This window comes from Benincasa hispida, chromosome 10 (assembly GCF_027475165.1).
Source record: "Benincasa hispida cultivar pf3 chromosome 10, pf3_genome.v1.1, whole genome shotgun sequence".
Taxonomy (NCBI): domain Eukaryota; kingdom Viridiplantae; phylum Streptophyta; class Magnoliopsida; order Cucurbitales; family Cucurbitaceae; genus Benincasa; species Benincasa hispida.
The window spans coordinates 58545211-58617299 of record NC_143487.1 but is presented as its reverse complement, the minus strand read 5'-3'; the positions used below and the strand labels follow the sequence as shown (position 1 = coordinate 58617299).

Sequence of the window (72089 nt, the reverse complement as noted above, 5' to 3'; positions counted from 1 at the left end):
CACCTATTAGATGGAGCTCAGTTATAGATCACACCAATACTTCATCTTCTGAAGCTCACCACTTCTTTGTTCAATACCCTAGGATTCTACCAACATACTAAGACGGGCATGAGTTAGATATTACATAAAATCACTACTCAATCTAAAAACTTAAGCTTATGAGTTATAGTAAATTTAATTAAATAAAAGTTTCAACATTAACCCCTATGGAAGTCTTTTGATATGTGAAGAAGTGACTAGTGGGTATTTTAGTAAATGTTGATGGGTATCCATTATGTTCCTTTGGATATGAATAAATGGAAAGTAGAAGATTTTTAGACAAATGGTATGTTGAGAATTTTTCACATCCGTTTAAGGATTTTTTTTTTTCTTTTTTCTTTTTTTTGCTTTTCCTGGTTTCTCACTGCTTTTTGGAGTTTTCATCTACCAACAGTTCTGTATTGAAGCATATCAAACCAGTAGGGAGCAACATCATAATATATATTTACATTTTTTATGATCCAATACTGTATTTCTATTTGTTGCTGACCAAATTCTTGATAATCTGATCTGTATCTTATGAATTCCATTTTGTTGTATTCTTTTTGGGTTTCTGCAAATTGGCCCCAGTATATCGAACTTATTAAGCAAAAAGAGGGGGTAGTCTGAAAGAATAAAATACCACTAATTTAGTCCTTCACAAAGAGGTTAAGATACAATAGGTATCAGGTACAACTACTCCTAACAAAATGTATTTGCTTTTTTCCCCCCTTCCATCTCAGGATGAAAGATGGAAATGGTGAAGCTCACTATCCAAGGTCATCCTTTGTTGTCAATTGTACTGGTAATCGCTTGTTCGTTTGTCATAGTATTTTCTTTGATATTTGATCTCTTATAGTGGGTCTAATTATTCAATTAAAACATCAATGCAGGTGATGTTTGTAGGGGAGATACTGTTCTGTTCACTCAGAAAGTTTATGCAAAGTACCCAAACAACTTACTCTTCCACCACTATTCTTGTGCTAGATATTTTGGATTGTACTTCTAATTCTTGTAGTTTACTTTTTATTAGATTTGATAAAGTAACTAGGCATGGAGGGCTTATAGGGAAGAGAACTGTAGCAGGGAGGGTAGTAAAGGAGAGCTATGGTGCAAGCAAACAGCAGCATACTTTTACTGTAAGGCTGGCTTTTCTGCTCAATTAATCGTTTCCCCCATATAGTAATTGAAATCAGTTGTGCGTTTTTAACACCATGATCGTAATATGGTCAATTTGTTTGCATCTAATATTCACTACAATGATTATGTAGCAATCATTAAGTTTTTTCCTTTCTTTATTCTCTCTCTTATATATTTTTTCATTTGCGACACATATTGCCAACACTTATGACTATAATGTGCTAGGTCGAAGTCTTATGGAGCAGGGGAGTTAGGAAACTACCCCCACTTTATCCTCTGCTTGTTAAGGGTCGAAATCTCTATAAACTAAGAACTTTCAGACGGGTAAGTACTCATGTACGTAAATATATTTCATTTTCATACAAAAGCATCCGCGTTAATAGTGGTTGTTCCATGGATGAAAATTTTATATCAATTTTTTTTAGTTGGGCCGTTGTTGGTGAAGTGTGTTCATGTAGATATGAATTTAGTAACAGAACAATGTTCATTGTGTCTTACATTCTCAATCATGAAACAAGTGACTTAACTTCAAGACCAAATTTATATAAAAGAGGTAAAGTTCCACCAAGTATGATTGTAAAACTTTGTATTGTCATGTCCAATTGACGATAAATGCAACCTAATCACCAATATTGTTGAGTTTTATTGATTGTTTTATATGTCTGCTCCATACTCTTTTTTAGCTGTGGAATGATGAAGCTGAAAGAGTACAAGTTCTTGCTGAGAAGCACAAAAGAGGTGCGGCTGCTCGAGGTTTACGAGCAATGCAGAAAAAGAAAAGAAAATTTCCACAAACCAGAGGTACTTTTTCTCACCCCTACTCGTCATAAAAAACAGAAAAGGAGCTTACTGCAATTGAGTAGAAGATTGAATGTTACCATATTTTTCCATTGCCATTATCAGGATGTGCAAAGAATCAAGGACATGTTCATCTTGCAAGACAAGGTCTAAACAGTAAAGAGAGTCGCAAAAGGATGCCATCAAGGGACTATAACAATGCTGTACGTAGTCATTCAACATAGGTCCCTAGTATTTTTTGAATTTGAAGTTTATTCTAACTTCCTGGCTACTTGATGAGACGATAGGACGTCCTGGTTACCTCCAAGTTTCGCATGTGACCTGGGCTAAATGGTAGAAGAGAGAAGAGTGAATGGGATGACCATATATGGGGGAAAGAAGGGGATGGTTGACATTCATCAATGATCAATTCTTTTAGAATATTAGTATTTGAGGAAGATAGAATTCAAATCCTACTATCCATGAGACATTAGTATTTGAGTTTAAGCTGTATGCAAATCAGCATGATTACACATGTAAAAAGTTCAACAAATAACCAACATTTGAAAGTCAACTAGGCATTTAGGCTTGTTTGTAAATTTCATTAGCCTATTATTACTGAATCTGTCTTTGCTTTCATTTTCTTGTGATTTTTTTTTTTTTAATTTTAACGAACTTAGTTTAATGTAGAAGGATTAAGATTGACTAGAAACATTATATTGCAAATCTAAGAATTGTTTAGAGATTTGAATCTTCACTCATTTTTAAGGGTAATAATAAGACTTGAAGGTGATAATTAGATTGGTATAATATAACAAATATTTATCATTTTAATTGGTAAAATTTTTTAATTATTATTTTTTTTAAAAAAAATAAAAAATAAAGTAATTTGGGAAGTTTGGTACCGATGGCCTTTATTTAGGGATCATCCCGAAATTTGGCCTCACTTTTTAATTTGTTTGATCTTTTGTCTTCCATTAATGTCATCATCCTATTAATTTATCACTAACCCTTCTTCCTTCCTCTCTTTTGTAGAATTTTTTCTTCTTTTTTTTTTTTCTGCCCTTCTTTTTTTCCTTTTTTCTTTTTCGGTGATTTCTTCTATATATGATGTCCTTTGTTTTCTTCTAGCAATTTCCCTTTCTTTTCTTTTTTGGTAATTCATTTTTCCTTTGAGATTTCATTCCCACCCTCTTTTCTTCGATGAGCCTCATTTTCTAGTGATTTCTTTTGTTTATGTCGATGTCTTATTCTTCTCGAATTAAAGATGTAAGTTGGAGCATGAATTAAAACGAGAGGAAGTGAAAGTGAGATCAAGAAACAAGAGGAAGAAGCGAGAGTGAGAATTCAAAGGAAGAAGCGAGAGGAAGAATTCAAAAGAAAGAAAAAAATCAAGGGAAAAAGTGAAGGAGAGCAATGTGATTTGAGAAACGAGATGGAGTGAGAAGAACGAGAGGAAAGAGCGAGAAATTTGAGTTGGGTCTGGCCTCGTGCGTGTTTTAGGGTTAAAGCGGCACTTTCACATGTAGCTGACGTTAGCAAAAACCAAAATTTCTAGTGGGCCTCTAAATAGGGATATCCATACAAAATTTTCCAGTAATTTGTATTGATATACTATGATTTAATACAGTTGAGTAGTTATATAATCAACTAAAATTGGGTAGGACGAATATGTAATTTCCCCCTATTTTTCTTTATGATGATAATGATTATTATAAAGTCGATATTGGTGCAGTGTCAAAATTTTGAATGTTGACCCATCTTAGGCAATTCAATTGATATAAATTTGTACTATTCAACCTTAAGGTCAGATGTTTGACCGTTGAGAAACCTTTTTTTTTCTTTTTTTTTTGTTGTTATGACCACTGGTTATTTTTGATAGGGGAACCATTGGCAATACTACTTAAATTAATACCAAATTACCGATTAAAAATTATTCAATGAAACTAACTAAAGTAATGAAAACATGACATTACTAAAATTAATACCAAATTACTGATTAAAAATTATTCAAGGAAACTAACTAAAGTAATGAAAGCAAAATCAATGAAGAAAATAAATATTTAATTTCAAACATTATACAAAATCGACCATAAATTTTTGTATAATGTCTTGAGAAGTTTATTTATGAACTCATTAGCTATCAAATTGGAGCTGATTTGACAAATTTGGTTGATTATATTTCAATATTGATTTACACACCTTGACCTATTATTGAAGTGACCCATCTAGGACATAGCCCAAGATTTGCACAAAACATATATGAGATGAAATGACACACCACTCTACAGTCTTAACAAGAATCACATTACTTTGTCATCTCTGATTTGACTTGAATGGCTTCTACTTCTTGTTTCCAGTCAATCTGCACCCTATCCTCAACACAGCACTTTTGATCCTATAAAGTGCAAAGGCCAAAAGCAAACACTTTCCGACAATGGAGAAAGATAGAACAATGAAAATGGTGAAACTCGATCGAGAAATTCGCAAAAGAAGACGACAGACAATGTGTTCAAGGATGCGAGAGTTAAGGACAAAATATATCGTTAGTCCTTGTATTTTCTGGTAAAAGTAGTTCAATTATCTACCTATATTCATATGACTCAAGTATAACAGAGTTAATTTTTAACTAAATAGGAAAAGAGAGAGGTATTGTAATAGATCAAGGCACTATTCATACTATTGAGTGGAAAGGAAGAAGAGAACCTCACAATTACAATCCAGAAGTTATATGTCTGGAAATGCAAGTGCCATCCTCAGAAAACCTTGGAGGATTATAATCACTTACAAGTAAACACACACTTTTGACTCAAACCTATATAAATACAGTGAGAAAACTTCAACTCCTACATTTTTCACTTCACTTACCAATGAGGTCGGATCGTCAACCCTGTCGTGAGTATCATCCACAAGCTCGGGCCAAATGGAAATCAAAGTATTTCTCGACTCAGCCATTTGATTCAGTTATCACACTCGAGGGGGGAAAAATACCTTAAATCAAATTACAACTGGGATCTCACCGCTATGTAGCTGATGGAATCCGGATAGAGCAACCAAAAACCTTTTGATGGATTTCCAACATTTGAGTTTATAAACCTTATAATGGTTTTGCCATAGTTCGACTAGAAGGTCCGTGTAACAGTTTGACAAACCCGAGGAAGCTCAATTTTCCGTCAGTATGTCTAATCCAGTCGTGAAGAACAGCATGAACAGGAACAGAAGGGCTGAGGCCAAGTTCCTGAAATGTCCAGAATACCAGAGATTAGATTTCACAACTGAGTTCTGTAACTCCAGCAAAATGTAGGTAAGATTTCAAAGTAAAGATACCAATGCCTGTTCTAAATCAAAGCATGGACTCAGTTCTAAGTTCTACTTCCAATTGGTACACCGTTAGAACACGTTGTGTACCAATTCTACATAAATCTCAATAGAATGATATAATTTCAAGATGTCTAAAACAACGTGTTTGAAATCATTTATAAAACGCTGGAGCATGATTTGCAAAATAAGATAACTGTAAGGTTGAACCATGGTGCATTTCTACCACAAAGATTTAGCTATTTCTTTTCGTTGATGCTAAAAGATTGTAGCTATTTTCTTAAGTGTGTGAATGCATAGATGTTTCGAATCATCACACAAGCAAATCAAACATACCGATGCCAATTCCTCTATAACAATAGGTCTGTTTCCGTCTTTCTCGAACAGATCATAAGCATAACGTGCATGTTGTTCCCACCTATCAAGAGCCTCGAGTTGATGGATACTTAGCGCAGCAGCACAAAACTCGTCAAAATCCATTCGCCTATATTGCAATGCATTAAGCTGTTGCACAAAAGCAAAGCAAAACATAAGCAATAAGAGCTTCAAGGAAATAGATTTAAGGAATATAGTTCAGCACTATACCGAAGTCAATAGATCAGGTATCCTTGATTCCTTCATACCATTCGTTATGTTTTTCATCAAAGCCTGACAAGAAGTAAAAGAGAAATCAACATAACCAACTGGAAACCATGTTGAAGAAAGACAGAAAAACAGGTGACAAACCTCTTTGATGTTTTCTATGTTTATGGTGCCATTTTTGCTCGGTTCCAAGAGTGAAAATTGCGTCTTCAAATAGAATAGCTCATCTATAGTTAATGTTCTCGACACAGCCTACCACATTGCCCAAAGACAAAAGAAATATTAAGTTAACAAAACAATGGGAAAACAGCAGGATGGGTATGCATGAAATCATACGAGTGTAAAGAAAACAAACCCTTAAAGCAGCTTTTCGAAGATATGATGACCGCATGTAAATCTTCATGAGTTTAAATATTAGTATATCAAGAGGAGCTTTTACATCCATAGAATTTTTAATCCATGGATGACCTGTGTTGAAAAGATAAATAAGAGAGGAAATTAAGAAAACAGAGAAAGAAGAAAAAATGAGTTTTTTAAAAAATATTTGTTAGTTTTTTTTTTCTACTGGTATGAGGCACGTACTCAAGGCTTGAGCAGCAGACATCCTTTTTCGTGGATCTTTAACTAATAGGCGCTTAACAAAATCTCTTGCCTCAGAAGATAGAGAAGGCCATGGTGGCTCATCGAAGATGGGATCGCCTTTTAGGACAGCTTTAAAGATGCCGGACTCTGTTCGAGCCCAAAATGGACGACTGCCACATAGAAGAATATATGCAATTACACCTATACTCCAGACATCTGCCTCAGTACTGTATGATCTATGGAGCACTTCGGGAGCTACATAGTAAGCACTACCAACAATGTCATTGAGCCTTTCATCTGCCAAAGGAATTAAAGGACATAAACTATTTTTCCAGCCTTGAAGTTACTAAATTAATTATAATGTAACTAAACAAAGGAAAACCTGGTTTCGCAAAATCTGACAATCCAAAATCTATAGCCTTCAACAGCGAATTTTCGTCCTTTGAAGTGAAAAGGAAATTCTGATCCACCAGTAAAGTGTGTTTAGCCAAGAATTCATGAAGTGGAAATGAACAAGAAAGGAAATCACATTTGAAACTGTGTGTTGAATTAGAATTACAACCACTGTTTCTCTAAATAAAATAAAATTGCAACCACTTAAGACAAACTGATAAAATAACCCAAACTCATTATTCCAGTACACCACGCATCCCTTATTAAGCTTATTCACTATATATAATGAAAGTTAAAGATAAACAAATATGACTGTCCCTTATCTCTGAAAAATGATGTGAGATTCTTTTACTCACCTTATCCGGGAGAAACAAAACAAGATTTTCTTTTACTTTTCTTCATTTGCAGAATAGAAATGAAATAGTGCACCAACTGGACATCTAACCAAATTAAATACTTTAAATTCTGCTTTTACAACACTAATAATTTTTTTTATAACGCACCTCAGGTTTGAGATCCCGGTGAACCACACCCTGAAGGTGGCAAAAAGCTACAACATATAATATTTGTGTCATTACAGCCCTTGCATCCTCCTCTGTGTATTTACCACCCCTAAAGTGTAAAAGAAAATTCAAGAGATCATCAGTAGATTAATCATAAGTTTACTAAAACTTTATGGTCCAAGAAAACCCAAAGCCCGAATGCAGTATGGTAAGCATCGGAGCCAGCATTAGATAAGAATACCTTGATAGAATTCTGTCTAAAAGCTCTCCTCCTTCACACAACCTGAAAATGCATAACCCATTGACGGCCAAGTAAGGCATGATGTAGATTCATCCAAACCTTAAAGTCATGAAAGAAAGTTCGACAACAATCAGAGTATGATAGTGAAGAAACTAACTCCATTACTATATAGACGTTGTCATGATCCTCATATGCATCATAGAAATTTACAAGATTGTTGTGACCACTCAATGACTTTAATATCTTCACTTCCCGTCTGACATCCTCAATGGCAATTGCAGTAGTCATCTACCAGTAAAAAATACAAATCTAACGATTAGGATCGAAGACCAACTTCAGTATAGCACATGTTGCAACCATAAAAACAAAAAACGTAAAAGACAATTTGTTTAAATCCGGACGAAGGTTCAAGACTCAGGTGAGCATATGAGAAGCTAGATTCTCATACCAAAGCACTTCAAGTAAAAAACCATCATTTTATTTTTTCCTCTCTTTTAGTAAACACACTCGCTACAAGAAAAGAACGGATGAGTCTGGACTTGAGTTCATAAGTACCATAAAAGAAAGGCCACATGCTAAGAAATCGACTCAAATAACGACCCTAAGAACAATGGAACTACTCAGTGTGTTCACATAATTTATCGAAGCAATACACATATTAACAAGGTTACTAGCAAAACATTTGAAGCACAAAAGGAAAGCCTGAAGATGCATAAGCCAATTCTTATACACCATGTTAACAAGATCTTAAGGCATAGATTTAAGCTCAAGCTGAAGAATGCTCCAAGCTGGAATCTGAAAAAGAAAAGTTAGCATAATCCCTCATCTCCATCTCAAGAACAAAGAGATAAATACGCAATTGATCCTCATTTTAAGGGTAAAGAAAGCACCATTTTCACAAAATCTCAGAACATTACAGGGCACACAACTATAGTGAAGAAGATCAAACACCTTGGACTTGGGAATGATTTTAACAGCTACTTTTTGTCCTTTAAGTTCACCCTTCTTAAACGTCGCCGCACAAGTGTAGCCAAAATGCCCCCTCCCAACCTCTTCTCCAAGCTCATATTTACTCGCAAGATGCTTTGAAAACCCAAAATTCTTATCCAAACCAGTAGCCCCTTCCGTTTCATTTCCCTCCGGAATCGACGTCTCATTCGGCTTCACCGAGCCATGCCGCCGCGCCAGAACTGCACGAATGTGCTTCGCCGGCGACGGAGGCGGAAATGGTTTCCTAAAGAACCGCTTCGGAGTTGAATTAGCACTGGCATTCGCCGGAGATCTCGCCGGAGACTTCTTCGAAAACAGATAATGAGCAGGGCTAGGACTGTAAAATGGGAAAAACGGCGATTTCTTCACATTATCCATCTCATGGCTCTCGTTTCTCCTATTCCCGGACTTCCTTCCATCTCTTTCATTTTCAGAGCTCGGCGGTAGCGGTGAAGCTCCTCCCATGGCGGTAACAGAGTTTCGTTGAGTTGAATTAGGCCCTCCATTGGGGGTTCTTGAACCAGATTTTTCAGAAAACAGATCAGAATTCGGGGAGGGTTTGGAGTTGCAGAGACCCATCAGACACCTCCCCCAGAAAACAAACGGAAAGAAGAAGAAGAAGAAGAAGAAGAAGAAGAAGAAGAATCAAAGGAAACAAGAAAATTGAAATTCAAAAAATCCCAGTACTGAATCAAAGCATTTGCTTCCAGATAACAAAGAATGGATATTTGAACAGGATTTTTGGAAGCTATAACAACTTCTTTGAGAAATTTAAAAGGGAAAATTTTTAGAAAAACCCACCAACCGGAATCTTGATTTGTCTCTGATGATTGGAAGTGTTCTCAACACTCGGACAAACAGACTGATCCACACAAAATGATAAAAAGGAAGCGACGTTGAGTTCACTTTTCGGTGTCTAATTTAATATTAATTGTTTTTATTTTATTATTAATTTTGTACCATAAAATTATAATTATTTAAAAAACTTATAACCACAATATCTGACGTAGAATTCGCTTCATTACGTGGGGGCCAAGGATAGGTCAGCACGGTCGCCACATTTCATCCACGTGGCATTCAATTCTGAAATTTTATTTTTTTTATTAAAAAAACATATATTTTTAAAATTATTTTTATGTTTGCTTCTTTTTAACTTCCTCATGACATTTTTGAAAAGGACCGGAGAGGGGTTTTATTTTACCGTTTATGTATTCCATTTGCTATTAATTAAATAGTCAATTTGGATTTTTTCTTTAGAAAATTCGTTTATAATAATAAATTAGAAGAAAAATGGTAAGCAAGCAAAAGAGAGAGATGGAGACAAGAAAATAAGCGGATATATCTTGATTTTTAAACCCAAAAAAAAAAAAAAAAAAAAAAAAGAGAGAGAGAGAGAGAGAGAGAGAGAAGAAAATAGCACCTTAGCATCAAAATGAACTCAAGGGAGAGGGTTTGCTTGAGTCTGCACCCTAAGCCCAAAATGAGGTAGGGGAAGGTAGACTCTTTTCCCTATTCGAATTTCAGCATCAACCATTTCTAAAAGGTCTTCTAAAATCTTTATTTATAAAATTACAGAAAAATGGATAAAAAATATCAACTTAAAAAAGAAAATTAAAATTCATAGGAGTTTAAAGAGTTACTGAAAATGTGCCATTTATCTACTTTTTTAGTATATCGATACAAAAAGTACATGAGATTTTAAGAACTAGACAACTTTGCAAAATAATAATAATAATAAAAAAGAACTAGATAAATCAAAAAATAAAACATGTGAAATTACAGGCATGAGAAGCTAAGACATGAACAATTATATTGATATTAATATCCATACAATTGTTATTTGTTTAGACATTTTAGTAAAACTCAGAGTTGAAGTCATGCTTTTAATTAGAAAATGAAAATAATTTTTTTCTCTTATTCTTTCATGGGACCCACACCTAATAATCCACATGAAGTTCATTATTTTAGATGAGGTGTATGTTACATATTCTAGTATATGCTTAATAGGTATATTTTATTATTGAATTACTTAATGTTATGGTTTTTCTAATTTTAACAGGAAAAAAGGAAAAAAAATTATTGAATTAAGAATCTATGGTCTTATGGATGGGTTCAAACAAGTAAAACAACATTGATGATTTTTCTTTTTTGTTGGGTAAGTAGTTTTCCTCACTATAATTGGAGGCATATTGTCTAGTTTGTTGATTTCCAAAGCTACATTTACTTGATGGAAATAGAGTAGAGAAATGAGAATAGTGTAGATTGGAGATCATATCAAGTGACATTCTCTCTTTTTTAAGCAGAGAGACAATGAATAGATACTCAACTAAGAGCAACAAAAAGTTGAAAAATCGAAACACCAAACCAATCTAATGGTTTAGTTTAGTTTTTTAGTATAAAATTGGTCATATTAATTTATATTTGGAGGAAACAAAAAAGTATTGGTTCGGATCGATTTTGTTACACTTTGTGTGTTGACAATATTTGTCTAAGTTCACCTGATGTCTTTTAGAATGTCTTTGCATTTGATTTTTCTGGCTTAAGATTGTCATATGGAAATGTTGTCTCTGCAAAATACATTCCTAATGTGGATTATTCTGTCTGGAGCATTCTTGCAGATCTTTTCCTTCTCCGTGTATAAGTAATTTTGGAAGTTAAGGTTGGTCATCATTGCATCCGTTGCGTGTATATAAAGACACTTAGTCTTTGTTTGAAGGTTGGCCATTTTAATAAAAATAATTCAAGAGCCGTTTATCTTGTGAAGTTTCTTTCGTCACAAGTGTTTATTCTGTCAATCTTTGAAGCCATTGAAGATTGTGTTGCTGTGAGGTTGGAAACATACTCCAAGCCGGTTGTGTGCTTCATCATTATACTACGTGAGAAGGGATTCTCAAGCTTAGGGGGAGCCTAAGCTAATCAAGTTAAGTGTTTTTTACTTAAAGGGGAAAGATAAGCTGCAAGTGAGAGGGAGTTTCACGTCTTGAGGGGAACTTAAGTCTTGCCGAGAAGGAGTCTCTATCTTAAGGGGAGCTTGAGACATTCGTCATTGATATCATTGCTTAGGGAGAGCCTAAGTATACAAGAGAAGGAGTCTCTCATCTAGGAGGAGCTTAGGTGTACAGTGGAATGGTTGAGCTCTATAAAGATCATTGTATTAGAGTTGTCAATACAGATAAGTACTTGGTTGTAATTGCTTAACATCTATATTACTGAAGTTATCTTTCTACGGGCACACTGCCTCCCCAGATGTAGATGTTATTCACGGAATAGGGTTAACAATCTTTGGTGTTATTTTGTTTTTCCTATTTCTATTTGTCAATTGTTCTGTGAATTGTGGTGACATAGTTCGTAACACCCTTTATTGTACGATAGGTACTTTCATATTATTTTAAATTGGTATTAGAGTAGGTCACCGTTATCTCTGGTGTTTTTTATCCTAGCGTGTTTCTATGGAAGGAAGCAAAGAAGGTAGTTCTACCCCACGTCCACTAGTCTTGGATGGAACAAATTATACATATTGGAAGGCAAGGATGACAACCTTTCTGAAGTTCATTGACAAAAGTTCTAGGAAATTTGTCCTCATGGGTTGGTCTCACCCGGAAACCATTAATACAAAAGTTGGGAAGGAACTCAAACCAGAAGTGGAATGGTCCGAGGCTAAGGATGAAGCCTCTCTAAGCAACTCTAGAGAATTAAATGCCATTTTCAATGGTGCTGACAAAAATAATTTTCAGGTTAATAAACACTTGTGTCTGTGCAAAGGAAGCTTGGAATATTCTGACTGTTGCTCATGGGGGGACATTAAAAGTTAGAATGTCAAGACTTCATTTGTTAGCTACAAAATTACGAAGATAAAACCATAGCGGAATTTAATGCGAGATTGCTCGATCTTGCAAATGAATCCTTTACTCTTGGAGAGAAAATCTCAGAGGAGAAACTTATGAGAAAGATTCTCAAATCTCTTACCAAGAAGTTTTACATGAAAATATTCTCAAATCTCTTCCCAAGAAGTTTTATATGAAAGTGAATGCAATTGAAGAAGCTTAGGATATTTCTTCTATGAGAGTTGATGATCTCTTTGGTTCTCTTATCATATTTGAAATGTCTTTGGAGGACAAGCCTGATAAAAAGAGTTGGCATTGCCTGCAATCTACTGTAGAAGATAAAGAATAAGATGGAGTTGAAGAATTAGATGAAAATCTTGTTGATGCAATTTCTCTCGTGTCCACACAATTCTCTCGCATGTTAAAAAAATTTGACAGAAAACCAAGCTCTTTCCCTCCTCAGAATACCAAGGCAGGAGGTCATGTAAGGTTTGGTTCTCAGAACGCTCAGAGGACAAAGAAGGATGTTGACAAAGGTAGATCCTTTGTTAAAGAGAAATCTGTTAGATGTAGAGAGTGTGAAGGTTTTGACCTATTCCAAGCCGAATGTCTGACCTTATTGAAGGGATAGAAAAATAGTTATATATTGACTCTGTCTAATGAGGAGTTTGATGAGGATTGCAAATCTGATGGAGATGTCAGAGCTTTTGTTAGTTGCATTTCCTTTGACAGCTCAGAAGAAAAGCTGTAGGAATATGATTTTCCAATTTTGGTGATGAAAAGAAAGTCCCTGATTCATTGGTTGCATCAGGCTATCGTGATCTTTATAAACAATGGCATGAAGACAATAAGGCAGTGGAAGTTCAAAAGACTAGAATTGAATCATTGATTGCTGACAATGCTAGAATCTAAGGAGGGAATTGAATAAAGTTAAGACTGATAAAAAGGCTATATGTAAATTGGTCAGAATGCTAAATTCTAGGACTGATAACCTAGAACAAATTCTTTCTTTTGGTCAAATCTCAAGAGATGTTCATGGTATTAGTTGTTCCAACTCCATGAAGTCTTATGGTCGAGATGGAGATGGTAAAAGAAAACATGAAATTATTTTTATGAAAAAACAAAAACCATGGAAGAATGGCCAGCTAACCAACGTAACTCACAAGTCATATCACAAGACTAATCAGCAAATCAGAAGACCATGGATTTGTCATTACTGTGGTAAAAAAAAGGTCATACTAGACCTTATTGCTCACATTGATTGGGTATCCAAAATTGAACTTCGAGTCAAGATTTCATGCTCATGGCTTGGGTATAAACAATAGTTTTCGTAGATCCAAACAAGTCTGGAGCGTGAAAAGTAACTCAAACCACTGCAATGTGGTCTTGACTTCCCTTAGATCCTCTACCAAAGGGGATTGGTTCTTTGACAGTGTCTGCTCCAGACACATGATTAGAGAAAAAGGATATATCTCTAATCTTCAAGTTATTAGCTCAAGGCAAGTCACTTTTGGAGATGAGGCTCAAGGAAGAATCATTGGTAAAGAGAAATTAAAATACCCTGGGCTTCTAGCTCTTGATGATGTTATGCTGGTTGAAGGTCTCGCCGCTAATATTATCAGTATTAACCAACTTTGTGACCAGGGTCTGAATGTAAGCTTTATCAAAGATAGATGTCTTGTCACCAACAATGCTAAGGCTCTTACCATAATAGGTAAACATTTATCTGATAATTTTTATCTATGATCTTCCCTAAATACTTAATCCTCTTGTTTTATGTCAAAATGTGATGGAACTGCTATGGCACAAACACCTTGGCATGTTTGAGTTTATTCAGAAAACTACCTCCAGGACTTCATAGTTTGAAAGGAAATGAAAAGATAACTTGTAGAGACTGTCAAGTAGGGAAGCAAGTTAAAGTGTCTCACCAATGAGTTCCTATGGCTGTTACACACCATGTGCTTGAACTTCTCCATCTGGATCTAATGGACCCCATGCAGGTTGAAAGCCTTGGAGGAAAACGATATGTTTTGATATGTTTGGACGACTTTCTCATTATATTTGGGTTCGGTTCATTAAGGAAAAATCATATACCTTTGTTGTGTTCAAGGCTCTGCGTCTTCAAATTCAGAGAGAGAAAGATCTCAATGTAGTTTGAATCTAGGGTGATTATGGCCATGAGTTTGAAAATACTAAATTTGTTGATTTCTGTGCAACAGAAGGAATTCATCATGAGTTCTCTGCACCTATCAACCCCTCAGCAAAATGGAGTAGTTAAGAGAAAGAATCACACTCTACAGAAGATGGTCTGTGCTATACTTCACGCACATAGTTTTCCTCATCATTTTTAGGCTGAAGCCCTTAGTATTGCATGTCACATTCACAATAGAATTGCCCTCTGTCCTGGTACAAACTACATAAATTATGAAATTTGGAGGGGGAGGAAGCCCGTACTATATTTTAAATGATAGAGACCAGAGGAAGAAATGGGATTCTAAAAGTGATGAAGGATATTTCTTGGATACTCAACAAATAGTTGTGCCTTCAGAGTTTACAACAAACACACCAAATGTGTGATGGAATCCATCGATGTTGTTATTGATGACTCTAAGGGGGCGTTTGGCGCATGATAAAAGCAAAGAGTTGAGTTGAGTTGAATTGGTAATTATTATCTGGAAAGTTAAATTATCTGGAGAGTTACATTGTCTGTGTTTGGTTTATAGAGTTGAGTTAAGTTAGTAATTATTATCTGTGTTTAGGAGCTGAGTTGAGTTGACTTGAATTGGGCTATTTGGTGCTATTTTTGTAAATGAAATTGATTGTCTTTTTTTTTTTTTTTTTTTGCTATTATTGATTTTAATTTTCAGCTATATACATATTTTCCTAACCTTTCTAAGATAAAAACAAAAAAAATTTAAATTCTTTTCCATTCTCCAAACATAACAAATTCTCTACGAAGCATTCATGTTCATAACACAAAATTTTGAATTCAATTTTTTAAACACTCAAGTGGAAGTGATTATTCCATTCAAAAACCTAACTTAATCATTAATTACCATAAAAGTTAAAAAGAATTGAAAGGATTAGTGCCATCAAATGAAATTATTGACATTCTTTTAGATAGAAAGGGTGACACTTAAATGAATCTTAAAAAAACTGAAATCTTACCATTTAAATCATAAAACTAACTATTAGATAGTATTTTTTTTTTTTTTTACCAATTTGTGGAATATGGATTTACTTTTTTCTAAAATCGATGAAATAATTTTAGAAATATTGATGTCTATTTTTTCTACTATTATATTGCACCAGTGTACAAACTATCTTTTTTTTAAAAAAAAAAAAACTTGAGCCATAATTTTACATTCCACTATTTCATTAGAATTATGTAATATTTGAAAACATCAAGGGATAAGTTGTTGAAAACATATCATTGAACTTTTTTTTAGTGAAACAATAGTAGGGCGTCGTATGTAATATTTTTTAGATATAAGAAAAGAATGAAATAGAAGAAGAAGAATTAGATCTAAAAGAACAACCATAGAAAGAAAATTAAAAAAGAGAAAGAAGAAGTTGTGCGCAGGTTAAAATTTGGAGTAATTTTTGGAAGTTGGGGGGTAGGTTTGGTGTGTTTTAGAAGAAAAGTGAGGGAAATTATCTAGGATCCAAATTTTTGTGATCCTTTTTTTTTTTAAAAAAAAATAGAATGGGTCTTAGAAGGGTACGAAGAAACGAAGCTAGCACTAGTGGGTAGAACCCTGAGCCAGAGTTTAACCATCCTAGGTTTAGTTCTAGGGAAACCTTAGATAGATATAACTACGTTGTTCTTCTAAGAGCTTAGTCCCTGAAAGAGCCCTGAGCCTAGAGGCTAACTACTATTCCCATGTTACTGAGCAGATCCATGAGCGAGGGTGGGAGTCTTTAGCCAGTCGTCCTGGCGAGGTGGTTATACCCGTAGTCAGGGAGTTCTACGCTAACATGGATGAGAGTAAATATATCTCGTTGGTTAGAGGCGTTAGGTTCCCCTTTTCATCATCACGTATCAATGAAATATATGGTTTACATGACTTCAATAATAAGTATGGCAGGTTTTGATCCAGGCCATTCCCGGAAGAGAAGGTTATTCAGACCTTATGTGGGCCAGGAGTTCAATGGGCCAAGTCCAAAGCTGTGAGATTCAGGAGCACGGATATGTCCGTCTCTTGTCAGATCTGGCATGCATTTATATGCTTTAGATTGATGCCAGTGCTGCATCTCATAGACGTCATGAAGGATCGAGCCAAACTCCTTTATTGCCTTGTCCAGGGGAAGTCCATCAATGTCAGTCGAGTCATTAGGGTGTCGATCCGTCATTGTGAGGTGTTCCACCACTGGTAGTTTAGGTCACTTGAACCTGATTACCGAGTTGTGCCAAAGGTTCAAGGTGGAGATCTTTGACGACAAGGAGAAGATGAAGGTCGTGCTCCCATCAATAGGTCACTAGTCTCGACCTTCTGAGGGAGAGGAGTGGACCATCCTGATGATGATGAGAAGGAGGAGGACGGAGAGGATGAGTAGGCTCTAGTGATAGAGGTGGCTCCCTCTGCTGGTCCCAGGATTAGACCGACATTCTAGTGGCAGGGGAGTCCTATGTAGAGCAGGCATACAGGATGTCAGCTGAGGCACTCCAGGTAGCGACCGAGTCACTATGAGTGAGTTAGGAGACTGCCCGTCGAGCGAGGCGTATGGAGAGAACGGTGAGCTTCATTGCTAAAGAGAACTGTTTCTACCATGCCAGCATCGGTTTCCAAAATGGCCTTCAGAGGGACCCCGACTCTCCCAATTTTGATTGAGGCTTGTTTCTTCTTCCTTCCTACACTATTTTATTTCTTTTTGTGTGCCCTCGGTTGTTTCTTTTCTTTTCTTTCCTTTTTCCTTTTATCATTTTAGTTTTGCTAATTTCTTTGTTTTGTAGGTTTTTTCTTCTGTCTTCCCTTTCTGTAGGCCTCTCCAGAGCCTTATCTATTTTTGAGCAAAGAGGAGAGCCCAATGCCACCGCCATCCCACGTGCGATATTGTTATCAGGGGAGGTTTTCTATTCCCTTGTTTTCATTCTTCTTGAGCTTTACCTAGAATACATTGGGGACAATGTATGTTTTTAAGTTGGGGGTGGGGTACTCGTTGGGTAGTTTTTCTATATATTAGCTTGGGGTCCTTAAGCACTGTGCTCGGACTATGCTGTGTGCTTTTATTGGCTTGCTAGCCCGTTTGCTCTGTTGTTATCATGTTAGTCTACAATGCACTATTTCTGTAATGAAAATTTGCATGAAGGAACGTTAGGATTTCATGATCATGATTTTTAGCCCATTTTTAAAAAATCTTCATGTCACTTGCATCTTTAAGTCATTGTTTTGCGACATTAAAGCCTTGCATGCTTAGAATTGGATTATCTGGTTTGTATTTCTGTTGTCACCCCGAAAGGTCCACCTTTGACTTAGGAGTAACTGTCCTTGTTTTAGAGCAAAATTAGACAAAGAGGATAAAAAAAAGTGGCCTATGTGTGTAGAAAAAAACGAAAGGAAAATTAGTTGCAATTTTGAAAAAAAATATAGAAATTTTTTTTAAAAAAAGTGAGGCATAATCGGTGTGCCTGCAAAAGAAAAAAAAAGTGTGCGTGTGTGCATGGATAGAGGTGAAAAGAGCTACCTCCGCTGTGTTCTATTAGGGGCTGCGAGAAAAGAGTGATAGGTTCCCGGATGTATAGTGTGAAAGCTAGCCCTCTAGGTAAAATAAATGCCCTTTATGTTTTGTGTATGTGAGTTTAGGTTCCCTTGTCTTAGTGTTGCCCTCTTTTTTGCAAGTGTGGTATGTCCGAGGTCGATAACCGAACCAAATTAGGAGGAAAATGAGATGAGAAACTTTTACAACTTTTTTGGGCTGTGCAAGCATAACTACCAAAACTCTTTACTTACTTATGCATGTTTAGATAAAGAACATTCTTAAACTTTTGCTTCATTGATTGATCATAATTGAATTTTGTTCTTGATTACAATTTTCATTCGATCTAACTGTTGAGACTGGAGTAACAACTTTGCGAATTAAGCTAGCATGTCTTTGAGTGTTTTATATGATGTTTGATTGTTTGTCTCTATCTTGCTCGGGACGTGTAAGAGTTAAGTTGGGGGTGTTTGTTTGCTCTAAAAAATAGCTATTATTCCTAGCTTAATTCGAACTCGTTAGTAGATTTTATATATTTATTTCTTTATTTTGTAGGTAACGAGCAACCAAGAGGTAGAATTAGGGATTTGAAGTTGATCTGGGTTAATTTGAAGCAATTTGGAGTAGATTTGAGTATCCAAGCTTCAAGGGATGTGAAATGACCAAAATACCCCTAGCATTAGCGTCACAATGCCGTGCAATGCTCAAGCCCAACGCTGTAAGACAGTAGCGTAGCGTTGCAACACTTCTTTAAAGTGTCGCGATGCTACGACATTTGATAGACAGAAGAGAAGCGCACACGTGAGTGAACATTGCAATGCTCGACCCTAGCGTGCAACACTACCCTGAGATTTTCTATAAATATCTCCTTTTGCTAGGTCAAAGATATGCTGAATTGTATTGAGAAAGGCCCTAAAAATGCCAAAACTCTTCATGGAGTCCGAGGAGAGGCCTTGATTTCTCCTTTTCCCCTATGTTTTCAGTATCGCAGGTTAGATTTACTTTTCTGGATTATGGATTTGTATTGCATTGTATCCCATTGGTTTGTCTATGAATCAATGAGGTAATTTTCGATTAGTTCTTGGACTAAGTGTTCTTTGTAACTTAATGAGTTAATATGTTCAATTTTATGCTTCAATTAAGAATTATGTTTTTTTTATTCTTGCATGATTTAGGTTTTTTTTTTGTGTGTGAGATTGGCGACCCTATCACGATTGCATGTCTTTGCTAGTTAAATTTAGGCTCGCACGTATCCTTGTAATCGCCCATGCTTTGAATTTACCCCTGTAGCACGGATTAGATGAGCATGTTTAGGTGTATAGGTTGACCTTGAGTCTTTGCATCATACATTTAATCTAGATTTAAAGAATACTTTGATTATTTGAACATGGCTCTCCTGACACATAATCAATATAGTTGAATCCTTGATTTTCATGCATATGTTTCTAGTTCTTTATGGCCGCTAAGGACTCGATTGCATCTAGGAGCATGTAGGCTAGTTAGGGCACGGTCTTTCCAGCCTTAATTACGGATTAGGACGCTCGATTTGGTTTGGATTAATTGATTTTTGACTTTTGTAGAGATTGATTAGTCCTTATCAAATTAAGTAGCTATGCATGCATAATTCGAATTATTAGTTATTTGGCATATAAAAGTAACTTAATTTGCATCGATTGGCCACTTGATGAGTCCTTTACCATTCTATATATTCCTTGCAATTTACTTTTCTTTCATCTTCGTAAATCAAACCAAAAATCTCGTTTTTACTGTTTTTCCGACAGTCAAATCTAACACGAAAAGAAATTAATTCTTTGCTTCCCTGTGGTTCGATCACGCATTTAATCACGAACGCTAGAACAGGGTTCAATTGTTGAGAAATACTACAAGCTGGAAAAGTCATATCTTATAGCATGATTTATTTGGAAAAGATTATATTAGGGCATTCGATGTTAGTTTTCCTAAACCTTATTAGTTGTTGTATGTTTTTCAATGAGTATTTGCTTAAAACCTAACATAGGTAAAAAACTTGATGCGATGGTTTATAATGCGATGATGTGTGGATGCGATGATCATACAATTTTCCTAACAAAGCCCAAGTATAAGCCTTTTTAGGTTCCTGGTAAGTCCAGGGTTGAACACAGAGACTACTATATAGATATGCGACGGACTCTCTAATTCTATTGCGGTGGTGAAGAAGTAGATGGCGTTTTGATTGACTTTCCTATGCAATGGAGTTGAACGCGGAGTGATGAAAGCATAGTGTTATAACTAGTATGCGATGAAGGGGTTGAGAAGAGGTTTAGCTAACATTTCTCAAGATTGTGTACAAGCCATGCGATCATGTTATACACAAATATTAGTACTACATTCCTCAATGTAAAATGTCATATTTTCTATTTCTAGGACGCATGCGATGTGTATGGAAAGCAATAGATAGAACTTATTTCTAAATCTCTACTCTTACTTATGCGATCTAATCTGACTCTCTCAAGCCTAGATTCTATCTTTAGACTACTCTCTCAAGTACTTTCAAATGATGAATGGCGCATACATAAGACAAGATGATCGCATAAAATGCATAGCTTAAGTCATGCTAGCTAAGTACTTCTCAACCATTCACAACTTTAGTTACTCATGCATGGTGTGGAGAGACTGAACATAAATCGAAATGAAGTTTCCATTTTTGCAAATAAAGTGTCGAGTACAAAACAACAAATGGATTAAGAAATAACAAGCCAGGTAAGCAATGTCTTGCTTTCTGTGGCCTTTTACACTACTCTTTATCACTTCAACTCTGTTCCGATTTGCGGACTCTTGCTCTCGCAAGGGTTGGATTTCTCTCCTTTGTATTGTTTTTCGGAAGTCCCTCGATCTTTCCAAAAAGCGATTTATCTCGGCTTCGCCTCGTCTCCTTGCTCTCTCTGGTAGCATTGGGTATTTATAGATTTCAAGGTGAAACAACTCTTCTTATTAATGATTGCAAAGATGGGTAGCATTAATTTCTCTACTCTGTTGCGTCGTCTGAAAGTCACCGAAAGTTCAATGTACTTGCAACAGTATGGTTTTTAACGGCTGTCAACTAAATTTTGAAATTGACCGTTATCAGCTTTACGTCCCATCATGATTTATTATGTTGTCGCCTTTATGTGAAGTCTTATGCGATCGCTTTTGAGAAACTTCTTGCGATCACAACTCAAGTGCGCTGTCACATTGTGCCCTTGGATCGCAATTTCATATGCGTCATCACATTGTACCTAAACAGAATAGGCAAATTAACTACTTTTATGCGATGAGCATTGGCGATCACAATTCCTTTTAGTTTAGTGCTTTCAAACATAATAATGCCTATTTTACCATCGCTTTCTCCTATTGTTTTAATAATATGAGCTTTAATAACTTGTATTTCTACCAATTATCACCTAGCTCTGATACCAATTGAAGGAAATCAGATATGAGGATTTCCATGAGTAGCGGAATGATCTTTCCAAATTTCAATCGTATATGACCAACAACAATTACAGTCATAAACGGAAACAACAGGCTATTTGCAAAAACCGAATTACAGCATGCTCTACTAAACGATCAAGGGAAGAATTAACATACTTTTGAAGACTCATCTTCAATGCCCTTGATTACGAATGCTTGATCATAGCAAGATGGCAACATGAACGCTCAAACACTTCGACCACTACACTGCACAATCACAGCGAACTCGAACACCGCGATCTCCAAGATCACGAACACAACGAACAACCTCCATAGAACCTCGACTAGTGTCGAATTAAGTATGACACCACCATAAAGGTTACCTTGGTATTCTCGGTGTGAGAATCCAGAGTGTGGGCTCTGTGTGAACTTGGTTAGAGGATGAGACTGGAGGAAGAACAATCATGTAAACGATTGAGCAAGTAGAAGATGTCAAAGCCTAACGTATAGGATGATGAAAAATCGTTTAACAAAAGCTATGCGATCGTCTAGCTAAATCTATGCGATCGTTTAGCTAATTGGCCAGTTGAGTGTCTATCGTGTAGAAACACTCCACGATCATCTAGCCTCTCCAAGCTGTCATTTAGTAAATTGAATTTACTTGACAACTTTTCCGTGAGTAATTTCCGAGAATGGAAACTCAAATTCAACAACTTCTAAATTTAGGAAAACATTTTTTTTTATCTCACGGTTACCATGAAACCACCAATAACCTTCCACTTAATTGGTTATTAGAGAAAAAGAGATAATTATCCAATAGTTATTATTATTATAAATATACATGATAACCAACTTACCATACTTATAACCTATAGTTTTAATATTTCATCTCATGAAATATATAAACCATAGCTCTTTTTCTATTTCATGGCATTTAATGTAAATCTTATTTGCATTAATCCTCCACTAGATGTATCTAATACATCACACCGATCATATCATATATAATCGAATTGCCTCTTATCAATTTGAACATTTCAAATCAACACCAACAACTGATTCTCAACTTGAATTCATTGAGCTACCAAGGGGACCTTATGGACCTGTAGCTTGAAACTCCAATCGTACATGAATAACTGATTAAACTCTTTAGTCACGGGATCCACCATCTGTTAACTACCAGGCACTCCACTAAAGACTAACAACTAAACTCTTCTTACTACTGTTATATTATGTGTCCATCTTAACCAATCAATAGTGCGATAACCCTTTATAGATCGCTCATAAGTACAGCTGGGCCAATAACCGTTATGCCTCTGTAGTTACATCTAACTCCTTAAGTACCATTGATCCCTCTAATGAACATAAGTCATAGTCCTACTATGACTAAGTCCTCTATTCCAAAGAGAAGTTGTGGCTACTATGTTCAAGCCCCGGAATCAGCCCTTAAGGGAGCAATCTATCTACTTACCCCTACTTTGGGGAATGAGTGAATTCCATCTTGTGTAACTGAGTTCTCAACTCCCAAATCAGACAAGTCCCAAAAACGATAGGCATGTTGAGTTGGAAATCTGGCCACTCTCACCCATACTAATCAAAGGACCACCCTCAAAGGCAGGAGTTCTTAAAATACTTAGGATTAAGGTCATGTCACCTATGGTCATTTAGGTGAGATGTAAGTCTCCAGTATCAACGGCGTTATATAAAGAGATGAATCATCTCGTGGTCTGGTCTTAAACAAACTCTTTGTATAGGACACCCCCGCTCGCATGTCTCCACATGAATAGACAGGATCTACCATCTGCAGTAGTTCACAACACTTGCAAACCTCTACAAAGCGGGTCGTATTCGTAGTGTCACCAGGATCAGGTATCCCTCCTTAATCCTTATACTATAGACCTATTTAGGTTATCACTTAAGGCATGATCCACTTGTATATCTCATATACATGCTTAAGTTTACATACGATAACCATGGAGCTTTGTTTATTAGATATGAGTAAATGCCAGAATGAAATAACTCTTATTTTATTCATAACAATGTATATATTACAAATAACGAGACTCAGAGAGAATTAGTACACCAATCCCACCAATAATTTTGTCGATATAAGTTGCTTGAGATAGAGTCAACACTCTGTTCTTACAAACCTTAACAATTTGGATTCGAAGAATATACTGCACCTCTCCCAAAACATTCATTTGGAATTGGGCTGCTAGCCATTTTTTAACATCAGTAAGGTACCCTATATCATTCCCAATGAGTAGGATATCGTCCACATAAAGTACCAAGAAATATACTTTACCGTTGATAATATTCTTGTAGACACAAGGTTCATTAACATTTTGATCAAAACCAAAAGATTTGATCGCAATATCAAATCTAATGTTCTAAGATCTGGATGTCTGCTTTAACACATAAATGGATCAATTCAGCTTACAAACTTTTTGCTTCTGACCTTGGGCTATGAACCCCTCAGGATGAGACATAAAAATGCTCTCTTCAAGGTTGCCATTCAGAAAAGCAATCTTGACATCCATTTTCCATATCTCATAGTCATAATTGTGGCTATGGATAAGAGAATTTTTATAGACTTAAGCATAGTAATAAGGGGAAAAATATCCTCATAGTCAACCCTTTCCCTCTAGGTATAACCCTTTGCTACAAGTTTAGCTGTGAAGTTCTGTACCTTTCTAGCTACATCTCTCTTTCTTTTATAGATCCATTTACACCCTGTGGGTTTTACCCATTCAAGTAGATCTACAAGTTCCCATAATGAATTGAAGTATATAGACTCCATTTCAATGTCCATGGCTTTGACCCATTGGTTCTTATTTACGTCAGCCATTGCCTATTTATAGGATAATGGATCCTCAATGTCGTCATCTGGTATGACAACCTGAGTTTCAGTTAAACCCAAGTAACGATCAGGTTGTGATATAACCCTCCCACTGCGTTGAGACGCTCTCAACAATTGAGAAGGACGATACTGACCTGAAGTGTTGGCTTCTTCATTAACTCTTGATGAAAAACCAACTTCATCAACAACTCTTGTTAGCTCTTCAATAGCTTCATTTAATACTAAATTTCTTCATGGTTTATGATCTCTCATGTGATCTTCCTTAAAAAATGTAGTGTTTTTTTCATACGAACACCTTGTTTTCTAGAGGGTCATAGAATAGACCACCTTTCATTTCCTTAGAGTAACCAAACAAATTGGCATAAGCTTGAACGAGATTCCAATTTTTTAGGATTTGTCACTAACACATGTGCAAGACAACCCTAGATTCTAAAGTAACGCAAACTAGGTTTACAACACCTCCATAACTCAAAAGGTGTTTTAGAAACACTCTTCGAGGGAACATTATTCAAGATATGAACTATAGTCTCTACTGCATACCCCCAAAACGAGCTAGACAATTGAGCATAGTTCATCATAGAACAAACCATGTCTAACAAGGTTCTCTTTCTCCTTTCTGATACACCATTATGCTAAGGTGTACCAAGTGCTGAAAGTTGGGATTGGAATCCATGTTCTATCATATAGTCTGGAATGTTAAATCCATGTATCCTCCACCCCGATCAGATCGAATTGTTTTAATTGTTTAACCCAACAGGTTTTCAATTTCAGCCTTATACTCCTTGAACTTTTCAAGGGCATCAAACTTATGTTCCATTAGGTATAAGTAACCAGACCTCAAATAATCATCTATGAAAGAAATGAAGTATTTGTACCCTTTTCGAGCTTTTACATTCATTGGACCATAAAGATCTGAATGTATGAGTTCCAAGGGCTTTTTGGCTTTGTAACCTTTTCCACTAAAAGGTTTTTTAGTCATTTTTCGTTCAATACGGGATTCATATGGACGTAATGAATCATCTTCTAACTCGCTTAGAAGTCCATTCTTTATCAATCTCCTGATTCTAACGAGATTTATGTGACCTAATCTCAAATGCCAAAGATATGTATTTGTAAGACCCTAACACTAAATCTAAAGTGGAAGGTTAAATGTAGAGAAGAAAAATCCTAAGTAAGGATAGTGAGGAAAAGGGAGAAAAACATTAAAATTATCCAAAAATGTGACCAAAAGTCCAAACGCCTATGAAGGGCTTAAACATGTTGGACACAAGAATGCATGGAGGATGGAAGCAAAAAGACTTAGAAAATGGCTAAGGGTTGCATACAACCAACACAAAGGCATACATGAGCCATGCGAACACGGGCAGGAAGCATGCGTCAAGTGAGCATGCTAGGCACGTAGGCCATGCGTCGAGGCAAAGCACACAACCTATGCGTTGAGGATAAGTGCAAATGTCGTGCGTCAAGCGCGGCACCCAGCGTTGATGGTGTATGCCGAACGCCCTGCCTAAGCACCGAGCGGGCAAGCCAGGCAAGCCATCCTATGCGTCGAAGCACTGTCGAGTCTGTTGAGCAGCCATGCGTCGATGCGCTATGCCAAGCGCACGCCCATGCAGCGAGGCACGCCCACGTGGTCGAGAGTGCCTATGCAGTTGAGCGCGCTTATGCGGCCAAGCGCGCAAGCGTCTGGGCAGCACGCCCATGCGTCGATGGTTAGCACCGTGTGTCCATGTTTAGTAGGCTGAGCAAGCACACCTAGCAAGCCATGCGTCAAGGGTGAGCGGCCACCCTATGCATTAGTGATGGCCGACTGATGCGATGGCTAAGTGGGACTTTGATGAAGGAAAGGTGAGTTGTTATGCGTTAAGGATAAAAGGTAAGGCTAATTGATGGAAAACTTCAAGGAAAGATGCCAATGGTATTCGAAAATAAGTCTTAAACAATTTAAGTAGAGAAATATGTTAAATATTTAAATGATTTAGGTGGCAAAAGGAGGATCACACAAAGTTCTAATAGGAAGTGGACAAAGGAGATTTCATGCAATTGAAGTCTTATCACCCTAAGTAGGAGGTGGGTGAAGGAGATTTCAGCAAAAAAGAAGATTTTGGCTAGCAAGCTGAGATGAGAACAACTCAAGGCTCGGCTGGGTAGACTAAGTGTTGGCAGCTCCAAAGTGAGACAAATGGGAGTTGAGTTGTCACAAGGGGATGAGTTTGGAATGGATATAAATAGAGAGGTTGGGTAAGAGGAATTTATTCATACCATCACTTAAATCTTGTGTTGAGAGCATATTTAGAGAGTTACATTTGAGTTATTAGGCTGCCAAGTTGATTGGAGATCAAAAGAAATAAAGGTTGCATTGGTGAGGCATTGAGTCAGCTGGACACACAGCCAGCCTACACCCTACGCATACACCTTGTAGTGCTGCGTCCGCCCGTCCGCGCGCTAGCCCAGCACAGCTGCCCCTCCTGTGCGACGCATCACACCCAGTGCAGCAGCCCCACCATGCAACGCAACGCACGCCCAAATGCGCCAGCCCCCTATGCAGCACAACACGCCCATCCTACCTACTTACCACGGTCCAAATAACATTTAAAGAGGCTAATTTGAGGATTTTGGCTAAATTGGAGTAGAGTAAGCTGATATTTTCATTATATAATGGTATTTTGACTATTTTTGACATTATTTATTGATATAACAAGTATTAATTGAGGAATTTTCATTGATATGGAGGAATTCTCAAGAAAGTATTCTCAAGGTGATTTTAGTGGAAAAACTTACTTGCGGTGAGTGTTTACTTAGTTTTATGCGTTGACATATGAATAAATACATATGTAAGTGAAAAACACATGCTTATGATTTTATGTTGATTGCCACAATATTGTTTGTAAAATTTCTATGGAAACTGAGATTATTCCCAGACTACATAAGTTAGCATGCTTAACAAAAGGTGCTTGGCGGGAAAATATAGTCGGCCTCGATCGGCGGGAAATAATGGTTGGTGACGACCGGCGAAAAATATGAAAGTTGATTGTGTCACATCACTACTTGCAAGCATGGGCACCTGCAATAGGCGGCGTCTTAAAAGCTTCCAGCAGCAGGTGGCATCTGAAAAGCTTCCAGAGGTCAGGCGGCCAACCAGGACATGGAGTTTAATGCTGACCAGGGCATGAACTTAAATGCAGCCCATCCTCCAAGTGGACAAGACCAATACCTATAAATACTTGAAGACCCTCAAGAATTAAGAGTTCAGAGAATTAGAAGCTCCATACTCTCTGTAAATTTGTAGACTTAGTTTTAGTTTGTACAAGCCGTGCCGAGGTGTAAGACGATCGAAGGAGCTGAGAACCACCACCACCGCCGGCCAGGGAGTGGAGAACGTTATTCTTGAGAAAGATACTCTGTCCTCGGCTCTTTAAAGTGATTGTACACAACAAGATTGAGCCAAAGAACTACAAGAGATTGTATTCTTTGGCTTGACTCAGTTTCTCTCTTAATATCATTTCCATTTCATTTTGCTTGAATATAGTTCTTTGTAAAGACTCATTGATCCTTTATAAAATTCATATATTTGATCATCACTTTTGCTATTGTTTATCTTCTGTTATGTTGAAAGCATTATTACTTCATGCATAATTCTGTTCCAACGCTTAAACCAACTTGACAACTTGGTGAAAGCTTCTTTACTTAGTTGTTTGAAAGAATAGCTAAGTCGCATTAAGTAGAACACTTAGTACAGCTAGAGATAGACTTACTGGTGTTTCTTGCATTCTAAGTTAAACGCATGCACCCTAGAGATAGGCTTGTATGTTATTCGCATTGAGAAGTGTTGAATGATGTCTAACGCATGAATAGAAAGATAAGCAACCCATCCCATTTCATCCACATTACATCAGTTGTGTGCAATTATCTTTAACCGGTGCGTCCACCTACTTAAATTCCATTTTCACATGATCCTTCATTTTCCACTCAACTCTTTTGTATTGTCTTGCACAGGCATGGCATGTTAGTGTAAATAATACATCTTTCACATTTATTTAGGAAAAACCTCCTACTGCAAGTACAATGCATAATCTGTGTTAGTGAAACTGAATCCCTGTGATCGACCCTGGACTTGCTAGGAACCTAGATTAGATTTATACTTGGGTTTAATCTAGGAAAACTTGAACGTTATTATAAGGAGTTGTGTGCCTTCTGTGCATAATAGTAACGCCCCAACGCATTGCATTCATTTAAACGCATCAAGGCAGAACGCAGCACTTAGACTTTATTCTTCCAATCTGTTTTACTTTAAACACTTTTAAACCATCTCACGATAGCAAGCAAACAAGTTTTTGGTGCCGTTGCCGGAGATTTAGCAACAAGAACTAACCAGAAATTTCGTTTGTATTTGTTGTAGATTCAACTACGCCTAGGCTTGTGAACGTGTATGAACAGGGAGAACACTCCTGAGTTCAGATACGACCCCGAGATTGAACGGACCTTTCGGCATAGGAATCAATCCCACCGTCATTGAAGGTTGAGGCAACAGTTATTCAGACAACAAGAAAGGGAAAGAGCAATGGCGAAAGAACAACAAAATCAGAAACTAGCTCAGTAACTGGCTCACGCTGCACAGAACCTAATCTTGATGGCAAACAACAGCACGCGTCCTATGAGAGAATACGCGTCCCTTGTGCTATATGATTTCTCTCTAGGAATCATATATCTGATGCCTGATGGAACCAGGTTTGAAATGAAATTATGCTCCAAATGCTCCAGACTGCTGGGTAATTTGGGGGTAGCCGTGGCAAAGATCCTCATGCCTATATGAAGCGTTTGCTGGAAACGTACAATTCCTTTGTGATTCCTGGAATTATACCAGAGGCAATCAGGCTTACCTTGTTTCCCTATTCTTTGCTAGACGATGCAAAGTAATGGGTGAGTTCATTAAAGCCTGGGGAAATCACCACGTGGGAAAATTTGGTGGAAAAGTTTATGCAGAAATACTTCCCACCTACCACCAACGCCAGGAGACGTCGAGAAATCATGAACTTTGAACAGGAAAACACTGAGACCTTGAGCGCTGCATGGGAGCGTTTCAAGGGCTTGGTTAAGAACTGCCCGAACCACGAACTACCTTTGATTATTCAGATGGAGACGTTTTATGGCGGACTAAATAGGGCGTCATAGATGGCTACAGACACATCAGCAGCCGGAAGACTGATGGAAAAATCCTATACTGAAGCTAAAGAAATATTAGACCACATTGCCTAACATAACATGGAGTAGGTAGATGACACATACAATGGAAGAAATGACAAGAGAAGAAGATCTCAGAACATTAACTCTGTTGATGCCAACGCGATAGCCACGCTCTCCACTCAAGTGGCTACCATGACCAGCCTTCTACAGAACATAACGCTAGGTAACGCACCAAATCAGTAGAAGGTGAATCAAGTGGAGGTGTTTGGGCGACCCATGGTAACCTGTGTGGGATGCAGAGATTTTCACTCATATGCTGAGTGTCCTCAAAACCCTCAGTTAGTATGTTTCATCAAGAATAACCCATTTTCTAATACTTATAACCTTGGATGGAGAAACCATTTGAATTTTTCTTGGACAGGAGAAAATCAGCAAGAGCACCACTTAGGCGCGAGCCATCAGCAAAGGAATGGACCGACGCCTATTTTTCAACAAACGCATCAACAACGTCAACAACTTTTCAATAGAGGTGGCCACGCATCGAGTTCTAGAACTCCACTGGAAAACCTATTGAAGGAATACATAGCCCAGAACGATGCAATGCTAAAGAGCCAGGCATCATCAATCAGAAACCTGGAACTCCAGGTGGGGCAGATTGGAAGCGAGTTGAAAAGTAGGCAGCCAGGCATTCTACCTAGCAATACAGAGACACCTGGGAATAATAACAGGAAAGAGCAATGTCACGCAGGACATTGCGGAGTAGAAAAGCCCTTGCAGAAAAAAAGATGAATCAAGAAACAATAGTCCTTCGAAAGAATGCATTACATCTTCAACGGATCAGGAAGAGAGAACGCCAGAAAATACAAGCCATTCGGAAACCAGCACGTCTAATGTGGGAAAGCAGGAGGTGCCTCTGAACGCACCATTCCCTAGGCATCTGATGAAGAAGAATGATGAACATTAATTCAAGCGCTTTCTCGAGCTCCTAAAGTAGCTGCACATCAACATTCCACTCATAGAAGCTTTGGAGTAGATGCCAACATACGTGAAGTTTTTGAAGGACATTTTGATGAAAAAGAGAAAAGTCAGTGAGAAAGAAGTAATAGCACTAACGCAGGAATGCAACGCGTTAGTAAGCAACAAGCTACCACAGAAGTAGAAGGACCCAGGGAGCATCACAGTTCCTTGTTCAATTGGAGGATTAGATGTGGGTCATGCATTGTGCGACCTAGGAGCGAGCATCAATCTCATGCCCCTTTCAGTTTTTAAGAAATTGAGGATTGGCGAGGCACAACCTACTTCTGTCACCCTTCAACTCGCTGACAGGACAAGTAAGTACCCGGAAGGGAAGATTGAAGATGTTTTGGTGAAGGTTGAAAATCTCATATTCCCAACAGACTTCATTATTCTGGATTATGAAGTAGATAGGGAGGTTCCAATCATCCTTGGACGCCCTTTCTTGGCTACTGGGAAATTTCTGATTGACGTGCATAAAGGCGAGCTAACCATGCGCGTGGATAATAAAGAGGTGAAATTTAATGTGCTCAACACATTAAAATTCTCAGACAGTGATGATTGTTAGCTAAACAATATTAAATTGATTGAAGTAGAGACTCGAGTATGTGAAGTTCTCGCGTTGGAGGGAACCCTGAAGGAATCCGAGCTACCAAGTCTGAGTGAGTAGCAGACAAAACCAACGCGTCCTTCACTCGAATAACCACCTGAACTCGAATTAAAATAGTTACCCGAACATTTGAAATATGCTTTTCTTGGAACTAATAATATATTGCCTGTTATCATTTCCACTAATCTCACAAAGCCTAATGAAGATTCACTCTTGCAGATGTTGAAGAAACATAAACGCGCAATAGGGTGGACGCTTGCAGATATTCGTGGAATAAGTCCATCCTATTGTATGCACAAAATTAGGTTGGAGGAAGGGAAGACGGGGTCAATCGAACCTCAAAGAAGGCTTAACCCCATTATGAAAGAAGTGGTCAAAAAGGAGATTCTGAAATGGCTGGACGCGGGAGTTATTTATCCAATATCTAACAGCAATTGGGTTAGTCCAGTTCAATGCGTTCCCAAGAAAGGGGGAACGACCGTGATAGTAAATAGCAACAATGAACTCATTCCTTCAAGAACTGTCACAAGCTGGCGAATTGGTATGGATTATCGGAAACTCAACATAGCAACTAAAAAGGACCACTTTCCTCTTTCTTTCATCGATCAGATGCTTGATAGACTTACAGGTAAAGAGTTTTATTGTTTTCTCGATGGTTATTCTAGTTATAACCAGATTTTAATAGATCCGGAAGATCAAGAGAAAACCACATTCACTTGTCCCTTTGGCACTTTCACATTCAGACGCATGCCTTTTGGTCTATGCAACGCACCAGGGACATTTCAACGTTGGATGATGGCTATTTTCTCTGACTTCCTGGAGAAGACCGTGGAAGTCTTCATGGACAACTTTTCAGTCTTTGGAGACTCATTCCAGTCATGCCTGGATAACTTAGAAGCCGTCCTCGCTCAGTGCGAGGAAACAAACTTAGTACTGAATTGGGAAAAATGTCACTTCATGGTGACAGAAGGAATTGTTTTGGGGCATAAAGTATCCAAGGCTGGCTTGGAAGTGGATGGAGCCAAGATTGATGTAATAGCAAAACTTCCACCACCAGCGAATGTCAAAATGCTAAGAAGTTTTCTAGGACATGCCGGCTTCTATAGACGGTTCGTCAGAAGCTTTTCTCAGATTGCGTGACCTCTGAGCGCATTATTAGAGGCGAACCGGCCCTATGTTTTTAACGAAGACTACATTAACGCATTCGAAAGCTTGAAGTATGTGTTGACAACAGCCCCAATGTTAATAGCATCGGACTGAATGCAACGTTTCATTCTTATGTATGACGCGAGTAATGTCGCAGTGGGAACTATGTTAGGGCAGAAGAAGGGAAACGTGATACATCCCATCTTCTACACGTCCAAAACATTAAACGAATCTCAGGAACACTATACAACTATTGAGAAAGAGATGTTGGCTGTAGTATTTAGTATTGAAAAATTTCGTTCTTACTTAGTTGGTGCATCAACCACCATATACACCAACCACTCAGCCATTAAGTTCCTGATGAGCAAGAAGGACGCAAAGTCGAGACTGATAAGATGGGTTCTACTACTACAGGAATTTGACATTGACATCCAAGACAGAAAGGGAACAGAAAATCAGGTGGTTGACCACCTGTCCATGCTTGAAAATCAAGAAATGCAAGTTCAAGAAAACGACATCAAGGATGCATTCCCTGATGAGAGCCTGTCTAGAATTGAAGGCAGGGAACCTTGGTATGCTGATATAGTTAATTACTTGACCACCAAGTAGTTCCCTGAAAACTTCAATTCCCAGCAGAAGAAACGGCTAGTCCATGACAGTAAGTTTTATTTCTAGGACGAACCGTTTCTATACAAACAAGGCCCAGACTCTATACTGCGTCGATGCGTCTCAGAGGAGGAGACAAAATGCATCCTAGCCGAGTGTCATAATTCTCCTTATGGTGGGCATTTTGGTGGGCAAAAGACCACGGCGAAAGTCTTTCAATGCGGTTACTTTTGGCCCACCCTTTTTAAGGATGCATGAGAGTTTGTTCAAAATTGTGACCCCTGCCAACGCACAGGGAATATTTCTTCAAGGGACACAATGCCCTTGAATAATATTCTTGAAGTAGAGTTGTTTGATGTCTGGGGCATAGATTTTATGGGCCCGTTCCCTTTGTCTTGTGGTCAGCATTATATCCTGTTGGCTGTAGACTATGTATCTAAGTGGGTAGAGGCAATAGCCTGTGCCAGAAACGACGCGTCTACTGTATCTAAATTTCTTATCAGGAATATTTTCGCACGCTATGGAATGCTGAGAGCTCTGATAAGCGATGAAGGTATGCATTTTATTAATCGCATCATTTCAAAATTACTTGCAAAATATAATGTCAGGCACAAGATTGCTATTGCTACCACCCTCAAACAAATGGTCAGGCAGAAATTTCAAATCGAGAAATCAAATCAATTCTGGAAAAATTCGTCAGCACAACATGGAAAGATTGGGTGCAGAGGCTGGATGAAGCACTCTGGGCCTACAGGACTGCATACAAAATGCCTATAGAAGTTGAACATGAATCTGGTTGCGACGGGCATTCAATGCAAGCTTCAGCTCAACGAGCTCGAAGAATGGCGAATGAACGCATATGAAAACAACAAAATCTACAAGGAAAAGACAAAGCGTTGGCACGACCAATGCATCAGCAAGAAGGTACTTGTTGTTGGTCAGAAAGTTTTATTGTTCAACTCACACTTGCGTCTGTTTCCAGGGAAATTGAAAACTAGATGGTCTGAGCCCTTCATAATTAAAACGATCTTTCCCTACGGTACTGTGGAATTAATGCGAGAGGATGGTACTAACGCGTTCAAAGTAAACGGCCAAAGGGTTAAGCCATACTTTGAATATGAAGTGGAATGCCAAAAGTCATCTCTTGCGCTACGCGAGACAAGTTGAAGCTAGCATTAAGGCATCTCTGCGGTTGTAACGCCACATCTTCCAGGGACGCCTCTCTCAACCTTATTCTTCTGCATTCTGTATTTTAAGTTATGTTTGAATTTGTTAGTTTAGTTATTTGAAGGTTTTAAGTTGATTGTTTTGCCTTTACAAAATTTGGAAATTTGATTGTTTTTCTTTTAGAAAAGTTGTGTATAATTAAAACTGAAACATTGGACACGTTAGACACAAGTCTAACGCAGGGGGCAGTTGAAGGGATGCGTCTCGAAACACAAAACACTCGATTGTTTTGGCTAAACGAGGTGACCCTTCCACTTTGCATTAATTGCAGACGTCAAGCGCCGCCTGACGTCAACCACGATCATCCCCTCCCCTTACAAAAACCTCACGTGAACCAAACCATTTCTTCTTCTCCTTCACTGCGCCTAAGAACCTCCATTTCTTCAGAAACCCTAGAACCTTAGATCCACCAAACCTCCATTTTCCTCTCTCGCTCAGCATTTCCAGTGAATAATGTCGTCCTGCTCAGATTCTCAGAACCAAAGCTACAACCTAGGCAACGATTCACCAGTAAGTTCCTTCTCCTCCTCATCATTTTCGAGTTCACCACCACCTAGCCCTAGGAAATCAACCTCCGTCCCTACCCAATCGAAAGCCTCTTATGGCGACACTACCTCTACTTAGCGTCTGGCCGCCTCTACACCTCGTTTCACCTCCATGAAAGCTTTGGCCAAGAGCTCCAAGAACCTGTAAACCCTCCGGCCAAAACTTCTGTGCCTAGGGCTAAAACCCCACAAAAACCCAAGTCTGCCCCTAAACTAAGGGTAAAGGCACCGGCCAAGACCAGGACCCGTCTGTTATCTATGACCGTGTCCAAACCTTATATCAAGCCTGCCTCACCACCATTTATCCCGAACATAACCTTGGTGGGTGCAACGCATGAACCTCTTCCTACCTATACCCATACCGCACCATCTCCAGCAGTGCGTCCACCTCCCTCTCTATCCATTGAACCCTTAGTCACAATTTACCTGATGGAATCAGACACGTCTAATTAGCCATCACCTTCACCCATCCTCTCCGGGGACGCTTCATACCCCTGTGGGCACCCCCTCATTCACTCCACCCATCCCAGCCTCGGATAGTCCTACGTCAGAGCATAACCTTGAAGACTTGATAGAGTTAGCAAGACGTGATGAAGAGGAAGTATTTGGAGCTATTATAGCATCACTCAACTAAGAGCAAGAAGCAACTCATGTGATGCGTTCAGATCCACCAAACGCATCACTCGAGTTGGATGAAACAGAAAGATATGCAGTGATGCTAGAAGAAGAGATGGAAAATGAAGAAAGGGAAGAGAATGAAGGAAGATAAGAAAGTAGAGAAACGAGAGTTGGCCCCGACGCATCACAGCCACGCCCATTTGACGCAGATGAAGGGCCTATAAAATCAAAGAGAGTATCAAGGAAAAGAAGGTTGATACTAGAGGAAGAAGAAGAAGAAAAAGAAGTTGCACCCAGACCTGAGGGTGCAACGCGTGAAAAAAGGCACAACGCATTGGAAAATGAATTGGAAGAATATGCTCGTGCGAGACAAGGGCGAAGGAAAACCAATCTCCAGAAGGAGTTGGAGAATGAGTTAAGAAAGTTGGCTAAAGAGGCAAGAGAACACGTGGCAGGGAAATGCGAGGTAACGGAGGCGTTACCTAAGAGAATCACGAGAAGAAAGCGTCAGTTTAGTGACATATTAGTAGAGAAAGGCTTCTTCCCTGAACGCCACCCATTGCTAGTCTATATCATGGAAACCATCAACGCACTAGGGTGGAATCAATTCTGCGTTGCGCATGATCGCATCTGGCCCAACCTTGTCTGCGCGTTCTACAACAGCGAATTCGAATGGAAAAGAACACCGCCTTCGTGGAAGGGGTGTTAGTGCGCTTCTCGGCAGACAAAATAATTGAAATGTTCAACTTGAATAGTAATCCTGATGCAGAAGGAAACTACATCTTAGAGCAACCAACGCCTGGTCAATTGGAAGATGCATTTAAGACAGTGGCCAAACCTGGAAGTAAGTGGCAGACATCAAGGAATGGATCAAAGATGCTTGCTTCTAGGAATCTGAACTTAGACGCTAATATGTGGTATTATTTAATCAAACGCAGCATCATGCCTACAATGCATGATGAAACGTTATCCAGAGAACACGTTCTGGCCACTTACTGCATAATGCAATGCATCCCGTTGGATATTAGGAGGATTATACGGGACCAAATCATGGCCATCAAGAAAAAGCCTCGAGGGCAACTATATTTTCCGTGGCTGGTCTACGCATTATTCGAACGCGGGGGCATCCCTCTGGGGAATGAATATGAAGAAGTCGATGGTCTGATAGACATAAAGGTAGTAAGGCGTCTCCTTCGAGGATCACAGCATCAACCAGCCTTACCTGCCAAAGAAGTGGCACGTAGACCTCGACCAACAAAACGCACCCCCAAGAAAAGACACATCATGGTAGTTGAACACAGCGATGAAGCTTCAGAGAATGAAGAATGTGAAGCTGAGCCAGAAGCTTTGGCTGAAGAACCGCAGCCTGCACTTGAATTTTTCCATGACTTACCAATAGCCCAGCCAGAAGGGAGTCCTGAGCAGACGCATCAAGAACCCATATTCATAGATCAGGACCTCCCTCACTCCATTCCTTCACCCCAACAAAGTCCAATCCAAAATTTTGTGCCACCTTCAGTGATCTTTGAGCCAACTGGGTTAGGGTCTAGTAACACAGTAGCATTTGAAGACCCAGTTGGACGAGAAGATCCAGTATCCCAACGCAGCATAGACTTGGAGAAGTTGAAAGCATTCATCAGTGATCAACTCCAACCGTTGGCCACATCAATTGAAGATCTTCAACAACAAAATCGGGTATTAAGGAATTACTTGATGCAACAAACAAGATGCATGCAAGACCAATTTGTTTACACAACGCAGTATATCAATCAAATCTTGGTGGGTATGTTTGCCTTGCCTCCATTACCAGCCCATCTCAGAAATCCCTTGCGCTTCATGAACGAGAACCCCAAAGAAGAACGCAGAGATGATGCACCAGCACAGTAGAACCTTGGGGTGTTGGGATTATTATTATTTTGTAATTTTGGTTTAATTGTCCTTTTGCATCTTTTTGCTGTGTTTGTGCAATCTATGTTAAAATATGAAAAATGAATTAGAAGTTATTATCACTTTGATCCTTGCATTTGTCCTTAGCATACTTTATTTTTGTTCTTTGATTGTTTTCTAAGTCTTATGCTTAATTTAACCTCAATGATATCAACTATATGAGTTCATAAGCATAAGATAGCCGTTAGGAAAATAGACAAGGCTTGAACTTCTCTTAAAAAGATTAAGTTTACTTTCTAATGCATGCAAGCTTGAAGTCTTAAACTCCTTTCAATTTCTCAAAGCCTTTTAAAACTTTGTTTCTCTTTTAGCAATGAGGATATAGCTCATCTCCAAATTTGGAGATGAAGGAAATCCGAGCGTGACGCGTCAATGTATACATCATAAAGAAAAAGGGAAACAAAATAAGAAGAATTTTGAACGTATCTCCTCTGTCATTACTTCAAAAGAAAGAAATTTCAAATGACATGAGCTTAATTGGAACAGACACTTAGCCGTAGTTGGATGCCCGTATGACACCCGTGGGGGTAAGCCAAAACGAAGTTAAGTATCCTAGACTAATGTGTCCCATAAAACTCCTCTATTTAGTCTGAAGAAAAAAAATCTGTACTTTGAAAAAGGAAAGAATATTAGATATGAGTTTAGTTGTAAAGGGTTTTCACCCGTAGTTGGATGCTCGCATGACACCGTGGGGGCAAGCCAAAGGGAAAGTGGGATGGCTAGAGCAACGCATGGGTAAACAAGTACACAATCGTTTTGTTTTTATCCAACATTTTTTTTTTCAAAAGAAATAGCATCTAACGCATTGCTGGTTTAGAAAAGATTGAAATGTTTTGAGAAATGAAAGGAGTTGCGATGAGAAGCCTGCCGCATCGGAAACTAAATATTAGTCCTTTTAAGAAAAGCGTCAATCTAAGTTATATTTTCCCAACTCTTATTTCAGCCTTGAGACTAATATAATGAGAGGTGAAATTTGCACATCTAAGGTAGAGGAGATTGCAAAGAATTATTTAAAATGCTTAAGGACAAGCATTGTTCAAATTTGGGAAGGGTTGATAACTTGTAAAAATACAAGTTATCTTTGCTCTTAAGTTGGAACAATTAGGGTTTTTAATGATAAACTCTCCTCATTTTTAATAGAAACGCATGGATTTACTTAAACAATAGCAATTTCATGTAAAAGAAGTTTATCACTAAAAATCACGGCGCTAACGCACTACTTTGAAGGGTTTCAACGCAAGAACTGACAATAACGCATTAGACAAGTGCCGCAGGAAATGCAGTAACACATGAGCCATGCGTCGGAGGGAATTCAACGCATAGAAGATTCATTGCTCCAGGATAATTGTGTTACATCACCACTTGTAAGCATGGGCACCTGCAATAGGTAGTGTCTGAAAAGCTTCCAGAGGTCAGGTGGCCAATCAGGACATGGAGTTTAATGTTGACCATGGCATGAACTTAAATGCAGCCCATCCTCCAAGTGGACGAGACCAACGCCTATAAATACTTGAAGACCCTCCAGAATTAAGAGTTTAGAGAATTAGAAGCTCCATACTTTCTGTAAATTTGTAGACTTAGTTTTAGTTTGTACAAGTCGTGCCGAGGTGTAAGACGATCGAAGGAGCTGAGAACCACCACCACCGCCGACCAGGAGTGGAAAAAGTTATGCTTGAGAAAGATACCTTGTCCGACTCTTTAACGTGATTGTACACAACAAGATTGAGCCAAAGAACTACAAGAGATTGTATTCTTTGGATTGACTCAGTTTCTCTCTTAATATCATTTCCATTTCATTTTGATTGAATATAGTTCTTTGTAAAGACTCATTGATCATTTATAAAATTCATATATTTGATCATCACTTTTGCTATTGTTTATCTTCTGTTATGTTGAAAGCATTAGTACTTCATGCACAATTCTGTTCCAACGCCTAAACCAACTTGACAACTTGGTGAAAACTTCTTTACTTAGTTGTTCGAAAGAATAGCTAAGCCGAATTAAGTAGAACGCCTAGTACAGCTAGAGATAACTTACTGGTGTTTCTTGCATTCTAAGTTAAACGTATGCACCCTAGAGATAGGCTTGTATTTTATTCGCATTGAGAAGTGTTGAATGATGTCTAATGCATGAACAGAAAGATAAGCAACCCATCCCATTTCATCCACATTACATCAGTTGTGTGCAATTATCTTTAACCGGCCCGTCCACCTACTTAAATTCCATTTTCACATGATCCTTCATTTTCCTCTCAACTCTTTTGTATTGTCTTGCACAGGCATAGCATGTTAGTGTAAATAATACATCTTTCACGTTTATTTAAGAAAAACCTCCTACTGCAAGTACAACGCATAATTTGTGTTAGTGAAACTGAATCCCTGTGATCGACCCTGGACTTGCCAGGAACCTAGATTAGATTTATACTTGGGTTTAATCTAGGAAAGCTTGAACGTTATTATAAGGAGTTGTATGCCTTCTGTGCATAATACTAACGCCCCAACACGTTGTAAACGCATCAAGGCAGAACACAGCACTTAGACTTTATTCTTCCAATCTGTTTTACTTTATACACTCCTAAAGCATCTCATGATAGCAAGCGAACAAGTCGTTGTAGTATAGTGGTAAGTATTCCCGCCTGTCACGCGAGTGACCCGGGTTCGATCCCCGACAACGGCACCAAAAACTTGTTCTCTTGCTATCGTGAGATGCTTTAGGAGTGTATAAAGTAAAACAGATTGGAAGAATAAAGTCTAAGTGTTGCGTTCTACCTTGATGCGTTTAATAATAATGGGATTCAGTTTCACTAATACAGATTATGCGTTGTACTTGCAGTAGGAGGTTTTTCCTAAATAAATGTGAAAGATGTATTATTTACACTAACATGTTATGCCTGTGCAAGACAATACAAAAGAGTTGAGTGGAAAATGAAGGATCATGTGAAAATGGAATTTAAGTAGGTGGACGCATCGGTTAAAGATAATTGCACACAACTGATGAAATGGGATGGGTTGCTTATCTTTCTGTTCATGCGTTAGACATCATTCAACACTTCTCAATGCGAATAACATACAAGCCTATCTCTAGGGTGCATGCGTTTAACTTAGAATGCAAGAAACATCACTAAGTAAAGAAGCTTTCACCAAGTTGTCAAGTTGGTTTAGGCGTTGGAACAGAATTATGCATGAAGTACTAATGCTTTCAACATAATAGAAGATAAACAATAGCAAAAGTGATGATCAAATATATGAATTTTATAAAGGATCAATGAGTCTTTACAAAGAACTATATTCAATCAAAATGAAATGGAAATGATATTAAGAGAGAAACTGAGTCAAGCCAAAGAATACAATCTCTTATAGTTCTTTGGCTCAATCTTGTTGTGTACAATCACGTTAAAGAGTCGAGGACAGGGTATCTTACTCAAGCATAACTTTCTCCACTCCCTGGCCGGCGATGGTGGTGGTTCTCAACTCCTTCGATCGTCTTACACCTTAGCACAGCTTGTATAAACTAAAACTAAGTCTACAAATTTACAGAGAGTATGGAGCTTCTAATTCTTTGAACTCTTAATTTTGGAGGGTTCTCAAGTATTTATAGGCGTTGGTCTTGTCCACTTGGAGGATGGGCTGCATTTAAGTTCATGCCCTGGTCAGCATTAAACTCCATGTCCTTGTTGGCCGCCTGACCTCTAGAAGCTTTTCAGACGCTGCCTGCTGCTGGAAGCTTTTCAGACGCCGCGTATTGCAGGTGCCCATGCTTGCAAGTGGTGATGTGACACAATCAGCCTGGAGAAATGAATCTTCTATGCGTTGAATTCCCTCCGATGCATGGCTCATGTGTTAGCATGTTTCCTGCGGCACTTGTCTAATGCGTTATTTTCAGTTCTTGCATTGAAATCCTACAAAGTAGTGCGTTAGCGCCGCGATTTTTAGTGATAAACTTTTTTTTACATGAAATTGCTATTGTTTAAGTAAATCCATGCGTTTCTATTAAAAATGAGGAGAGTTTATCATTAAAAACCCTAATTGTTCTAACCTATGAGCAAAGATAACTTGTATTTTTACAAGTTATTACACACCTAGCAAGCCATGCGTTGAGGGTGAGCAATCACCCTATGCGTTGGTGATGGGCGACTCATGTGATGGCTAAGTGGGACTTCGATGAAGTAAAGGTGAGTTGCTATGCGTTAAGGATAAAAGTTAAGGCAAATTGATGGAAAACTTCAAGGGAAGATGCCAATGGTATAAGAACATAAGTCTTAAACAATTTAAGTAGAGAAATATGTTAAGTATTTAAGTGATTTAGGTGGCAAAAGGAAGATCACACAAAGTTCTAGTAGGAGGTGGACAAAGGAGATTTCATGCAATTGAAGTCTTATCACCCCAAGCAGGAGGTAGGTGAAGGAGATTTCAGCAAAAAAGAAGATTTTGGCTGGCAAGTTGAGATGAGAACAACTCAAGGCTAGGCTGGGTAGACTAAGTGTTGGCAGCTCTAAAGTGAGACAAATGGGAGTTGAGTTGTCACAAGGGGGTGAATTTGGAATGGCTATAAATAGAGGGGTTGGGCAAGAGGAATTTATTCATACCATCACTTAAATATTGTGTTGAGAGCATATTTAAAGAGTTACGTTTGAGTTATTAAGCTGCCAAGTTGATTGGAGATCAAAAGAAACAAAGGTTGCGTTAGTGAGGCATTGAGTCAGCCGGACGCACAGCCAGCTCACACCCTACGCGCACGCCTTGCAACGCTACATCCGCCCGCCCACGCGCTAGCCTAGTGCAGCTGCCCTTCCCGTACGACGTATCGCCTAGCGCAGCAGCCCCACCGTGCAACGCAACGCATGCCCAAATGCACTAGCCCCCTGTGCGGCATATCACGCCCACCCTGCCTACTGCCCAACGCCCAGCTGCGTACCACGGTCCAAATAACCTCTAAAGAGGCTAATTTGAGGATTTTGGCTAAATTGGAGTAGAGTAAGTTGGTCTTTTCATTATATAATAGTATTTTGACTATTTTTTACATTATTTATTGATATAACAAGTATTAATTGAGGAATTTCCATTGATATGGAGGAATTCTCAGGAAAGTATTCTCAAGGTGATTTTAGTGGAAAAACTTACTTGCGGTGAGTGTTTACTTAGTTTTATGCATTGATATATGAATAAATGCATATGTAAGTGCAAAACACATGCTTATGATGTTATGTTGATTGCCATGATATTGTTTGTAAAATTTCTATGGAAACTGAGATTATACCCGGACTACATAAGTTAGCATGCTTAACAAAAGGTGCTTGGCGGGAAAATATAATCAGCCTCGGTCGGCGGGAAATAATGGTTGGTGACGACCGATGGGAAATATTGTCAAGTTACCTATGCATGACTAGTGAGAAAAGAATTGTCGATGTGCACATTGGCGGGAAAAGTGGGTTATAGGAAAGTTTCCATAAAAAGTTGTTATGATTGATAATGTATCCATGATATGAGCATGCCACGTATAGCATGGAACTAGAAGAAGATGATTGAATGAATGTACACATGATCATGCATAAATTATACTGAAATTGTGATTATGTGATTGACTTCCCAAAAATATGTTTTGCAAAGTGATTATTATTTTAAAAGCACCACTCACTGGCTTAGTTGCTCACACTCTTCCAAATGTTTTCTTATATCCCCCCTCCCCTCCCCCCCCAGGTAGTAAAGCGGAGCATTCAAGAAGGAGTCTACTAACCACCAACACACCAGGACTTGGTAAATTCTCAAGGCACGGCTCGGATCATGTAATAAAGAATATAGGAAATTGAACTATGTGTATGAAAGTTAGATAGAGTGTTGTAAACATGTTGAAATCTTTAATAGATAAGGGAGGAAATGTTAAATTTAAATGTTGTCTTGGAATACTACTGGTGTACCCTCACACTCCCTTCCAAGTCTTGAAGGCTAAGGCTAGGGAGGGGGTGTGACAGTATTATTGTTACTTGGAGAAATTCTTTGCCTTTTTGTTTGAGTATTAGTAGTTTTAAATAGCTCATGATTTAAAAGTACTTTTTCTTTAATTGGTCTTAACACATACAAGTTGTTTTTAAATTTAGCTAGACAAATAATCACACCATTTTTCATAATGAACACTTCATTAAAAGAAAAAGAGACTGAATACATTTATTCAATTAAGCAAGATATAGATACAAGTTTTCTTTAATTTTAGGAACTATGTACAAATTTTCTAAAAACAAATATTTATTTCCAAAAAACAACTTTCCAGCTCCCACTATACGATCTGAAATGACGTCTCCCGTTCCAACCTTGAGCATTATTTCACCCTCCTCGAGCTACTGGAAGAAAATAATTCCCTATAAAGAAGAACAAACATGATCAGTGGCTTCCAAATCAATTATCCAGGCATTATGATCATTTTCCACTAAACAAGTTTCTAGAACCAGTAAATCATATTTACCTTCTTTTTCTTTCTTCTTCTTAGTGAGATACTTGGGGAAATTGCATTTTCAGTTACCATCCACATTGAAGTTGGAAGCACTTGCCTTTGTCAGCCACCTTGGCCTTGCCTTTACTTTTTCCAATAGCGGAAACCTTCCCCTTCCCTCATTTCTTCTTCTAGATCTTTTTAGAACCAGACGATGAGGGAACAAACTTAGTTATAGAGGATGAACCCTTATGGAACTTTTTGGAATGGGCAACATTTGCCTCTCCTTCTATCAGTCTCTTACTTTTCATAAGAGATTGAAAAGTCTATAACTAATTTAGGAGGATAGTTATGGTTTACTCTATTGTATTCATAACCGTATTGTTATGGTATTGGAGGAAACTCTTTGGAAGAGATTCCAGAATAAAGCATACCTGATTTTACTCGTCAATGACCACGTCGTTCATTTCAATGACATGAAGTAGACCATCAGGTCAAGAACATGTTCTCTCACTGACTGGCCTTCCTTCATTCACGTATTATAAATGTAATTAAAGGACTTGTGCCAGATCTGTTGGGAATGTCCTAAACTTGCAGTTCGTAAATGTTGTTAACACTTTCTATTTATCAATAAAAATATTGCTGAGTATTTTATTCAATAAATTTTTATTGATATTGCATTCTTTTATAAAAATTCAATAAACAAATCCATGGCTATAACATGAATCCTTTAACTTTATGTGGCGACATAAAAGAGGATCAAGTTTTAGTATGTAGCAAAAAATGGTCTATAAGTATATGGATGAGATTGGGTACCTCATCCCGGTGATACTATTGGATGCGACCGATTTAGTATACTGATACAAATGATGTGATCTAAAAATCATTCATGTGGAGACATGTGAGTTAGGGCATCCTATGCAATGAGTTTGCATAAGACCGGACCTCGAAATAGTCACTTTTCTTTATAACAACCGTTGACTGTTAAAACTGACAATTTAAACTCAATGACCTAGGGTAACTCGATCTTAATCCTGAGTTACCTATGAACTCCTGTTTATTCGGGATTATACTTTGATCTACATAGGTGAGAGTAGTCCAATAGCATTGCTAAATAAGCCTCCCATTTTAGGGATAAGACCGGATAGATAGTTGGGGACATAGCTTTGTAATATGGAATTCACTTCTACCCAACTTAGAGTTTGTAGATAGGTTATTCTCTTAAGCGTTGATGCCTTGTCTTGAAAAATGGGCCCTCGCCCTCTCATGAAAGAGGGGGTTATGGTTTATAAGTTGGACTATAAATCAATTGTTCAATGGAGGATCAGTGGGAGCTTAAGTAGCAAGATGTATTTACAGGGGTAAAACGGTAATCTTTAATCCAACCGTAAATACAAACGACCTATGAAGGATTGACTTACTAATTATGGTTAAAATGGACAGAAATATATCTACAGTGAGAAGAGTGCAATTGTCGAGCTATAATGGAATGTCTTGGTAGTTAACAAATAGTAATTAATTCAGTTTAAAGAGTTTAACGAGAAAATTGTTGGAGCTCATGATTTGTAGGTCCATAAAGTTCCTCTACTAGCTTGTAATTTGGATTAGTAAATTGAGTAATCTTGATGAGATTTAAAATTAGGGTTTAGAATTTGAAATGTTCAAATTCAATTAGGGCTTCTATTAATTGTATTCGATACAATTGAAATGTTTAATTTTATCAAAATTAAACAAAATTGGAGAATCGATTAATGTTTAAATTATGATTTAAATATTAATTATATGAAATTAAATTCATTTTAGTGAAATTGGTGTTTTATTAATTTAAAATTAGATATTAAATTAACAAAATTAATTAAAAGGTTTAATTAATTAGTTTTATCTAAAATTAATTAATTGAGTTAATTTTTATAAAACTAATGAACAAATAAATTAGTTTCTTTATTAAATTGATTTTAGAAATCAATTTTTGATTTGAAAAACAAAAAGGAAAATTTTCAAAAGTTGAGGTGCAAACACCTTATTCATCCAATTTCACTCAATTCATGAAAAAGGAGTTGACCTTCATGTAAGCTTCGAGATTGCATGTTGAAAGCTTTATAAATTGGAATGTTAGGTTGAATGATTAGCCAAATATTCAGAATTTCTACAAATATTCTGCAGAATTGGAAACCCTCTTTCGTTCTATCAAAACCAGCTCAATTTAGTGTTTCCACCACACAATTTTTGCAAGAGAATAGTAGAGAAGATCTTTATGGTGGTCTACTTGAAGATTGAAGCATCTTTTCATGGAGCTCAGCTAGTTTTGAAGAAGGTTCATTAAAGGTATTGTGTTCAGCAAACCCTTATGTGAAATAGTTTTTTTAAAGCATGTTTTAAACTCAAATTAAGTATAATTAGAGTGCTTATTGATTCTGATTTTCTCTGTTGCATGTAGTTTACTCCATCAGGATCTGAGATGACAACTGTCCAAAACATTCCTGGAGGGACTCTATGATCTGACATACAATGATCATGGCCTCGTGTTTCTTAGTAAGAAATGTCATATAGACATGCCAAGATGTAGACTCAAGCCTTGTCAATGACCTTTGTCCAGCGGTCATGAGCATCCCTCATTGCCTAAGATGCATTCGAGCAAGAATTGGAGGACACTCCCTCGTTAAGATAAATTGTAGATCATTTATAACTAGAATCATATTCAAGTTAGATTTCCACGTCGCATAGTTTTCATCGGTTAATTTTTTGTTCTTTAGCAAAGAAATATTTGTGAAAGACATACTGAAAAGAATAACAAACCATTGACTGTATCAATTATATTTGCCTTAACCCATTACACAAAATACAAGCATCCAATCAATTCAACAAAAATAAGTAATCAAATAACCCTAATTAAACTACTGATTTAATTTTTGCAATGATACTTTAGAGGTTTTGAGCAACAGCTACCGGAGGGTGATCAACTACTTCTCCCCTGAATTAAGACAATCTCAGCTAATTACTAATACTAGAATAACTCTAATTCATATAGATCTTAGTTATCATTTTTCGGCCAAGGATTCATTAACTAGCTTAATTCATCCCAAGTGTGACCCTACCATTTTCGGATCCTAGAGGTACGCTTCAGCAGGCTACCATAAGGAAAGACAACTATTGAAGATTAACCTAAGAAACTCTATCCATTACTAAAGTTTGTGTTGTTCTAAATCCTACGATCAGGCCTTCCGAAGAGGTAATCGTCCCACGACGACAAGCAAATAGATCATAAGAATCTCACGGTGCAACTTAATGGAGGAGACCATAGGCTACATTGACACGTGTCCTTCTCCCACTTACTATGAACACTTTCCCTATTCACCTTAGTATTGACCCATGCAAACACTTTTCGAATGGAGGCCGCACCTAGGGCGACATGAAGGTGAGTAAAGATTTCACAGTGTGAACTCTTAGGGATGTGAGAGCTAAAAATTGATATATCACGTATACCATTTTTCTCCCACTAATGTGTTCTACCGTTTTAGGGATTTATTATACTTAATTAAATTTCGGCTAAAAAATCTATCTAAGTTCATACCTATTATAACTCTTATGATAAGGTTTTTACTCCAATGTTCTAGGTGAATTAAACCATTTAATTAACCTAGTGATATTGCATGTTAACAAAACTAAAGTTAATTCAACTCATGTTCTGAGTTAGTTCCTAGGTAGGAGGTGTTCCGTAAACCATCATCTTAAGTATCCCCAACCTAGACAGAACTTCACTGGAGTTCGTATTTCATGTGCAAAAGAGACCGTCTCTACTACATCAGCTTAGGTTTTCAGTACGACGTCCAACGAGAGCTTGACTCACTTAACTCAGACTGATCATGGACAATATATTTTCTCGGTATCTTCGTTCATCCTTGCCCTATTTTCCTATTTTTCCTATTTTTCATTTTTTTCATTTTCTTGCTTTCCTTTATTTTCTTTCTAGGATTAGAAAATTTTAGACTAACTTTCTTCTTTTTCTTGTAGCTTTTCCTTTCCTTTTCTTTTCTTTGCTTTTCTCTTTTTTGTAGGTGCAAGAAAATGAAAGAAAAAACAAAATTTTATGCAGGAAAAGAACAAAAAAGAAAAAAATTTCTACCATCACCCATTGCACGAAATCAAAGGAGTTTTCTGTTTCCTTTCTTTTTGTCTTCTCACTCATATCTTCGTTTATAAACATTGAGGACAATGTTTAATTTTTAAGTTAGGAGTGGGGTAAATTGCATGTTCTTACCATTTTATTAGGGTTATAAAAATGAAGAAAAATGAAGCTACAAAAAAATTTTCTCTATGATCTTTGCATGTTAGGAACCCTTGAGCACCTAAGCTTGGGTTATGTGGATTTTATGATCTTGATTAGGCTCTTACACATTTCTGGCATACTTTTTATTCTTTGAAAGAAACAAAATATCATGATCTTGGCATTTTTCCTTTTAAATGACTCATTTTTGCTTCAGTTCATGATTCATTCAAAGCATGCTTAATTCATTCAAGAATCACATTCACTTTGTTTGTCATGTCCATTTTTTTTCTCAATCTTTTGATTCTTATCAATGAACTTTGATGACGCATTCTCTCGAAAAATAATAAAAATCAAATTTTAGTTTTTTTTTAAATCTTTTCTAAAAAAATTTTGAAACTCAATTTTTCAAAAGAAACTTTCTTTTCTTTTTAACTTCATAAAAATTTGAATAGTCTTTATATTTATTTAGAATCTAAAAACTCTTAGAAATTTCATATCCACTTAATTTTATTTGTCACCCCGATAGGACAAATTTTGGTCTAAGATAAACTATCTTATTTTAGAGACAAGTCTATACAAAGAGGATAAAAAAGGGCCTAGATTATTTTTTAAAAAAAAAGGTAAAAAAAAAAAAAGAAAAATTACTAGCACATAAAAAAATAAAAAGCAAGCCTGCCTATTTATCTTAATTTTCACTAATGTGTGTGTGTGCATGGATAGAGGTGAAAAGAGCTACCTCCATCGTGTTAGTTAGAGCCCGCGAGAAAAGAGCGATAGGTTCCCTGCAGTGTGAGTGTGAAAGCTATCCCTCTAGGTAAAAAAAATGTCAAATACATTTTGTGTGCGTGAGTTTAAAAAGGCACCCTTGTCCTAGAATTGTCTCTCTTTTTTGCAAGATAAGATAGACTCTAGACCGATAACTGAGCTAGTGTAGGGCGAAGAGGCATTGAGAGTTGGATATAGCCTTTCTACTAGTTTTAGCTTTTAAATAAACTAAAACTGAGTAGTCTTTTCTTTTATGACTTTACAAAAAAAAAAAAAAAAAAAAAAAAAAAAAAATTAAAAAAATAAGTTTCAAATCTAACAATCATGCTTGTAGAAATTCTAATGGATTCAAAGAAGACACAAATTTAGCATACAATTTATTCAAGAACACTAAAAACTCAAGAAATTAGCAAAGAATTAAAACTCCAAAAACTAGATAGAAAATCATTACCTCGAGCAATCCATAGACAAATCGAAGAGGAAGATCCAATCCATCATTTATAATCTAAAAGAAAATAAAAATCTAACGTAAAGATACAAAAAAAAAAAAAAAAAGATAAAGGAAGGGGAAGAACTAGTAGCCATTCCTTGGCCTCCATCAGATTTTGCATCATCTTTTTACCTAATTCAGAAAGAACACTTTTATACAATAGGTGAAGCGTTGCAACACTGATAAGAGCATTGCAACGCTCTTATCGACAACAGCCCTCGAGTGGTGGAGTGGTGTTGCAACATTACTGTGGTGCTTGCTTACGATGGGCGCGTGCGGATGCGTTGGCATTCTGTTAATCTTTGTAGCATTGCAATGCTGCCTTGTATACGAGCCTACTACCTTACAACGTTGAGTTAGAGCGTTGAGCGAGGGTTGCGATGCTTCAGTCAGGGGCTTTTTGGTCATTTCTCCTCATTTGAAGGTCGAATGCTTAAATCACCTCTAAATTGCTTCAATTTAACCCCATTTGACTCCAATTGCTCGGTTCCACCTCTTCGATGCTTAATACCTACAAAATAAGATAGTTAATATTAAAGATCCATTAACAAGCCTAAATTAAGCTAGGAATTATAGCTCTTTTTGAGAGCTATCAACAATCCCTCGTGAATAGGAGTTCATAATAGACTCAGGATTACAACTAAGTTGCCTAGGTCATCTTATTGAAATAGAAACCTAACTAGTCAACGAAGTTACATCTAGTGATTACTATTTCGTGGTCCAGTCTTATGCAAAATCATTGCATAGGATATCCCCACTCGTATGTTACCTAGAAAAATGTATTGAATCATTGTGTTTGTACCAAATACAAAGTGGATCATATCCATAGTTTCACTAGGATAAGGTACCCAACCTTATTCCTATACTATAGACCCTTTAGGCTATATGTTGAACATTGGTTCTTGTATGTCTCCACATATAATTCAAGACTCATAAGACAACCTATTATGTTAGTTTATTAGATTTAGGGTTATTAAGACAAAACGAATTTGACACAATCAATAACACTTATTGAAATAACATCAATAACTTTTTATTAATGACAGTCAATTATTTAATTTTCTATCTACAAGTTTTAGGGCATAAAACTCAACACCATTAAGTTTCATTTTGTTAAGTTTCTAGTTAGAACTTTCTTTTGCCTTTGATTTGTCTTCTTTTCTTATGTCACGTTTGCTATGGCCAACGGAATACACAGTATGTATTATGCATAGCGAGCAAGGCAAGCTACCGAAGAGAGAGAACAAGAGACTAAGCAGATTTCTGAGCTCAGAAGTATGCTTGGTGATCTTGTCTTATCTGTTCAACTGTTGGCTTGAAGGCAGCTGCAAGGTAACCCAATACCAACGAGCCTTGCCTCGAGGAGTCACCCTAGTCATTGGGAGCCTGAGCTTTGCACCCATCTTGGATGGACTGCTCATTCCTGTGACTATGGTAATTCCTATGAGCAATCAGAATACCACTGTCACCCCGCCATCCCCAAGCCATCGAAATTTGCTCAGGCGGCCGACCAAGGTACGTAATTAGAAGGTATAGTTACAGAATTGCTTAACCATCAGTTCTCTATGTAGTAGGATTTTCTTCATATCAAGTAAGAGAGTCTTCAGTTCGATATGAAGGTTAGAATTGAGGTACATCATCAAAGTGACTTGCTCACTCAAATTACTAACTTAGTTATGAGGTTGGAAGTGTCCCAACTGAAACACCATATCTTTGAGGCTACCAAGGCATCCTACCATGAGGTAATTTACTTTAATGACGAGGACGATGACGTGGATCCTACGCCATGGTTAGCCTAGTCGTCGAGGCAGAAGAAGATCGTGTGCCTACACCCGATGAATCCCAAGTGATAGAGTTGAGGTTGAAAAGCCTCACCTTGTTCCATCATCTGGTATTTCATATATCTTTGAGTTTTCTTCTTCATGTTCTTAAAATTCATCTATTGAGTCTTTTATTTCTTTTGGCTCCATCGAGCTGTTTGAGTTTTTTAATTCTTTCCTTTTACGTTTTTTGCCAAATATGAAAAATACCGAATTCGACTTGTTTGGTTCTCTTCAAAAGATGAGAAACTTTATAGCCTTATGGGGTATATTGACTCATCCAAGAAGGGGCCAGAGAAGTAAGAGAACTTCTTTGCACCTTGACAAGGAACAGGTCACGTCAAGCAACTAATATTAAAAATTTGTCCTTCCTAGAGGGAGCCAAGTGAAAATTTTTAATTGCTTTCTTGGACTAGGAGTAAGTTAATTTAATTTAGATTAATTAACTAGGATTAGTTTACTTTAATTTAGTTTAGATTGAGTTAGTTTTAATTTAAATTAGCTTTAATTTAATTTTGTTTATTTAAATAAAGTTAAAATTTTAAAAATATATATAAAAATATGGGTAGAGTACACTATCTGAGAGCATCCTACACTCCGAGGCAGAGCTTTTTTTTTTTTTTTTTTTAACAAATCTCCTATGCAATTTAGGGCATTTTTGCCCTACTCCCCATCGATTTTCTCTCAAGTTCTCTCATTCCTCTCCCCAACTTTCACTACTAAATCACCTAAAAACTCAAATTTCTTCCATAAATCAAACACCCAACACATTTTCTTAACTCCCATCCTAAAATTTTGTGGGTTTTGTTCAAATCCACAAAAAACTTGGAGTTTTCAATGATTTTGGAGTTTTCTTTCAATCCAACGGTATAATCTCTTGTTTCTTTAATATTTTTCATATTTTTGCTTGAGATTTGCAAAATTGAGGTTGTGTTTGCTCTAATTTGTCGATTGTGCTGAATTTTTGAAGGAAGGGATATAAGAGGTGTAGTTTGGACAATTTTTGTAGAAATTTTCTGTTGTGTTTTTCTATATGTAGGTGGGTGTGGGTAGATTAGGAGTAATATGGAGAATTTTTGCCGAATTTATCGCGTAAATTTTCTTTGGGTAGACTAGAGTTGTACATTTAGCTTCCTATTCTATGGCACCTAGGAAAAATAGGGGCAAGGATATAGCTAGTTCCTCACAGTACAATCTAAGTAGGTTCCCCTCCCAAGGAGTTTATGATCACTTTCAGCAAGCCCTAGCCTCTAAGATCCTTATCCTAAGAGAGTGTTATCGCTGGGACCTGATTACTTTCCCCACATCACTGCTCAGATAGAGTGGCATGGATGGGAAGTATTAGCTAATCGTCTTGATGCTAGGATAGCCCTAGTGGTTCAGAAATTTTACTCCAACATCCAAGAGGATAGAGATATCTCTTTGGTTAGAGGAATGATAGTTTCTTTTTCCTCTACCCACATCAACAACATTTATGAATTGGCTCATGACATTGGAAATGATGAATATTTAAACTTTTTGTCATGACCTTTGGAGTATAGCCTAATTGCTAAGGTCCTCTATTGACCAGGGATCAATTTGAAACGTAACACGATGTGCCCATGAAGCTTAGGAGTCGGGACCTACTGGTTTCGAACAAAATATGGCATGCATTTATATGTGTCAGGCTGATGTCGATCACCTGTCTTTCAAGCGTGACCAAGGATAGGGCAAAGTGCTCTACTGTATCTACATAGGTATGTCTGTTAACGTTGGTAGGATCGTTTGTGCCCAAATCTGGTATAAGGCCAATGTGCCACTACTGACGGTCTTGAAAGACATGTCTTGAAAAGAGCTATGATTTCTTTGTTAAGTCCCTCAATTCTACTTCAATTGTTTGCTTAAAATGTCTATTTGATAGGTAAAATACAATACCGACACCTTTGGAGTCATTATGGGAAATTTAGAGCTTAATGGAGTCAAAAGAATCAACTTAGAAGAAAAACAAATTTAAATTACCATTCTGCCTCTCAATTGAACCAATGCAACACACTTCAACACTACTTAGAGCATTGCAACGCTTTCTCCAACACATGGCCCAACGCTACTCCAACATTGTAAGACATAATGCACCAAAATGCTGTAAAACAAGGCAGTGTCGCAACGCTCTACCTAACGTTGCAACGCTCCGGACATTGATGGAAAGAAATAAAAAGCACCGTATGCACCTTGCGCAAGCTAGTGTCAGACAAGTGTTAACTGATATAATCTTTAGATTTCCATATTTCAAATAGAGGGAGATATCAATTTTACAAAACTTGAGAGCTTTTCTTTGTAATTCTTGAGAGATCCTATCAAATTGTATTCATTCTTTGTACCAATTATGCAAGACTCAATGGATTTCTTGAAGAATTTCGCTCTCCATGAGTAGGTAATTTCTTTTTTGAGGATTATGTAGATTAGCAATTTCTTGAGACTTTTCTTCAATTTATTTTATGCAATTTGTTGTTCTTGAATGTTCTTGCTGAGATTTTTAATGAAATCAATTAAAATTAAATTGACAAATAAGATTTAATTGATTTTTGTATGCAAAATTACATGGCTCTATAGTAAAATTGTAATTAGGTTGCAAGAATTAGTGATCTTGATTGAAAGTTTGGATCTTTTTCCCATTTTCTTGAAAGAATCCACTAATTCAGAACATTGATATAATCATGCTTGAATTATCAGTCTTTTGAGTTTCAAGAATGTCATAGTTAAGAAAACTCAAGAGATTAGTGCAATTTAGGGATTAATTGTGGAATGTTTTAGGAACCAATTAAGAACTAATTGTTTAATTGGTTAATTAGGGCATTAGGGATAATCCCTAATGAACTATGAAACAATTAATTGCATGAATTTTATTAAGTCTATGATAGAATTGGTTCAATCTACATAAATTTCCCAAGATTCTTCTTTCCATTGAATTTTATTACACAATCTCTCTCTTTTCTCTCATTACTAAAATTTCCCATAAAATCTTGTTATACTTTTACTTAGTTTCTTTCAAACCAACTACCCCCATTTTTCGTTACAATTTGGAATTCAAAAAGTCAAATCTTGCCAATTTAATATAGGTTCCTTGTGGATCAACCTCTTACTTTCACTATAACTACTTGTTAGTTTTAGTTGTAGTTTGAGCATTATAAATTTCATTTATTTTGGGTTAATTTGAATTAACTACATCAATTTTATCCCGAACAAGCTCCGATCAACAAAACCACAGTTGCTGCCTTTAGAGGTTGCGTAGAGGCAGAGTAGAGAGAGGAAGAAGTTGAAAGGGATGATCAGTAGGAACATCCTCATGAGGATATAGCTGAGGGTGTAGCTGAGAGGGAGGTCAAGGAAGAGTCATTTGGTATGCGAGCCCTAAGGGTGTCTGAAGAGTTCTTGAGAGAAGTGCGAAACACATCTCATATGGTGCGGCATATACAGAAACACCTTTATTATGCTAGCATTGGCTTCTAGATGCACGTCCCACAGGAGCCAGATTTGGCAGACTCAGATGGCCATTAGTTTTTCCTTTCCTTACATTTTGTGCCCGTGGTCTTTATTTTTGTTTCCTTTTTCCCCTTTTCTTTATGTTATTTTTCTTAGGTTTAGTTTTAGTTAACTTCTTTTAGGTAGTTTTTTTTGCTAGAATTTTTGTTTTTGCAGGATTGCTTTCCTTTTCTCATTGCATTGCCCAAGCAACCCACCCCTCATGAACTTCAACTCAGGGAAGGTTTTCTGTTTCCTTTTTATTTTGTCCTTCTTTGCTTGCTTGCGTGCATTAGGACAATGAATCGTTTAAGGTTGGGGGTGGGTGAGTTGCATGTTGCATGTGCCTTTTGACTCTTGTTGGGGAAAATTAATTTGTTTGCATTAATTATCATGCGTTGATGGTCAAGTGATGATCATGTGTTAGTCTAAAGAACATGCAGAATGCATTAATCGTGTATACGATGATCATACATCCCTGTCACAAGTTTTCTTTCTCTCTCGCCAAGTATAACGAGATCGCAAGTTTCTCGGGATGATCCGAGGTCGAACACAGGGACTTGCAACTAAAAGAAGATTGTAAAGTAATTCGTTTGAGGTGGAGAATAAAAATAAAAAGAAAAAAGCTGATTAACTATGCACTACTCCTACCCCTAGCTAAATAGACTGAATAATTGAGGTTTGACTATGAAAATCGGTAGAGATGTGGAAACTGTTAACTCGAAATACGATGCATGGAGAAGTAGAGTTGGGGGGGGGGGGGGGGGGAAGAGAAAGGGAATACCACCAAGCCCTTATGTTTCGTCGCAAGGGTAATCCCAGCTCGCCACACTAATGCATCATACACCTCTCGGTGGTCAACCACATACTTATATTTCTATAATGCATGGTTGAGGTTAGCATAAGGTTATTCCTATCTCTAGGGACACTGCTTTCTTTGCTTAATGACTTTCACTACTCACCCTCTCGGGAAGTTGGTTAGAGCTATTCCGCTCATAGACAAACATTATGATAGCCTCGCACTAAGCAAATGAGATTGACTTGCTATACTCACGTAACATACACCTCTTGGTGGGTTGCTACATGCATCATATGTCTATGCCGCATGATTGAGTATGTGATAACTCTTGAAATTGGCCCTTAACTCATTGTGGTGAAAAAAAAAAGATGATAAAGTAGAAGAAGATGAAAATGATGTTGAAGGAATTAAAGAGATGTATTAATTAGAAAATGTATTAATGTCTTAAGTCAAAATGTAATGCAATACAGAGGTGAGAAAAGAGATGGATGGCTAGATGTAGGCATTCTCTTGCTTCTATTAGATGTGTGTCAAGGTTACTGGTGGTGCAATGGATGGGTGGTGGAGTAGTCTCTCTCGAGCTCTATCTCCAACGAAGCTCCGGTAGTCAATCGAAGGATGTTGTGGAAGTGAAGAACTCTCAAAGACTTTCTTGCTCATACTCTCGTCTGTGATCACAAGAATCTACCTAAGGCAGAGTCCCAGATGCTTTGAATTTGGGCTCCAAGGCTCTATTTATAGAGCTCAAACGCCGGCAACTTTGATAATCCCGCTCTGAATCACTGCCATTTTTGACGCGGTAGGTGAAATGTCATCATGATCTTATCTCTTTGATACTTCTAAGGTATGCGTTCATGATTGTTTCTTCTGAAGTATCAACACATTCCACCCACTTTGCGATCAATCTTTTATCATGGCTATCACTCTGTAGTTACGACATTTCATGCGACGAACTTGTCTTCATTAAGATCAATGCATGCGATCAACTTTGTGATGGTTGGGATCAACGCATGCGATCGATTCCTATGACAACTACAAAAAAAATCATTCTTACGCAAAATAACGCATGATATAGGGTTAGCGGGGATTCTCAGTGCTAATCGACACAAGCTCATTATACCACATGAATTCTTAGCAATATTAACATATATTCTGCTCATCAACCCTCATAATTCTAAATAAAAGGCTGCAATAGCTTGTATTTCTACAAGCTATCAACTTTCATTGTGCATCTTGTTCATCTTGTTTTTGTAGTAGTAAGAGTATATTCGGTATTATAAATATTATTTGCTTAGTAAAGGTTTATAGGTGATGATAAATCTGAGCTAACACCTGTCTAGGTAATAGATGTTAAATTTAGTGCTTCGTGGAAGGCAACCCAAGTTTTTTTTTAATTGTTTTTGCTTTTGATTTGTTAGGTAGATAGCCACTACGACAAGTTCTTTCTTTTGTTCCTCGAGTGTTTCATTTTGTAGGTGATCTCTTTACACAGAATCCTTGTTCGCATGCCTGGTACGTGTGGTCTACCACATTTTCTAGGCCAGTAACGTTCACTCCTTATATGCTTTAGTTCTTTTATTTTGCATTGAGGACAATGCTATATTCTAAGGTTGGGGTGAGGAAAGTCTTGCGTTCTTCTGTGTCTTTGTGTGGTTTGATCCTGCTATGCATGTTAATTTGAAATATATGAATTATACATGTTAATGAAGTTGAGAGGTCAGAATTTGAGTAAATTTTTTTCGATCTTAGTATAAATATGATTTGATGTGTGCTTTTAGTGTGAGAAATTTGATAAGTATGTTGATAACTATAATTACTAATGAGTTATTCTGCATTACATGTTAGATGATCTGCTGCAGAAATATGGTAGCATAATCTTGAGTTAAGCTATATTTAAGTCCCTCTTTGATTCCCTTATACATTTGAGCACGTAGTCATGTTTGTTTAAGTCTCTAATGGTGAAGCATGAGTTTACTTGAATTAATTAGGTTGTCACCTCGAAAGGTCCTAAAATGAGTTAGGAAATTCTATATGTATTGTGTAGTTTCGTTACAAGATTGAGTGGAAAAGAAAAGTGTGTTGAAAAAGAAAGCAAAAGAAAATAATTTTTGAAGAAGATTACTCCTCCTAGACTACGACCTAATTCCTTCCTCTTTACTTTCTTTCTTTTTTAATCTTTGTACAACATGTTTAGGGTTTATATTCTAAACATGAGTGGTTGAGTTATTTCGTTGTGTTAGGGTTAGATCGATTTCAATATGGTTTATGGATGATTCTTAGTTATTTCAATTAATAAATTGCATTGACTTTTTATCATGTTTGTGCTTAAACAATTGAATGTTATCACCATTTGATTGATTTAGGGTTTATTAATTCGCTTGAGAAAGAGATTTTTAGATTAGATCTACCATGATAAACTGAAGTTGGAATATACATGAGAATGATAAGAAGGCGTTAGAGGTCAAGAATGAAGAGACTTAATGCTATATTTATTAGATTAAATTGTATAAAGTTGGCTTTTAGACATAAGAAAAGGTGGAGTTTGGAAGAGAAAACTCGGATTATAGATCTTTTAGGCCGAAATTAATGCATTAGTTTAATTGAATGAAAATATTTAGATTCCATAACAATGTTTAATGAGATCAAAATCCTAGGACATCTTAGTCAAGTGATTTCCTAGTTGAACCTTTATTTGCTTCTTTAATTTTCATGTTTTCAACCCCATCTCGTTTTGGTTCCCTAAATAAAGTAAAAAAGATCGCCCGATAACTAGTTAATTTAAATATCTAATTCCCTAAGGACGATACCCAATTTATTAGGATTTTATTACTTCGATACGTACACTTGCACGTGTCAGTTGTGTATTTGGTTCATATGTTCCATCCATAGCCATCTTGGATCTTCATTGATACAGATAGAGAAATGGACAAATTTCGAATATTTTGATAAGTGTTGTTAAGGCCAAAAAGTTATGTTATTTTACTAATGGACAACGGGGATTTAAATACCCCTCAGTTAGTTATGTACACTCGCAAATCATTTAATGAGGAAGTACAGTACGTGGGTTTACAAAAAACTAACGTACACCAACATTTGCTTAGTCAGACAAATAAACAGAGGAAAGTTAAAATACAATAAAAGCCGCTTATTAAGAATCTTACTCTGGTCCACTTAATGTGTCTTGTTTATGATTGCAGGAGAATACACCTCTTAAGCTTCAAGTATGTCGTTTATAACAACAATGAACACCTGTGTTAGTGAGTTCAATGAGCTGTCTTCACAGCCCCACTCAAACTCAACAAGATTGCAATGACATTGAGCTTCAACTCAGTAAACTTGCATTCAGACTAGAGTTTCGTCAATCTATATGCTAATTGCTTCTCAAAAGGTACATATCTTACTTTTATTTCTTTAGCAATCACCTTATCACTCATAAAATGGAATACTGAATTTGCGACTAATGATAGAGCACTACTGTTATCACACCAAATTATGGGTATTTGATTGTTTTTGCAGTCAATTTCATGAAGGAGAGCTTGAATCCAAGTAATTTCAGCTACGGTGTGGGCTAAGAATCTGTACTTTTACTGCGTGTGCTTGATCTCGCTACGACACGTTGCTTCTTTCTCATAAATTGTAGAGCTCCTATTGCACTTCTATACAAAGAAGGGTTAAACATTATCTGTCCGCCATTGGCTTTGTAATATGTTTACCTTCTAAAATTGGAGTAGACATGGTGTTAAATGTGTCATATCCAGTTGATCATATAGATCAACAAAATATTTTGCTTGATTTAGATATATGCCGTGAACTTCAATTCCTAGGAAATAAAATAGATCACCCAGATCTTTCTATGCAAATTATTTATTTAACACCTTTATAAATTGATTGATAGCATCTATGTTGTTCTTTGTTACAAGAATCTCATCAACATACATAGACTAAATATGTATTTTTTTCATTGTTGCCAAAGAAAAATAAAGATTTATATTTGAGAAAAAGCTTCTTTGATAATTCATTCCATAAAGTGATAGAATATGGGGGAAAAGATTTTAGCCAAGCCTCTGCATCTCCATATAATGAGAGAGGAAATAATTTTGAGCATAAAGTTTCACTTGAGATTCCCTTAATCTTGAAAGAATTACAAATCTTCAAGAACAACTTGATATGCTTGTGCAAATCCTGATGCGATAATTCTGAAAATTGGCCTATTGTCTGAAGCACCTAAAACATAACAAGCTTAAGCTCAAAGTGATTTGCATCAATGTTAGATTCTGCTATTTCATTATTGAGATTTTGAAAAGTTGTAGCTACATAGTCTTTGATTTCTCTATCCCTTTTTCGCTACTATGAAGATGGGATTTTCTGCAAGAATCACTAGAGTTATGGAATATGATATTCTTTTGGATCCCCTTGTTGGTATCCTCCTTGCTGAGATGGGATATCTTGAGGTTCTTTAACAAATGGATCCATTGCAAGTTCCTGTTAAACAGTTTTTTCATGAATTTTCTGTGAGATCAACTAATTGTAATTCAGCTTCGGTGACCTGTGGCAAGAAAGATAACAATTGTCATCCAATCCAAATCATGTTGCAAATAACTCCTATTGGAGATTTCATTTGGTTGACTTTATTTTTTTTAAGGCTTTGGCTTCTGTCTCATAAAAAGTCTTAACATCGGTTTTAGATATCAAAGTATTTTTCTTATAGGATATTTTTTCCTAATCTGGAAATATTTGCGGATCGAGATAGTCTGATATTTTCCTTTATTGAGGCGCGACCCATCTTCTCCCATTTAGGAGTTGTTTTCTTTTCTAGATTCGTCTCTGAAAGGTGTGTTATGTTGATTTTCAAAGTAAGTCATTTCACATTAAGCCACATTTGATCTTTTAGAGCAAGATGATTGAAGGCCAAAGTTGTTATACAATGTGCTTTGGCTTACTGTTCTTTATTTCGCTATGTCCGATTTTCACTTTTTGGAACTGTTCAACTCGGAAGCTTTTCATGGAATTAGGGGGAGTCAACACTGCCAAAGAAGGGATTCTCAGTTTTAGGGGGGCCTAAGACTCAACATCAGTGAAGGGAGTTCACTAAATTAGGAAAGATATCATTGTGGGGTGAATTCTCATTCATCATCATTAGATGTTGTGGTGATCAACACTAATATTAACCAGCTTAGGGGGGCTTTAGTGTACTTGAGAGGGAGTCTCACATCTACGGTGAGACAAGGTGGTCATTGAGCTCTATGTGAGTCACTATAGTTATCGAGAGTTATAGATAAGTACAACGTTGTAAACTGCTCAACTCTTTAATATTAGTGGATTATCTTTCCTAGGCTGGTTTATCATCGAACTAGGTTACCAACTTCTTTGTCTTTACTTGTTTACTTACTATTAGTATTTTTTATGTTACAGTGATTGTTAGTGCTTTTCATTTAATATCTGTATTTTGAGTAACAAGTCATCTTTGCGCTTTTTCAATTGGTATCAGAGTGGGTTACCTTGATCTCAGGTATCTCGATCATGGATGGGATCAAATGTGGTGGCTCCACCACTCATCCTCCAATTCTAGATGAAAATAATTATTCGTATTGGAAAGCTCGAATAATTGCCTTCCTGAAGTTGATCGGTATCAAAACTTGGAAAGCAGTGAGTATTGGGTGGTCTCATCCTACCATCAAAATTGATGATTGGAAAGAAGTCTTGAAGCCAAAGTGATGCTCTCATTAAGTTAGAAAATTCACAAACACACAAAATTTCGAAGGTAAACAGATGGAGAAGTGATAAATGGCCAAATATAGGATTGGATTAAAGATAACAAGTGTTTATACAAACAATCTTAGTATAATGAAATGAAATGGTGAATGGAAGTGAAAGATAGAAAGGAAGAAGTTAGCTCGTAGAGTTCAATCTCTTGTCCCCTTTGGCTTTTTTTTTTTTTTTTTTAAATACTTGCTACAACCAACTTGATGAAGGAGTTGAAGAAGGTATCTTTCTCAAGCTTCTCTCTGGCAGCTCCTCTTGATCAATGATGGAAAATGGTGTCTTTCCTCCTATTTCTTGCTTGCACCAGCAAAGGACTCTAACTACTGGTTCTTAAGAGAATTTCTAATTGTTTGGGCTCAAATGTGTCTAACTCTTGATTCTGTAAGGGGCTTATACTTTTATAGGAAAATCTCACCAACTTGGTGATTTGATTGCATTAATTTCTATATCTTGGGACAGCCACCTGCCACTTCTAAAATGCTCAAATACTGCCAGCCAGATGCCCATGTCTACAAGTGGTGATTTGACACAAACTACACAAACCAAGTGTATCTTTCATGCATTGGACATTCTCAGACGCATACCTCTTGCATTATCCTTAACTGCAACACTTAGTAAGTTTCTTTGTATCCTGCGTTGAAATGCGTGAGTGAAGCAACTTTTTACTAAAAATGATACTTTTATACACGTTTATCACATGTATGGAATTGATAGAGTAAACATGCATAAAACGGAAGCTAACAAAATCATTAAGCACTTTAATTACATTTAATTTGAGTCACAAGCATGCTAAAATACAAGTTACAAACAAAAAGGTTTTAGAATTTACAACCTTTGTAGAATTCCTCTTGTTCCTTGCAAATCTCACGAATTTGACCTTCAAATCTTCAGTAGACCACCAAGAAAATTTTCAGTCTTGGATTGTAGAATTCTCAGTCTTGGATTTGAGTGGTGGAACTCTGAATTGAAAGAGAATTTAGAGTGGATTTGAGAGAAAATTTTCGATAGAATTTTCTTTCTAAAAAATTCAAATTCCCTTCCTCCAAAATCTGATAATTCAAGTATTTATTCAGATTACTCATGCAAGCACTAAGTAATTCAGCATTTTGACACTTAAAAATACATTATAGAAGTGGGCTAGGTGTTGATTTAGGAATAAATCCACTAAGAAGTTCAAAAATTGGATAGTTCCACTAACTATCCAAAATTCAATTTCAATTTTTTCAATTATATTTCATTTATAATTAAATTAAACATAATTTAGAATTGAATTTAAAATTGAAATTTGATTTGACTTTAAATAAATAATTAAATAATAATAAGTTAATGTCACATATTAAATTAATAAAATAACTAATTCAAACATGAATTCTATTCATGTAATCAATATTTAAATCACTATTTAAATATATCAAACTCTCCAAATATGTTTAATTTCTATAAATTTAAACGTTAATTATATCGAATATAATTATCCAAACCCTAAATTGAATTTGAACATTTCAAATTCACTAAATATTCTAACCCCAGGTTAATCTTTTACGAGCTAGTAGAGGGACCTTATGGACCTACAGATCATGAGTTTCAACGATTTGAGATTAATTGGTCAAACTCTTTAATCTGAATTAATCAATATTCGTTAACTACCGAGATATACCATTATAGCTCAGTAGTTGCACTCTTCTCACTGTATATATATTTTTGTCCACTTGATTTAACCATAATCAGTAAGTCGATCCTTCACAGGTCGTTTATATTTACAGTTACGTTAAAATTATCGTTTTATTCTTTTAAATACATCTTGCTTCTTAAGTCACCATTGATCCTCTATTGAACAATTGGTTTATAGTCCAACTAATAAACCATGTCCCTCTCTATCATGAGAGGGTGAGACCCCTTTGTTTAAGACCAAGAATCAGTACTTAAGAGAACAACCTATCTGCTAACCCTAAATTAGGTAGGAGTGAAATCCATCTTGCAGAATTATGTCCCTAACTATTTATCCAGTTTTATACCCAAAATGGGAGGCTTATTAAGTAGTGTTGTTGAACTACTCTCACCTATGGAGATTAAAGGATAATTCCGAATAAATAGGAGTTCATAGTTAGCTGAGGATTAAGATCGAGTTACCCTAGATCATTGAATTGAAACAGTCAATTTTAACAGTAAACGGTCGTTATAAAGAAAAGTGACTATTTTGTGGTCCGGTCTTATGCAAACGTCTTTTGCATTGGATGCCTCCACTCACATGTCTCCAACATGAACGATTTCGAGATCATATCGTTTGTATCAGTATACAAATTGGGCCGCATCCATAGTGTCCCCAAGATGAGATACCCAATCTCATCTATATACTTATAGACCTTTTAGTCTATATACTATAACTTGATCCCCTTTTATATCTCTACATAAAGTTAAAGTATTCATACTACATTCATGGGTTCGTTTATTGGATTTTATAACAAAGTTCATTTTTCAATAAAACTTTTATTGAATGAAGTCTCAATAATACTGTTATTGCAAAATAGAATATGTTTGAAATATTACGAACTGTGAGTTTTAGGACATTCTCAACAGGAATTTCATGTGTTTTCCTTCATAATGATTGTGTTTATATCACTAAAGATTCTAATTATTTCAACTTTGAGAGAATAATAACTTGTATTTCTACAAGTTATCACACCCCCAAAGTTTGAACAATACTCGTCCTCGAATATTCCTAAAATAATTTCTTAACATACTCTTATGATCTAAACCCACTAACTCCATCTCTCATCATGTCTTTTAACCTACAAATATTTGAGACTGGTATTTGAAAATACAAGTTTGTTCCCTTTCCTAAAGAAATATATACTCGATCTCTAATGCGGCAAGCCCTTTCTTTAAAACTCTTTTGCTTTATAAAACATTTTTATCTTTCAAATCCAATAATGTGTTGGAAGGTTTTCTTTTTATAAAAATTCTTTTAAGTGCAAGTTATTATTTTCTCAAGACTACCCACGCATTGATTTAGGTGACTCACTTTCGTTTTAGCTTGTCCCCACAGGTGTCATACGGACATCTAACTATGAGCAAGTGTCCTTTACACCTTAACTCTTATCTAAGCATTTATGCGTTATATTTTTCTTCCTTGGGCTTAGATAGCGAAGTTGGAACATGTTGGTCTTGGTTACTTAACTTCATTTTGGCTTAACACCACGGGTGTCATGCGGACATCCAACTACGAGTAAGTGCCATTTCCAATCTTAACTCATATCAAATTGGGATTTCTCCCTTGCGTTGATAGTAGAGTTTTTCTAAATGAAAATATGCAGTTTTTTTTTAAACAAGAGAATGCATCAACTCGAACCTCCCCACTCTCAAATTTTGAAGATCAGCAAGGTTCTCATTATTAAAAAAGTATTATAAAAATTCCTTAGAATTTTCAAAATGAGGTTTGAGTTGAGTCTTGCATGCATAAGAGATAAAAATTATGTTTCGTTCAGTGAGGTTCTAGACTTAGATTTCTAACGGCTAACTAAACATGCAAGTTATCGAACATTGGTATTATCATTGAGGTATCAAAGCTCAATGCAAGACAGAAAAATAAATAAAAGAAAGTATAAGAGGAATGCTCAAATACAAATGCAAGGATTAAAATGATATTTTCATTCATTGATGAAGAAGTGTACATGGAATTCAAAATGTTCAACACATACAAAAGTTTGAAAATACAAATGAAATAAAAAAGAAGGCCAACACCACCAAATTTCATGACGAGGTTGGCACATCGTCCCTGTGTTCAGGTGCAGGGTCTTCGTCCATGAATCTATGAGGATTTCTAAGTGATATGGAAGATGAGGCATGGCAAACATTCACATCAAGACCTGGTTAATGTATTGCATTGTGAAATTAAACTGGTCTTGACTCTTTTGCATTTGTTGACACATATAATCCCTTAGAACTGCATTCTGACATTGCAGAGTCTCTAGTTGCAAGTGAAGTGCTTCCATGGATGCGACCAGGGGTCTTACTTGTGCTTGGATTTATTTGAGTTGATCCAAGTGGCTTGGGAAGTAGGAGGTGTGGGTGTGATAAGTCAAAATGTTTGGGTCTCATGCATCTTCTCAACTGGGTTATCAGTGATTTAGGCATTATTGGTTACCAACCCAGTTGAATAATAGATGGTCATCAGAGGATCAAAGGTTGGAAGTAGAAGTAAGCAGAGAGGGGAAGGCTGAGGGCTTTATGTTTCACCAATTTGATCCTTATGTGTTTCATGTTGGGGCATTGGATTAATTGGGTCATCAATAGAAGAGGTTAAGGTCAAGGAGGGGAGAGGTAAGTTGAGGTCCACGATATTGGTGTCCCCATACTTTAACGGCAGCTCAGCTTCAGATTCTTGCTCTTTTTGTGAAGCTTCATTGGTTGGCTCATTGTCGAAAGCCTCAACACATCTTCTTTTCATTGCGTGTTTTGAAGGTTGAGGTTTTAATGCCTTGGGTCTGGGAGATAGATTTGGTTGGTTAGGCGAGCCTTAAAGTAGATGCCTGATCAGCTTAATGCCCATTAAAACTTCAACTTCTTCAAAGTCATCCCTCAGAGGGATGCTCGCGCGTTCACACAACATACATATGAGCCATAAAAAGTATAGTTGCCTGCATGGCTTCCCCATGACTACTTTGATTTGTTCCATGATGATTTTGCCTATGTTGAGGGGAATGCATTGCATGATGCAATAAATTACTAAGATAAGCTCCCTAGAAACAGCTTCATCATGCATTGTGGGCATGATGCGATTCTTGATCAGGTAAAGCCACAAGTTGGCGTCTGGGAGAAGATTCCTGAGAGCCATTATCATGAAACCCGTTCTAGATATTTTCCAAGAACTCCCAGCTTAGCCACCACTCTTACTGCATCCTTCAATTGGTGTGGAGGTTGTTATTCAAGGATGCATTTACCCTCTGTGTCAAGGTTATCTTGTGCATCGAGCACTTTGTTTATTACCTTGGATGAGAAACGTACGACAATATCTTCCACCAATGCTGTGTCTTTTTCTTCATCAAACTAACTTCCATATAATGTGTGAAGTGGGGCTGAATCTTTGTTGGGCCTATGCAGAGTTGATGCCAACCCATTGCGTCGATAGTGTTAGCGATATACTCTGGCAATGGGCTGTGTTCAAGAAAGAAGCCCTTTTCGACGAGAATGTCATTAAATTATTGTTTTTTTTCCTCTAGTTTGTCTTGGTGATGTTGTTGCCACTGTCTTTCCCTTGTTACCTTCCTTATATCTCCTTACTTCATGGGCCAACGCCCTTGCTTCTTCTTTAAGCTCTTTTTGAAGAGCAGTTTTCCTTTGTCCTTGACGCGTAGGTTTGTATTCTTCCAACCTGCTATCCAACTCACTCAAATCCGAAGAGCTGTTTTCCTGCATTGCAACCACAAGTCCGGTTGCAACTTGATTTTCTTCTTCTTTATCCTCTTCAACTATAAAATGCCTCTTTCTTCGTGACGTTTGTTCTGATGGCCCTTCATTCGTATCAGATATGTGTGATAGTGATACGTCGGGGCTAACTTCTCGTGTTCTCTCTTCATTTTCTTCTTCTTCCATTTCTTCTTCCAACATCATAGCATATCTGTCATCTTCGTTCATCACCTCTTCCACTAGACTTAAGGCACTTGTGACCCTCTGATGGTCAAGTTCTTCTTCAACCAATGCGTTAGTATTTTCTCAACGCATCATCTAATCCATCTCATCAACTTTCCTTTGATCAAGGCTGGTTGGAATTGGTCCGAAGACCTCTTACTCATCTCTATGAGCCAGCTCGTTAGGGTCAGGTTGTTGGTCAAAGGGTTGTGAGGTAGGTTCCAATGCAGGACTGTTGGAATTTAGAGGCTCACTAGATGGTTGAGGTGGTATAACAGGTGAGGTGTTGGTAGGGGTATGCGGTGAGCTTGGTGAGTTAATAGAGGAAGGCTAGACCACTTCAATGGGGAAGATAGTGGCCAGAGATTCAATGGCTAAGGGAACTGCTAGAGGCAAAACGGGCAATAGGGTCATGCATCAAAATGTTTGGTGTGACGGTTGGTGGAGAGGTTGGTTTCTTATAAGGTTTTGCAACAGCTGATTTGGTAGGGCCTTTAGACGCATGCTGTCGTGTCTGTTTAGAAAGGGTTGATGACTTCGATTTTTCTGCAGATAAAGAAACGGAAGATTTGGGTTTTATGAGGGTTTTGAAGGAGGTGGACAGACGTCGGGTAGGCTTTGCCAAAGTTGGTTGGATGGATGGCCTAGGTTGGGTGGTGGTTTTAAGTTGGATAGTGGTTTTTCGAGAAGAAGACAAAGTTTTTGGAGGCTTAGACGAAATAGTGGGTTTCAATAAAGGAGAAAGAGAAAAAGAGGAAGAGGAGAAAGAGCTTATCGGGAAGTCTGTGACGAAGCTCAGGGATGCATTATGGTTGTCTGAAGCATCCAACATTGCTCTGAAGAAGCTTGAAATATTTGAAGGATGATCGGTGAAGGATGGTCTGACGATAAAAATTTACAAATTAGGAAGTCTAGGACTCGAGAAACGGAAGAAGAAAGAAGAAGAAATGGGTTTTGAACCCCAATTTTATAGGAAAACGCGGAAAGAGAAAGAGTGAGGAACAAGCTTGACAAGTATCGTTTATGGATGATGTTTGGGCTACACATTAAATGCGAATCTGAAGAGACGTGCCTTGGGATACCCATCCACTTGAATGGTTCAACTCCCCATATAACGTCTTTTCTGAAGGGAAACCATCGAAGGTTTCACAGTGGAAGCGGGGATCGTTCCCATTTTAGTTTTCACAGAATTCATAAGTATTACAGAATCGAAATAGAGGAAGAAGATGACACTTACACTTGAAGCTAAATAATCTTCACGTATTCCCTCGACCCAGATCTTCTTCTAATAGATCTCCAATTCAAAATCCCAAATATGCACTACCACAAAATATAACTTCCTATATTCTCTTGGGTTTAAGAATTCAAACAAGAGTTGTGGGCTTTGCTTGAATTCTTGGAAGAAGGAAAAGAGTTTGAGAAGGGAAGGAGAGTTTTTCACCGAGAACTCTTCTCTAAAATTTAGAGGAAGAAAAAAAAAAAGGAATGAATCATTCAACTCTTCCCCATCCACTGCACGTTTTCTTGAGAGAATTAGGGGGAGGGAGTAATTCCCTCCCTTTAATTAAATAATAATTTAATTTAATTTAATTTAATTAATAAAATAAAATTATATATATATATATATATAACCACCTTATTATATATATATACTATATGTTATATCAAATACAATATAACCTATAGTTTTATTTTCTCTCAACAATTCATGACATTTAATATAAATCATGTTTATACTAAATTTAGTTATATGAATATCATCCATATAATTAATATTCGAATCATATTCAAATATTTAATTCCTCTCAACATATTTAATTACCCAACATCCATTAATTGTCGATCATTCCACTAAAGACCGGCAGTTGTACTCTTCGAACTATAGATATACTTTTGTGTCCATTGGATATAACTAGGCAACAGTGTGATGACCCTTCAAAATTACCATTTTGCTCTTATAGTTACATCTAACTCCTTAAGCACCACTTATTCCTCTAATGAACATTAAGTCATAGTCCAACTACGGCCAAGTCTCTCTCAGGCCAAGAGAGGGTGTGGCTACATTGTTCAAGCCCTGGAATCAGCCCTTAAGGGAGAAATTTATCTACTTACCCCGACATTGGGGAAAGAGTGAATTCTGTCTTGTATAGTTGTGTTCCTGGTTCCCCAATCAGACGAATCCTCAAAATGCTAGGCATATTGAGTTGGCAATCTGGTCACTCACACTCATACAAATCAAAGGACCACATTTATGAGTAGGAGTTCACAACTCACCCATGATTCAGATCATGTCACCTATGGTCATCCTGGTGAAATGTAAGTCTTTATTATTAATGATGTTATATAATAAGACTAATCATTTCGTGGTCCGATCTTATACAAACTCTTTGTATAGAATACCCTCGCTTACATGTCTCCACATGAATGATCAGGATCAGATCATTTGTAGCACTTTAGAACACTAGTAACATCTACAGAACGGGCGGTATCCGTAGTGTAACCAGGATAAGTACCTAATCTTATCCATATATGCTTGTCTACACGCAAACACTACTTCGACATGAACTTTAGGCAGGCTCACGTGACTCGATGGATGTCTACTTAGGGCCCTAAATCTCGTGGGTCTAGTAGTTTATAATTGTAATATACAAATAATTTATTTATTTAATAAAATATTAAATATTTTTATTCGACATTTGGTAGCATTAACCCACAAACCAGTAAATTAATATCCAAGTTTATCATATGTAGCTTAAACATATATGTAGAGACATACAAGTGGATCATGTTTAAGTGATAATATAAATGGTCTGTAGTAGTTGGATAAGGCTGAATACCTTATCTTGATAACACTACAAATACGGCTCGTTTTGTAGATGTTACAATCGTTGTAAAGTGCTACAAATGATCTAATCCTGATCATTCATATGGAGACATGTGAGTGAGGGTGTTCTATACAAGGGTTTGTATAAGACCGGTCTACGAGATGAATAGTCTCCTTGTACAACGTCGTTAATAGTAGAGACTTACATTTCACCAGGATTACCATATGTGACATGACCTAAATCCTGAGTGAGTTGTAAACTCCTTCCTATGAAGGCGGTCCTTTGATTTGTATGGGTGGAAGCCAGATTGTTGCCTTAATAAGCCTATCATTTTGGAGATTTGTCTGATTGGGGAGCTAGGAACACAGCTACATAAGACGGAATTCACTCCTTCTCTAATGTCAAGGTAAGTAGATAAATTACTCTCTTAAGAACTGATTCTGGGGCTTGAACAATGTGGTACCATACCCTCTCTTGGCTCGAGAGGGATTTGATCATAGTTGGGTTGTGACTTATTGATCATTAGAGGGATCAGTGGTATTTAAGGAGTTAGATGTAACTATAGGGGCAAAACGGTAATTTTGGCGTAGCTGTACTTATGAGCAATTTTGAAAGGTCATCGCGCTATTGACTGATTATATCTAATGGACACATAAATATATCTGTAGTGCGAAGAGTCCAGCTATCGGTCTTTATTGAAGTGATCGATAGTTAATGGATGTTGAATAATTTAATTAAAGAAGTTTAATCAATTATTCAAGTACCAATGGAGCTTCGATCTACAGATCCATAAGGTCCTCTCTATAGCTCAACAAGGATTATTAATAATTAATTTTGGATTAATTTAAATTGTTCAAATTAATTGATGGAATTATTTATATGTGATATAATTAAATTAAAAATAATTATATGTGTGATATAATTAATATCATCAAATTAATATCATGTATTTAATATATTATAATGTAAAGTTTATTTTGAAAGAAATGAAGTATTTGAATATGATTCAAATACAAATTATATCAATACGATTCATATAATTAAACTTAGTATAAATATGTTTTATATTAAATGTCATACATTATTGAGAGAAATAAAAACTATAGATTATATTGTATTTGATACAATATAAAAACTATAGGTTATATGTTATATATAATACAACATATGGTTTAATATATATTATATGATAAGTTAGTTATCATATAAATATATATTAAATTATTATTATTATTATTTGTTAAATTAAATTTTGAATTTAATTTGGGGGGGAGTTATAACTCCCTCCCCTATTTTGTCTCGTTTGACAGACTTGTGTTGGTGTGGTTAGGGAAGATTTGACCTTCTTCCTCTGGTTTTACACAGAACATTCTCTGGCATTCTCCAAGAACTCACAGAAAGAATTCCTTTCTTAAAAATTCTCGCCCTCCTCCCAAAAGATTTCAGAGTCCACACCTCCTGAAATTCTCAACCTCTAAGGAGAATACAGAAGGTTCAACTTGTGATGGTGTCCACGTTGAGATTTGTTTCTATACGTATTATTCATGGTTGTTCGTGACCTGAGAGGAGGAATTTCATGAAGAAGGTTTTGGCTTCAAGTGTAAGTCGATCCAAGCTCTTCCTCTTCCTTTATTGCATGCTATAGTTTTTCAATAATGCATAATATTTATTGTTCTGTAAACTTCAATTATGTGAAAAACTAAAATTGAAACGATCTCGCTTCCGCAATGGACCTCACAGTTTCTTCAATTGGTATCAGAGCGGCGTTCTTGGTCCCAATTTTAATTTTCCAGAATTAAAATCCAGTTTCTTGGTGGGTTGCATTATGTATTTCTTGATTCATATTGATGAATATGTATGGAATGTATGGTTTGCAATTGTGGATAACTTTGGGATTGGTCTTTAGATTTTATGCTTTAATTTTACATATTTGGTTTGTAAGGCCCTTTGTTTTTTGGCGTTAATTGCAATCGAGTCTGTATTATTAAAGTCTTGAATCATTCTTGCTATTCTGACATTTTTCTAGAGAAAATGAGGCCTAAATCAGGGAAGAATCGAAGGTTTTCGTGTCTATATAGTGGCTACTGTACAATAGTGTTGCAACGCTACGAAAGGCGAAACGGAAAAATTTTTCGTAGTGTTGCAACACTAGGTCATAGCATTGCAATGCTTCGAGACAGAAAAATTCAACCAGTTCGTGTGCAGTTCGATTCATGGCTCAACTGGTTCACGTCTGGTTTGCTTGGTTCGAGTAGTTCGCAAGCGATTCGAATTTTGGACGGTTCGATTCAAGCAGTTCAAGGTCCGGTTTGCCTGTTTTAAATCGGTTAAGCTATTATTTTTGTAATAGCTAGTTTTTTTATTAATTAAATTAATATAAATATTATATTAATTTAATTAATGGTTTAGGAGTCCAATCCCAGTCCATAAATTGTTGTTTAAATTATGCATTTGATGTATGGTTTATTCTTATTTTTATATGTCATTGTGTATGCCATATAGTAAATCCCACCATAGGTTATACATTATTCATACATCAGTTATATTATAAATGTTATAATAT

The 72089-nt window shown here is 37.0% G+C and overlaps 2 protein-coding genes and 1 pseudogene across 3 annotated transcripts in view; 2 read left to right on the top strand and 1 right to left on the bottom strand.

Moving 5' to 3' along the window:
- The window catches only part of LOC120089469 (zinc finger CCCH domain-containing protein 62-like), a 6793-nt gene extending 2447 nt beyond the window's left edge, over nt 1-4346 (top strand). Inside the window, exons 3-9 of one of the 2 annotated variants that reach the window (XM_090305769.1) lie at nt 762-823; nt 912-963; nt 1052-1157; nt 1384-1482; nt 1842-1959; nt 2062-2159; nt 4296-4346. In XM_090305769.1, coding sequence (XP_090161895.1) covers nt 762-823; nt 912-963; nt 1052-1157; nt 1384-1482; nt 1842-1959; nt 2062-2159; nt 4296-4331 — 571 coding nt within the window. In that variant the 3' untranslated portion in view covers nt 4332-4346. Of the gene's footprint in view, nt 1-761; nt 824-911; nt 964-1051; nt 1158-1383; nt 1483-1841; nt 1960-2061; nt 2160-2243; nt 2575-4295 lie in introns of those variants that run through there. The other variant, XM_039046950.2, reaches the window with a different exon arrangement.
- A 239-nt stretch (nt 4347-4585) lies between these two features.
- Nucleotides 4586-9462, bottom strand: LOC120088748 (CDPK-related kinase 5-like). The gene is made up of 11 exons (XM_039046183.2): nt 8506-9462; nt 7712-7842; nt 7555-7596; nt 7314-7422; nt 6800-6878; nt 6418-6714; nt 6191-6303; nt 5980-6087; nt 5839-5901; nt 5590-5757; nt 4586-5173 (listed from the first exon to the last, which is right to left on the bottom strand). The coding sequence occupies exons 1-11, from the start codon at nt 9121-9123 to the stop codon at nt 5033-5035; spliced, it is 1869 nt and encodes a 622-aa protein (XP_038902111.1). The 5' UTR covers nt 9124-9462; the 3' UTR covers nt 4586-5032.
- A 21106-nt stretch (nt 9463-30568) lies between these two features.
- LOC150033508 (uncharacterized) lies at nt 30569-31117 on the top strand (annotated as a pseudogene).
- Nucleotides 31118-72089: the final 40972 nt, after the last annotated feature.

What these genes read in the sequence shown, in the direction of transcription:
- LOC120088748 (XM_039046183.2), bottom strand. Translation starts at nt 9,123, where the DNA reads ATGGGTCTCTGCAACTCCAAACCCTCCCCGAATTCTGATCTGTTTTCT. An exon ending in ACCGGGATCTCAAACCTGAG is followed by an intron (nt 6,879 to 7,313) that starts GTGCGTTATAAA and finishes CTGGTGGATCAG; the next exon opens with AATTTCCTTTTCACTTCAAA. An exon ending in GTCTGCTGCTCAAGCCTTGA is followed by an intron (nt 6,304 to 6,417) that starts GTACGTGCCTCA and finishes TTTTCAACACAG; the next exon opens with GTCATCCATGGATTAAAAAT.